This window comes from Atractosteus spatula, chromosome 16, assembly GCF_055471065.1.
Source record: "Atractosteus spatula isolate fAtrSpa1 chromosome 16, fAtrSpa1.hap1, whole genome shotgun sequence".
Taxonomy (NCBI): Eukaryota; Metazoa; Chordata; class Actinopteri; order Semionotiformes; family Lepisosteidae; genus Atractosteus; species Atractosteus spatula.
The window spans coordinates 10,547,312-10,608,259 of NC_142721.1; the positions used below are offsets into that span (position 1 = coordinate 10,547,312).

A 60,948-nucleotide genomic window follows, 5' to 3' on the forward strand; every position below is an offset into this window, starting at 1 on the left:
ATCCACAATGTTCCATTTGCCACCTAGATTGTTCTCTCTATTCTTATGCCCTGTTTTTTCTCTTTTAATTTTCTAACACAGTAGTAATCACGTATCTTTCTAACATTACAGTAAAATGATCAATATTAACAAACTACAATATACTGTACCTGCACAAGCACAGTACTAGCTTCGTTAGAATCTGTGAAAAGAAGAAGTAAATTACAAACAATTACACTCCGTTTCTTTCCAAGAAATGCACTATAAAAATAATTATTGTATTAATTTGTACTAGACCCTTCACTAACCACCTCGGTTTACACACTGGTGTACCTTCAGGGAGGAAAAAAGCTTTAAAATAAACATGACATTAAATGGCTTTGTCTGACATGAAAATGCTGTCCTAATAATATCAAGAAAATCTAATTATCAGTGATTCCATATTTAACCAAGTGAAATGTAAAATTTCAGAAGCTGAGAAAAATATCCATGTCACTTTATAGACCATGGCAATTTTTTTCTTTCTGCTTTTTGCTGCATGAAATAACTGCTAATTGTTCCTGGCAATCTAGTTCTTTATCCACAAGTGATGTGGGAGAATGCATGGTACATTACTGCTGTTTCAAAGTATTTGTCCAATAAGATCGATGCTTAAACACTGAAAACTGGTGATGTTGTTATTAAATAGGGTGCAATAACGTAAGTGTCATAACATTTTAAAAAATTGCAATGCAGTTATAAAATTTTGCAGAAACATAGTAAATCAAGATTGCAGTTTCACAATTTATTATTCCATTGTATGGTTTAGGTTTACAGTCTAAAACAACTCCAGAATTTCTTGTGTGCCACATGGCCAGCAAACAGTAAGAAATTTAAGAATTACACCCTAGCAGCTAGACCAGCTGTACAAATAATAAAATAAATAGGTTTTCAGATTGGTATTAAAATTATGCAGGTTTAGAAAATCCTTAGAATAATTACATTCTCTTTATGCTGAATTCTAAACATTTCAATTTTCTTTTAAGTAGCTTTCGGCTTTTTTGATGCTAGGTTTGTTGGGAGCCTAAAAGTAGAGGACTAATAAAATAAGAAAGAGGCTTCAGAGGTGTTTATACATTTCAATTATCTCTTGCTTTCTAGCCTAAGATTGAGTCTGGCCTGATTGGGTTGCCCTCAAGTAGCACTTGAAACTTGGACTGCATTTTTTGCAACACTGTCTCCTAAATCTTCAAGGCATTTTCTTTGTAGTGGAATCTGCTTAGTTTGATAAGTATACAGAGGTGCTAAGGGCTGGTCTGGACAAAGCAGCTCTGCCTTACAAAAGTGAGGAACCAAATAGAGAGCAAAATTGGAACTCTGGTGCCCAACTCCTGAGTAAACAGACAAAACTAATGGATCGGCCATTTCTCCTCCCATCCAATTACTGAGATCCAGTGGAGAGAATATGTCCACGTTGGTTCACACAAATTCTAATACTCCTAATCCCTTCCATACATATAAACCTCACATTCACTAACATTACTTCATTACACAGCCACCCAAGCAGTGTGAGTGCTGGAACGGACCCACCAGCTGCGAAAACCTGCCTCCTTCAGGTTTTAATAAGCTAATGAGGGATATGCAAATGCTACAGCTTATAGGATTAATACTTGTCCAACAGCAGTCCACCCCACAGTGATATAACACTAATACAGGTGTTAGTAAACTGGCATTAGGAGCTGGCTAATTTAGGGCCATTCATGCTGTGATTGTACTCTCAGCACTGCCATTTGTAGTACTGTTTGTGCCCCAGTGGGGAATCTGTTTTGTACTGTGGTAGGTCTGACATGATCCCTTACAGTTACTCCGGACCCAGGACTGCTTGGATACATTTTAATGAAGCTCTTTGGGGCTTCCACTGGGCTAGTGCCAGGTACCAGGCAGTCCGCCTTTCTGTGTGTTTCTTCTCTGTGTCTGAAGTTTCAGAAATGGACAATTTCTTTTGACATTTTAAACTATTATCCAAAGATCAGAAACATACAGACGTTTTCAAATGTAGCCTGAATATTCATATAAAGCCACAACACAACTGTTCTTATAAAACACATGCTGAATGTATCTGCACATGTCATGGTTTGGTCCACTAATATACATAAAACAATCAACTATATCAGTGGGTATAGTTTCTTCTCAACCCTTGAAACTCTGCTTTCAAGTTGAAAGGGATTTGGTGGCTGAGAGCACACACAGAATCATTGCAAGAACACATTCCTATTCGCCTCCGCTATGTTGTTTTCAAACACACATTTTCAGATTTGTTGGACCTGCAACACACTGTTACAATACGCTTAGTGGCTATTTGGCTATACTTATCAAACAATCATGTTCATGAAAATGAATTTTGGTGTTGACCTAAGAAGTCAATGATGAAAACGTATGTCGGTGATCCTGTGATCATATCCATGTGGATGGTCATTTGCTAACTTTTTTCTTAATTAAAAATATACTAAACAAACCCATGTCTGAAGTTGAGCAACCCTTAAGAACAGTAAATCCAATCTGGAATTTACATAGAGTTATGTTAATACTTTCCAGACTCTGAAAGTCCCTCTTGCAATCCTATAGTCGTCTGTGAGTGTTTATTCACATCTCAAGCTGCCCTAGTATTGATATGTCTGTGAGGTGATCCAAAATCCTAGCAGATGGCTACAGCTTTTTAGTACACCTATTGTGCCAGTTTCAAGTTTGAGACACTCAAAGACACCAGATGTTAAGAAACACAACTTGGGCTGTGACATTAAAATGACTTTAGTCTACAAAAGGAAATTTTGTGAATTGACTACCTACTTAAAGCATTATTTGATTAAGACAAAGTAGGATAATACATTTCAAAATCTATCTTTTATATATACACGTATCAGGCTTAATTGATTCTATGTTTCTATTGGCCACTCATTTAACATGTGAGAACTAATATTAGCAAGAAGAATTCTAAATGTCTTGTGTATTTTCTAAAGAAAAATATGACATAGTAATTGCATTAAAGAATGTTTACAAATATTAGAAACTGAAGCGTTAAATTGTTTCAGGAAATGATGAAGGAACAGAAGGTGCTGTGCAGGCTTTGCTTTCAGTTCTACAAGCATAGCGCAAGTAATGGTGAGGGTAAAGGTTAGCTTTTTACAAATTTGCAAGACAAGATGTACTTAAAATTGTTTTGTGGATGGCCCTGGTGGTGCAAAGAAGTCATTAGGCTGCTCCCAAAACACAACAATGGGAAGATTTGAAATGGCAAATAAATGCCAGCGAGAAAACCAAATACACATAATGTCTTAGTGGCTTTCATGTCTTAAGCAGTGCCTCACGAAAGCTGAGATTCACCAGCTTTCCTGTTTCTCAAGCATGAGAAAACTGCACATCATATCAATGGCGGCTCAGAATCCATACTGAAAAGCTCAGAATTTCACCAATAGATTATGGGATCAATCCTGTCATGTTATCACCGATACTGAATTGCTTTCTTCTGTGATAGTATTTTACAAAGTCTTAAGATTTTTAAAAATGTTTATTAAATGTTGCATTTGTGAACTATTTTATAATAATCTAATGTAACCTGATGTCGCAAACTAGCTAAAAGCTTAAACTGACTTTAAATTTGCAACTATCGTGCTATCACACATTTTAATATCACCAAAGACTTGACACTTGGATAATTAACACTACAGTCATTTTTAAAGAACAAAATACTTAACAACAAACTGTAATGTATGTAATGTATGAAATAATTCATATGTGGGAAGGAAGTTTTAAACTAGCTTTCGCTATCTGAATGGAAGATAATGAATCTCAGGAATTAACGCAAACTAAGGAAGTGTAAGTGAGATAGAAAAGAGCTAAACTGCTGAGATTTATTTTAATCCATTTAGTTATTTAGAATTATACAAGGCATTCTGATTCAGCTAAGCACAGATACAGTACATAGTCGATACACTGGATATAACAAAATCTGATAAAAATAACAAATTACATTTCAGAGGCATCTGGTCAGGTGGGAGCATTCGAAATAGAACAATGAAGACTTCTAATTCATTGATTTTTTGCATCCTTATCATCTTGCATTCAAAAGATTCTTAAGGAGCATGATCCACACAACTTTAGATTTTCTTGAAACCGGCAAAGGCAAACCAGCACTTACAGTGTGTCAGACACACAATAGGAGGATGTGTAGTGTAAATGAAAAGGAGGATTCCAGGAACAATACTGTGTAGGTAAGCATGGGATTGTTGAATGTTACAAATTTGTCACTAGTAAGCAAATCAGAGCCCCACAGGGATTTCCTTAGACAAGGTAGAAACAGGCTGTGCAGAGGTGCTTTGCTTTCTTACAGTATTACTAACACCTGCTGAGAGTTTTGAGGCACGTTTCCTACCATTTCCTCCTCTTAAAGCTGTAGTAATCTATTTGCTTATTTAATGACTTTATTGTTCTAGACTGTAAGCACGCATTCATCCCTCAGTGAAGGTTTAATTCTGCTTAACTGCTGGCTTTAGATAAAGACAGATTTCTTAAAGCTGATTTGAACTGTGTGCACTGACAGTCTGTGAATCGGGCTTTGGCCCTATATTCATCGACTTCACATCGACTGAACAAAGACATTTCAGAGACAAATGGAGGGAAAATGTGAAGCTGGGTAGAAAATGAGCTTGTGCTAGTGGTAGTTTTACATTTTGTCTACAGTATATAAAAAGTAGTGTCCAGAGTTTTAAAAGGCATACTCTCTGGACCTTCTCTATCAGATTGTAATAAAAAACTAAAAACTTTTAACATAAGCAATTGTTATAGAATGTCTGCTATGATATGCACTATTATAGCTGCTACAAAATATATCCCAATTATTTTTAGTACTGCTACCATATCAGCTTTAAAATCCAAGTTACTGGTGATTTCTGTGGTATTTTGTAAATCAACATTCTGTACCATACAGAATGTATTCGCTGACTTCAATTTACTTTTCCTAGATCGTTGTTAATTAGGTTCTAAATTAATCTGCTTCTGCTTCTTTCTAAATTGTTATCTCAGAACTGTCCTGTACTAGCTAACTTTTCAGTTTATTTTTCCCCTGTCGTTGATATACACATCTGTGCGTTTTGGAAGATTGGGGCTGAAATATGAAAAAATGTACTTATAAAAGGTCAACCTTCTGAAAAGAACAGGCTATCATATTGACATTTTCACAATAACCGAGCCAGAAAGCATGTCATCTAGGTAACAGGCAAGTCAAATTGCATGTTCTTTTATTCTTTTCTGAGGTGTCTGGGTGCCAGATGACCAGGATAAGGCTTGTATTAATTACGTATTATTCAACAATAAAACCCTTTTGACAGTTTCTTTTGATGACAAGGAGTCACTCTAATTAAGCTAATCCTAGCAATAGGATCAGCTGTGGGCTGGCACCTAACCAGTAGGACCAATTCTTCCCAATCTGTCCCTATTACCTAGAGCGAGAGTGAATGTGATCAGTAGCCTGCATTTAGGAAACAATAACAAGCAGATTGTGCTGTCAGGGTCCATTAATTGCCATCATTAGCATCACAGTTTTGAATCTGTAACAGTTTTCTAAGCCTCAACCACTTCTTTGTTTAATTTAAAAGGACACATGATTACAGGAGACTTGTTTGTTAATGAAATAAACAAAAAAAATAACAGCATTACAATAGTAAAATTAAAAGGTGTGTATCATTAACAGCTTTTAAAAAAGGATTATAATACTAATTTGCAGTTCTGTTTAAGTTTAACCTTGTACCTTGACATCAGTAATCCACTGCACAGTATTTTCTTGGAAAGCACAATAAATCTCATATTTTATTTTCCCTTTAAGCTATTTGTTTGCATATTATGCTTTTTCCATGGTCTTTATACATTTATACAAGATAAGTCTGTTTCTTAACAGGAGAAATGTAGCAGATTGAAACTTTAAGGGAGAAACATCCATTCACCAGTTAATTTTAAACTAACACGTTAATACTGAGAAGAGCACAGAGATCTAGATCATAACCCAGCAGGCACAAGGTGCAAGGCTACACCTTAGACAGGGCACCAGTCAGGGAGAAATACATGACTGTTTCACGTTCTAGGTTTTACATTTAGGTGATTTAGGTTTCACATTAGATGGCTGTTCTTTCCTCAGTTCAATGCAATAGCATAGATAATAGGTTTACCAATGTAAGAAAGATTCTTTAACATCTCTTGTACAATACTCTAATGAAGAGTACCTTAACAACCAAAGAGTTTTGGTAGTGTGTTTCAATTATTAACAAAAAGGACTGGGTCAAAAAAGGAAATTACAACTGAGATAATCTTACTTCAGATTACATTTCCAGAAATGACTAAGCAGTAGTTCTTCTTTAGTTTAATAAATCTTAAAAGGTTAATGGAGTTCTGCATGGCATACTTTTGGGTCCCTGCTATTAAGTAATCTGTGAAATGTTTCTAAGGTTCTACATTTATAAGGCCAGTGACTGCTTTGACTTTGATATATTAATACACTAGGGAACTCTGTCTGCTTTGTCTGCTTGATTATATACTGTATTTCAGCCTACATGCAAACTGTAATGAAAAAACATTTATTATTTATGGCTGTATATGTACAGTATATGTCTCTCATTCTGATCCTAAAATTATTTATGAATAACTATTGTGAAATTACAGAACTACAAATTGTATTGATGAGTTTAACATACATTAAAAGCAGGTACTTACCAGACTGGAAGTTATAAATAAATAAATGCTGAGCACAATGAAAGCTACAGCACTTTGTCACAAATTAACAGTAAATCAATAAATAGCTACCAGGACACTACCGGTATAAATAAGGAAATGCAAACTAAATAAGCATACAATATAGTATACAATCTCTTTAAGTGAGAAAAGCCAATATCTTCTGACATTTTCAAAGCTACCATATTTATGGAGATTCACAAAGATTGAATGTGTGCTGCTGCAAGTTTGAACAGAACAACTGTCCATCTCCTGACACAAATCGATGAATGACAATGAATCAACATGTGCGATTGACATAAGTTCGGCTGAAGTCTCTTCCCTGCAGCTGACTGCAATTAATACCTACTGACAAGAACAATGACTCAACATTTCCCTTTCATAAAAAAGCAATTAGTGCTGCCTCTTTTATGTGAATTGTAAAGATCATGGTTCTGAATTTTAAGTGGCTGTAGGTGAACTTTTGATGTTGTGGACGGCAGGGGACATTATTTTTTCGATCACATTTTTTTTTCTGCAGTGGCGGTTGTCCAGTAGTGGAATAGTGACCTTAATTTTTTTTATTTCATATGCTGTCACTTATTTCCTCTCTGGTTGACACTATGAGATATATATTTGCTTTTTAGAATAATCTCATGCTGCAATTACTAGTGTTTTAATGCCTTTGAACTTTATATCCATATATACAGAAATAATAAAATTGTTCAGTAATTAATTGTTATTAATTTTGCTCATTCTGTAGAAAAACAGAGAAAACAGTATTCAACCAATATTTTCATCAATATTCAATGAAAAAGGGTACAAAAGTTGTATTTGTGTCAAAGCGAATTTGAACTCTATAAACAACCAAATAATTTAAACAGCTCATGCCCTGCAAAAAGCATTTTAACTTATAGAAAGGCACTCCCTTTAAACAGAAAAAGATGAGGTGGAAAGAGTTTTGTGTTTCAAATACACAGAACCTTATGCAGAGGTAATGAGTAGAAAATTATTTTTCCTGACTTTGGTCACATTTCACACTTATTCTTCATTTGTGTGGATTGCTAAAAAAGGGAACAGTTCAGTTCAACCAAGAAAAAAACATAATGACCCCAATATTCATTATATAAAAGATTTAAAATGCTGAACCATGAAATGGATTCCAGAAGTTAGACTTGGAAAGCAACAACAGCTTAGCCTTATGTTAAAAAAGCAAATGGCACATGATCTAGGACTGAATAAAAAACAGCTGCTAGAAAGTACCGTGGACGTTAAATTAGGAACATGACCTGAAGGGAATAGAAGAACTCAAATACAAATGCCATTGGTGACTCCTTGGATTGTGACTATGTTACTGTGGCCATTTAGAACCATCCCTCCATTTTCTGGCCACTTCTTCCAATTCAGGGTCACAGGGGAGCTGGAGCCCATCTCGGCAAGCCAGCGGGCGCAAGTCAGCGTACACCCTGGGCGTGACACACAGGCACAAACACCAGGGCCAGTCTTCCCAGAAGCTAGTTAACCTGCCAGCATGTTTTTGGACTGTGGGAGGAAGCCTGAGCACCAGGAGAAAATGGGGAGAACATACAAACTCCACACGGATCGCACCCGAGGCTGCAACAGTTAACCACTGATCCACCAGGCTGCCCTTATTCGGGACCCTTTTATGCAAAACTGCTGCTTGGTCTTTTATTTCCAGAAACGTCCTTCACTGATTATGAGTGATGTTCTTTCACACCACCAACGTTTTCAAGGGCACAGAATATATAGATGATTTAACAACTTATCGGGTCTTATCAGGTAAAGTGCCAACGGTACCCTTAACAGACAGACTTTCACAGCTACAGAGTCTGGAAACACAACCACAAGTTCCCAGGTCTAAGCAACAGTTAATCATTAAGTCCAGAAACTTGAATAATTCCAGTTTTCTGCAAAGCAGAAACACGAGAACCAGAAATTGTCATGCATGAAAAATTGTTATTGGAAATAAGTGTCAATCGAAATATTTTTTTAATTTTAAATGTAATTTATTTAAATATTTAATTTTTAATTTGAAACAAAGTCTTTTAATTCTAAATACGGCATGTTATAGTTCCCATAATTTTCCCTTTCTCCCCTCAGATACCATTATAAACTTCAGGTATTCTATAGAAGCTAAATGATCACATCTGAACATAAAACGCATGTTTTCATCACTACGTATGAATAAATCTAGTAATTACCATGAATGCTTATTGAGTTATTCAGCCCAGTTTAAGACCTAGCAGGCAGTGGTTAGAGATAACACTACAGAAAAAAATATGATTTAAAATAGTTGCACATATATTTTCAGCATCAAAAGAGTTTGCTCGCATTTTCTGTCTTAGCACTTCGCAATGAATTACATCCAACAGAGCCCACAGGCGCAAAGCGCCATCTGCCGACTATATTCGAAAATGACATCTTCACAAAAGGCGCATGCTCGCTTATGTTTTCAGAGACAAACAGGAAGACATGAGAGATCGTGACTCAGGCGTGATTGCCACAAAATAATACATGTTGTAACAAAAATCTGTTATGAAACCACGAAAATCCAACTGTAGAATAATAGCTGGCTTCCTGACTGTTTTAATTGTTTTGCTTGCTGCTGTCTTACATCATTTGGAGACCTCTGAGCCGACCGCTCTTCCCAGGTACAGTACTGTAACTAACAACCATGAATTAGAAGGGAACAGGTAAAGGTCATGCTGAAAGGTAAGGCAACACAACATTTTGTTGTGGAGCCTTCTTCGGGACATCTGAAGAAGCGTTAAACCGTGTGTAATACCCAAATTACTATCGCCTAGTTTTGTTTATTGCTATCGTCCTGAACTGCTGTGTGAAATAGAATACAGTAAGAGAGGTGGCCCAATAAAAAGTGATGATATCAAGAAAGCCCACGACAACAGACACCACAGATTGCTCATCATGGGAGTCCGCCATGACGTGGATTTCGTCTTTTAGTGTCGATCGCCGAAGGGTGTGCAACGACCTATGCCTGTCTGATGAAGATTGCTCCCCATAAGGCTCGAAATGCTTATGGTTACAAAACTCTCAACTGCAACACAGTAACGCCGAACTTGTAAACATGTATCGACGTCTCGCTACCAGTGAAGTGATATTTCTAACATTATTCAGACGATTATTTGGGTCCAATACAAAAAGGAAGCGATACAGAAATGCTTCCTTTAGGTAGTACTTAACTATTTACTTTGCAGGGTGTTAATTAAATAAAGTGAAATAAAACTATTTGTCTCACACGAGCACTGTATGGTGTAAAAAATAAACGTAATGTTGTAATTGAACAACGATTGAAAAAATTGTTTTCTCACTAAAGCATTTAACTAAGATGCTAAATTAAATAGTATGCTATTCCCTATATACACCTATAGTTGCGTAAATGAGCTTTTCATATGTTGATGGGCTTCTTACTGTAAGTTTTAAGTAATTTGTTGGCATTAATTGGAACATAAGTACAATACATGTTTAGTTATTTTGTTTTCATTTCAGCAATTATAAATATTAAGTTGATGCAAATAAGAAAAAGGAGCTGGAAAACTAACAGACTAAATGCTGAGGTGGATCAGAATGTTATTTCATTTATACTACAAATTGTACATGTTTAGTTTAAATATGATATGAAACAGCACATCTTGCTACACAAAAAGGCTACTGATGAAGTCTTCCTTCTCTATTGCACGTAGAGGTTAATGTATTTAGTTCCATTTGAGTAGTGACCTTATATAAAAGCTCCTAGTATTCTGAAGCTGTTCTGCAATTCTATGTTGATGTTTGCTAATGAACACATTTACATTGATGTAAACTGACTGATGTTTATATGCAAGTGAGGCATCCAACAGTAGTGTTAACAATAAAACCACACATTACAGTAAATAGAGTGTTAATTAAGTGCCAGGATGCTGCAGTGTTAAGGAGTTTCAGTGCTGCTTGACAGGATGTAGTAACATAAGAGCACAGACAGTAAATAGGATCAGTTAGTCTCATCCTTTTGAGGTACATACTGAAGCAATGAGTTATAACTGCATTTGAATTTAACTTTATTATTGTAAGAAATATTTCCAATACAGAATGGCAGAGGACATGAAGACGCTAGAAGAGAACTTCAGACAGAAAAACAAAAGCTGTTTCATTCTTGGGGCATCGGGTGAGACTGGCAAAGTGCTGCTGAAAGAGATAGTGACCAAGCAGATCTTCTCAAAGATCACCCTGATCGGACGACGAAAACTGACTTTCGAAGACAAAGGTTACGAAAACTTAGTAAGTCAAAGAAATAATGCATGTTCAAAAAGCTGTAAATAGCATTCTCATTTGTTTCCTGCAGGGTTTTGACGAATGTCTTCATTTTGGAATATAAACGTGATGAACCGTTTTTACCTTGCTAAAAAGTCAAGTCTGAGAAAATAAATACGATTTTTGATTGGAGGTTATTTGAAAGTCAAGCAGATGTTTCGTGAGCTCAGTCCCATAACAAGTGGTCAAAAGCATATGAAGGAACCACAGATCAAACAGTATAAATAGTGTGGAGGGCTTTTTTTCCCTCAGGTTCAGGAGGTGGTAGATTTCGAGAAGCTAGATGACTATGCTGCGGCATTCCAAGGTCATGACGTTGGCTTCTGCTGCTTAGGAACAACAAAAGCCAAAGCAGGAACAGTAAGTTTTTTTTCCTTTTATGATCTTAGCAATTTAAATTACACCTCATACTGTTTTTGTTATTTTGTCTGCTCTCAAAAACTTTCCCATGGTATAGATATACCCATGAGATACTACGAAGGAGCTAAAGCTAGTGAAAACATCTATACTGTATTTGTGTTTCCTTTCGTTGGGTTATGGCCTCATTTCTCTTGTAACATCTTTGCATCTTAGAAAGATTCCCTAGAAGCTTTGTGACTTCTCTAACAGGGTGTCTGCCTGATTTTTGTTTGGTGATTATAGTTATTTGTATGGTTATTAATAAAGTAGCATTTTAGAATTTAGGCTGAATTGATTTTTTTCAACAAAAGCAGTAGGTCAATAATAAACCTATTCAGAATGTTAACAATCACTCATGCATAAAAAAACAGCTTTTAAGTCTTCGTATTCTTTTTCAAATTAAAAAAAGGAAGTAAAATAACGTGGCACAATGCAGTCAGCATCTCACGAAGTGTAGATTGATGTTTTGTTCCATAGGCATCGTTTGAATAAAAAAAACTGTGTGAAAAAAGTTTCCTTTTCAGTGCACTGCTGGCTGTTGTTAGTGCCTGGCTGTCATGGAATTAGTGTGTTATACATATTCCTGAGAAGAAGGATGTAGTGTCAGGAGCAGAATGCTTCAACTCTGAACTGGCATTGTGCAGTGGAGTCGTGAAGCGTATTAGAGCTAATGTATTTGAAGTTTAAAACTGCTGAAAATAGATTCACATACATACTCATTACCTCTTTAGAATTTTAGTGGAACACAAGACAGTCATTGTAGCTTTTTTTTCTTCTTTAACCTTTTAAAAGCTGTAGAAATGCCTGCACTCGAAAGATGTGAAATTTCTTTAGAGTGCGGAGTCTATTTGTTGCTCATAAAACAATATTTAGGTTGATGTGGGGCAGTGCGTGCGTCACCTTCCTGAATAGAGCCCATTGAGCCTGGCTGAGGGCTCTGCTGCGGGGCTATGGGGTGGTAGCGTGGGTGCTTGTGTATCGTGTAGGGGTTGTCAGTTGTTAGTAGGAGTGGTAGAAAAAGAAGCCGACGGCGTCCTCTGCTTGGGTTAGCATTGAGGTGATCTAACTGCATAATCGGATTGAAAGTGAGCCATGGTATTTATGTCAGTTCACATTTCATCAAATGGTCGCAGTGAATTAGAGTCGACAGTACAGAAGGCTAATCCAGAACTAAAGCCAAAATAATTAGGGGCTCGATTTAATCCACTCTTCATTATACAGGCCCTTGAATAACATTAAAATGAGGCAATGCTTTCACTGGCAGGGCAGCGTCGAAAATTTCGAATGCACCAATCAAGTTATGGGTACAATTCTGTCAACACTTCAGTTCTGCGGAGCTGTGGGGAATGTTTTAAAATACGTTGTGGTAACAACATGTTTGTAGTGGAAAAGTAGAAAATAATCTTGAGGTAGTAAAGAAAATAATCAGTCCAGGAGGTTCAAGCAATATTTTTGATGGAGACACTAAAGCTTTAAGAGCTTCGTCTATTCATTTGTACCTGTAACACATACTCATTCCATTTAAATCCACACTGGGCTTCAACATAATATATTGAAGGTATTTTGTCACATTTTAAGTTTAAAAATCTTCTCCATTTGCACAATTTACATCATTGTCTACTCCCATTAGTGTCTGAAGAGAAAAGATGTTGTGTAGTTGATCACAATTTCCTGTTTGTTTCTTTTAAACAGGAAGGTTTTGTACGTGTGGACCATGACTATGTTTTAAAGTCAGCAGAGCTTGCAAAGGCTGGAGGTTGCTCCCACTTTATTCTGGAGTCTTCAAAAGGAGCAGATAAAAACAGTGGTTTCCTCTACCTGAAAGTAAAGGTCTGCAACAGATATTTTTTATAAAACCTTTTGAAAAGCTGAGCATTTATTCTATTTATTTATATTTGTGGGATATGGAAAACTTTTTAAAGATCAAAGTCCTAAACCTTTCAAGATGGCTTTGGGAAATTTTGCTTTTCCTGTATAATCATTTTTCTGCTTAAGTCACAAGAGATTTTCCTAACATGCATCAATCTAGAATTACTTATCTGTAATCCTTTAGTCTAATTTTATTTTAATTATATTTTTCACTGGCCTTGAGTCCCCATCTTAACGTTTGTATTTGTATTTTTGTTTTTTAGGGCCAGGTTGAGGCTGATATTGAGGAACTTGGCTTTGATAGATATTCAGTCTTTAGACCCGCGTAAGATTTTTGACAAATTTCTATAATTTCCAAGTACAATAAAGATATTCTCCGTTAACAAATATCTTAGACTATGATAATTCTAAACAAATTAATTTAATTATACACTTCATGTATACAGTTTAGTACATTATAAGAAACTAGTCTGGTATCATATCATAAATAATGTAATTGAAAATGAGTGGCCTAATAAAATTACCTTTTGCTCAAAACTCTATCAGATTTCCATAAAATCAGCTTTAAAAAAAGCATTTTTCAGTGCATTTTAAAATTCTATAGCTTGTGCTTTACAAGACTGCACTGAACCTGAAGAGTTTCGTTACATAATATTTACTTTGTAAACTAAAGCTAGCAAGACATAATGTGAATATAAGAGGTGCATTGTTACTGTATTCATTTCTGTAATACTGAACACGGACATCCTAAGAGTGGACAATTCTTTTTTTTCTTCTTGCAGAGTTCTTCTGGTTGACCGACAGGAATCTCGACCAGCGGAGTGGTTAGCTAGGAAGTTTCTTGCTCCACTCTCCCTCGTGTTCCCCACGGCCTTGTCGATACCGGTTACAACAGTGGTCAGAGCTATGGTGGTGAACGCACTCATGGAAGGAGAGAAAAAAGTGGAAATATTGGAAAACAAAGACATCTTTAACCTGGGAAAACGGGCAGAAAAGACAGAGAAATAACACAAGGTGGAAAACCAATCCATTAGTGGTCTGTGCAACATCATGTCACACGACCTGTGATGGTAAGTGGTCAGGATGTATTTGGAATCTTTCCCACACGGCAGTGAATTCTTAGTTACTATTGCTTTTCCAGCCGGTCAGAATAAATGAAAAACGTCATTCAGAATATGAAAAGCATTTTTATTACCACCACGTTGCAGAATATTGGATTATTTTATTATGATAACGTGTTTTTATTTTTTAAGTGGGGAGTGTCAGCCATCATTAACATTTGATTAGTGTTTCAGAAGCAGCACTACCACCTTGTAGCCCGATTTCGGGGGTCTGTAGTAGGTTGGGGGGCCACTAAGGAAAACCAGGTTGCCACTGTAAGTGATTCTGGTGGAACAGTAGGGGACATGGGCACTGTGCTGTAGCAGGTGCTGTTCTCCCAGTGTCATTTCTTACTTGCCCACCAGTCTGCTGTGCAGCTATGTTGGTGCATTGATACCACAGTTGTGTGTTTAACATGGGAAACATGACAATATAAAGGTTTGGGGTTTTATATGTGCTCAGATTTATGTGTGGGGATCCAAAAATTGGTTTTGTATAACATCTGTTGGACTGTTTGAAAATGAATAAACGTGTTGTAAGACGTGTTGTATATGTGTTTTTTTTATTTGGAGGTAAATAATGTCAGCAAATTAGTCTAGTTAAAATAATGCATGTGTGTAATGCATTCTCTGGAGGTCTCTGTATCTTGGTAAAATTCCTTGTTTGTGTAATGTGTAATTTTCTGAAAATAAAGGGATTTTTTAAAACAAAATTTAGCACACATACTTGAGCAATATTAAGCCTTTTTGATCTTATGTCAGGGTTTTAAAAAAATGTTAGTCATATTACTTTATCAATGGACAATTATTGTAATTTCTTTTCACAATATTTCTTAAATGATTGTATATGATCTTATTTAATCTGAATTAGGAGTATGTATAAAAGGACATTTTGATGCGTAATACAGTGAAGAGGACCTTTTAAATTCATTTTGGTGTTCTAAATCACAACCCAAATATACATTTTGAAATAAAAAAATTACAATATGAATACAGTTAAGTGAAAGATTCATATTGGCTTTGATTCTCCATAATCATAATTATCCAGACATTTTTAGGTTTGGTGTAATTATTCTCAATTTTCAAGAGCAACTAGCACCAATATCAATAAACTATGCAATCTCACTAACATAATTAACTTACAGGTGTCCCTAAATAAATTGAAATAAAGACCAATTAAATTCTTTCATTTGCCATTCTGAGAACAATCAAATGAAACATTTCCTCCAAACATTTAAAATACACTCTCCAGACATTCACAAACTAGAGTAACTTACATGACTAAAAGGCCTCTCTACGTCTTAACCTTCTTTTTAGACTTAAAAATTATGACCATATATTTATTCACACTCCAAAACAGAATGCACATCTACTCACACCTTTCATGTTTTACAATTTGTGATTTGATATGCTCTGACTTTTTATTTGGATTGTTTTAATGCAAACCCTGCACTGTAATCTAGTGTTGTAGGCTTTGCTGGGCCAGTTGGTACAGTATACAGTATGTGACTTTTAACTCGCTTAATTACACTGTAATGCGAAATAGCACCATGACGTGTTGGTTGGCGGAACTGCAGTCAGTGAAATAAAGCTTGTGACCCGGAAGCAGCTGCTTTTGTTGGAACTTCGGAAGCATGATGGCGCATTCCATCGGTAAACACGTGAAATTGTTACACACTTCAAAATATACATTTTTCTTGCTAACAACTGTAGTAGTTTATGGCGAACATGTAACACGCAAACAGACTCATACTGTAACCTGGATAGAAATTACTTTTGAAAATGTATTTCTCTCGTTTAGGCACGCTTATACTTGCATGCTGCAAAAAAACAGGGAAGATTTATATAAAGAAAGATGGATCCAAACAAAAAAAGGGACTAAGTACTCGATGCTATTGTATACTTAAAGGAAGAGCGTTCTTTGTTTAATGGTCGTTATGGAAAGTAGAGGCACTGCTAAGAATGGAAATGCAGTAGGTTGGATCCTAAATGTGGCGAACTTAATATTGCTATCGTTTGTTCTGTTTTTGATATTGCGATGTTTTTAAGGTGAAAATGAAGAAGCTTTTGAGGAGATGCCAGAACTGTCGGATAGTGAAGACGAGGATGCGTGGGAAGATGAAGTTGCCGAAAACGAAATAAAAGTCAACTGTTTGTTTTGTGACAGGTGAAATGTACTTCTCTATCTATCTCTTCTATGCAGGTGAAACTTTTTTTTTAATTGTAAGTTCTAAAAATGCATATAAACAGCGGGGAAGTAATTGTTTTTAAACACAGCTTCATTTAGAAATGTCAGTACATACGTTTTGCTTTACTTACATGTTAAAAATGAACGACTCCAACTTTAGAGGAAGAATATGAAACCTCTTGTTTGAAAACAATAATGCGTTTCAAGACGATACACAGTAAGATTTGAATTCACTTTGCTTTTTTTTATTCAAGTATGAAGAACTAAACGGAAGAAGGTACAATTAGTAATATAGCTAAAAGGTCATTTTTAATATGTAGTTGATTAGCTTACACCTGTACATGGGTTCACTGCCTTTTTCTTTAACATTTTTGTCACTGTTTTCAAATGTAAATTTTTAAAACGTGTTTTCCTTGTTTTAATTAGGTTGTTAAATTCTGTCCAAGATGCTTTCTCCCACTGTAAACTGGAACACCATTTTGACATTGTCTCAGCAGTGCAGAAACACAGTAAGTGATCAATGATATAAATGTACTCCTGCAAATTTGTTTGTAACCATCAATGTTAGGTCACATTTATTGTATTTAAATATGTCTTTATAATGTGGTATGAATGAATTTGGTTTAAATTAACTTGAAGTATTTTGTCCTTTACAGAACTAGATGACTATGGCTATATTAAGTTTATAAACTACATTAGATCGATGGTAAGTGTATGGGACTGTTAAAATTTACTTCGTTTTTATATTGTATATATTTTGTATAGGTGTATGGTTATGACAATGCTTTTGCCATTTAGGGTTTTAACAGTACTGTAAGTGCATTTTTAAAGAGAACACAGTTTACTGCTATTAACATTCTTTAAGATCATTATAATGGACTTGGTTTGTGTTCTGTAGCTCTGTTTTGTGTTATTGTATTATCATGATGAAATTATGTAGGATCTGTTAAAAAGAGAAGTTGTATTCAGCATCATTTGTCAAGAGAAGGACTCCTGTAAATATGACTCGTGGTATTTATTTTATTTTGATTTGTAGAAATGCACCCCAGAGAGTATAATGTCAGTCTGTGATGCTGCTCCATGGAACAGCGATGAATTCATGAAACCAGCTTTGCAGGATGATCTACTCCTCCAGATTGGTATGCATTTATATGTTTGTTGATGCTTTTTCACTCACACATCTGTACTCCTTCTTGCTAGTTTTGATACAGTACTCGTAACATGCCCACAAAATAATTAAGATTTAGCGTTCTTGCTATGTTTCTTGAAATATTTCTTTTTAATTTGTGTATGATGCGAGAGAGAATGCTCATCAGAGACCCCTTAGCCATTCATTAACCACTTACAGGGGTAATCCTCTTAAGAAGTCTTGTTTTTTTCTTGACTAGTGTTTGAAAACACATTTTATGATAAATTATTTGTTTCTGGAATGCATGATCTGTTTTGAGAATGTTTAGACAAGTAGAAGAAATGGCAAAGGAAGTACTTTCATTATCCTCTAATAAGAAGTTCCATAATATAGTGAAAAGGTGAACATAATCTGTGTACAGTGTCTTCATGATGTCTGATTAACTTAACAGATGGATTGGTCGTAAACCATGTCAGTGTCGGAGTTTCTCTCTTTTGCTGCACACTATGGATGGGAGTGATTTGCACATGAAAAGTAGCCAAATGAAAGAATCCTCTCTGTTACCTTTTAAAGGGGTGGAGTTCTGCCTGTCCAACTGAGATCAGAATTGCTTCTTGTCTTTTCCTTCTGAACCAGATGTTGAAGAACTCTGGGATGGGCAGCGGATGGCAGCTGACCAGCCTGACCAGCTGGCAGAGGGGAGTCGGACACAGGCAGCTCTCCTGCAGCGGGCTCAGAGGGCTGAGGAGAACTCCTGGCGGGCTGAGGAAGCTCTGGCCAGAGCTTTGGAAGACCTGCACAAGTTAAAGTCAGTTTTATTCTTTCACCAGTCCCTTTTATTTCTCTGCACTCTTGTATTTTCACAATCACACAGTTTTACTAAGCCTGTTAATTGTTTTAATCAATTAGACCAGGGCCTTCAGTTTTGGTTAGTGTTCTGGTATTAGGTTTGAAGTTGAGGTGATATTATTTCCCTCAGCTCAGGATTTAGACCTTTTGACTGCATGAAACTCACTATCACATGTTCCAGATGTTTCTTAATCCCGTTGAGAGTTAACGGCTTCTGAGGTTTTCTATTGAGACGGAAGCCAAAGAAAAATGTTTAGTGATTCTAGAAAATGCAGTCCATTTGCAGACTGAGATAAAATCTGGTTCTTCAAAGAGTATATGTATAAGCTTTTACAATTTACAATTCAGTGTTAATTTTTCCAAACCTTATAATTGTGTATTTGATATAATTGGACAGTACAAAGCAACAGAAATGTAGAAAATGTTAAAATCATTTTAGGTCTTGAATAACTTATGTTGTGTTATGAACACACATCTATATGTGAGCAATTATATATATGTGGTGTGTTAAGCGGTATCCCCTTGGGATGTTAATACTGAGATCCCTAGGCTGTTTGCTTTTCCTTCTGCCACCAGCAGAGGGATCTCAAGCTCATTAATGAATGGGCAGAAAAGATGGAGGAAAAATTCCACTGCAGCAGAGTTGTTCCTTTTCATGGTCCAGTTCTTCTGCCTCAAGGATGTGTTTGAAATTGATTACAGACAATTTGCTCAGAATTTGGTGATGAACGCAGATGTCAGAACGGGTGTCTCGGCTGCCGGTGCCATAGCTGAGCTGCGAGAAGACGAGGATGAGGCGTACTTTACCTCCTACGGGCACTATGGGATCCATGAGGAGATGCTAAAGGTGGGGGACTTTGTGCACAAAGCACTGCAGTAAATAAAAATGCTGGGAGCAAGTGAGGGAGAACAGAGTTGTGGATCACTGTTTCGTGGTTCGATGTCCTCATTAATTTTTCCCGCGGCTACAAAGGCGCAGTTTGCCCGCTCTTTGTGGGCGTTTTGATGCGCCGCAGTGCCGGATCTCTGTTGGTTTAGAATTCATCCTGTCTTGTGTCCAGTGCTGCATAAAACCAACATACGCAAGGAGCTTCACACCCTAATGCGCATCATCCAAAAGTGAAACGTCAATGTTTTACGAGCTCCCATAAACCAGCGTCCCGTGACGCAGTGTATGTGGGAAATACTGCATTTTTAACCCTTCTGTCCCTAGTCTTTCGCTTTGTAGTGGCATAAAGCAGTTTCCTTTTAATTAAAATAGGGGGAAAACATTTTTCTCAGTTTTCGGTTATTTTTCTTTCAAATTATCACTGCTTCTTATATTTCTCAGGCCTTGCGTCTAACCTCAAAATAAAGTTTGCAGAGGTGCAGTTCCTTTACATTTCTCAGGAATTTCCACTTGAAAGCAGAGTTTTGCTTTGCTTTGATTTACAAAAGCTAAAAAATAAATTGCAATCCGATTATAAAGTAGATATCTTTATTTCATGAGGAACTTGAATCTGCAGTTTTTTTAACTGTGTGGGCTTTTCTGTGTTCAAGTGATGTGTGCAGTACTTTAATGCAACATTGTTTTTAATTAGTTGCATTAAACGTAGATGCTGTCCTGTGAAAAATGTCTGCTAATTTAATTGCCAGTTCTGCAGATGTAATTGCAGTTCTTTAAGGACTCGTGATATAGCAAGTAAAAATATTCATTAGAGCAATCAAGAAAGCTGGTGCAGTTATAAAGAAAGGGATTTACTTGCAGGAGAACAATTGATAATGGCTTGTATTTAAAAGCCTTTTGGTGCACAGCTGTGTTGGTCAGACATTGTGCTGGACTCTGTGTTTGCTGTAGGTGCACCTTTGGTGTAAAATTGCTTGGAGCAGTTTTGCAGCTGTTTTTCAGTTTTTCTAAAAGCAAGAGTTGGGGAAATATCTTTTACCATTAATACAAAGGTAAAAGGTATGAGTATTTGTGGTGTAGGTAATAGAACTACAAAAAATGTATGTGTCTAAGGATTGCTTATTTCATCAGTTACAGTGATGTCTTTCATAGCTTTCTGCTCATTCTATGTTGCTTCAGTTTTGCGTCATTATAAATATTAATGTTGCAGTAGTTCTATGAAAAATCTGCAAAATATTGAAGAGTATGTTGGCTTTGGTACATTAACTTGTAAGAAGTTTTAATCCATTTGCTGCATTTTGTGATGTAAATTGGAGGTTTTATACAGTACGTTACTGTGTACATTTTACTTTTATTGCGCTGCATTTATAGAAAAGCGCATAAGAGAAAAAACAGAAAAAATTAATATCAATGTTAAAAAAGGGGTCATTGAAGAACAGAAGAGTAAATTTGTAGATTTCTATAAATCCTCAGCACACACTCTTTCTGTTGTTTATGCTGAGTTGATAAAGCGGAATTGCAGTCCCAATTTCTCGAACCGGTTATTAAATCTCGGTAGCCAAATAAATTAATTGGCGGTATAGGAAAAAAAAAATCAAATTAAGCTCAAAATTGTGAACTATGTGAAAGTATCTTACGTCGACATGATGTCGCAAACACCTACTCTCGCCATGGGTGAGAGAGTTCCCACAAATTATGACACGATGTGGCCCTTCCTGCTCGCTAGTCACTGTAATGGCTGATGTGATGTGATGTGATGTACAAGCGAACAAATACAGGTTGTGTAGCAGTCATTTCACTGCAGAAATGTTTCAGCGTGATCTGTATGCAGAGTTAACAAGTAGTATCTGTTGGCAAAACTCTCTTGGAAGTTGAGAGTAATATTTCTATTCCATTAAAAGAGATGTTTTCACAAGCCTGCTTGTTTACAATGAAATAGTGCTGCTTAACGTCACCAGAATTTTTTTGCAGAATATGGCACTGCTCATACTGGGAAAATTAGTCTATTTTGTGATGTAAATTGGAGGTTTTATACAGTACGTTACTGTGTACATTTTACTTTTATTGTGGTTTGAAATGTACTCATCAATGCTGATTCTTTCTAACCCTGCAATATAAAAATAGTGTTGCAGTGCCCCTTTAATTCATATATTTAGCTCGTTGCTGATTAGTGATAAAAATGTTGAGCTACATGTAATAATGGTAGAAGCTTAGAAGCTTATTTTTTATTTCTAGCTCTATAATAAAGTGACATCCATGTCTTATTGTTGCAGGCTGGATTCTTTTTGAAAAATCAATGTTCTCTTGTTGTTTGTGAGATGTTATTTATTTTTATGCAGCCAAGTTTTATAAGCTAAAATATCTGAAAGGAATAAAAAATAATTTATTTGAAACACCAATATGATTCATGAATTTCTGTCTGTAGGCTTCTTTGGAAGGCTTTAGGTAGCACATTTATTGTAAAGCATAAAGGTGTTGACAAAAGTGTTCATGTGCTAATATTTTGTACAATGCATGGGTTTTTACATTTTTAACCTGTTTTTTTATTCTGCTAGATAATTTGCTACAAGACAAAATTTTAATAAGCAGTCCTGCTTTTTTTGTTTGTAATGATATATGCAGGACAAAGTACGGACAGAAAGCTACAGGGACTTCATGTGCCTCAATCCAGATGTCTTCAAGGACAAGGTAAGTGGGGCAGGCTGGTCTTATTAGGGGTTTTGCAGTATTATTATACAGTGAGAGCCCTCCTGGGTTAGCTATCTCTGGGAGAGAAGTACCACAGACAGGAGCTGATTTAATGTACCTTAGTGTTATTGCACATGAGAGTGTTATTTAGTTTGTGAAGACTGCAGAGCACTGATAACAGAAATACAGATCAGTGTTGTCATTACACTTGGTACTGTCTGACATCATGGCCATTAGTTATGTTGACACCGGCTACCTAACTGTTTTAGACTTAAGAGTCTGATTTTGAACATGTTGGACTGAAAAAGTGTGGATCACCCGACCATCTAAGTTCTGTGAGCATTCATATGAATTTGGTGAAACCTTACAATCTCTAATTGTAAATCACAATTGAGATGTTGTACTTGATTTGAGAACCAATAAGGGCCCGCAAGGGTTGCTGTTGCTGTTCACTAAAGTGTGATGGAACGTGGGCCAAAGATCTCTGAACTACAGTCTCGGCTTGTCCTTGTTCTAGATTTACACCTTTTAATGACCCATTTTCAGAAGCCTGCATGTTTCTTGTGGGGGCCTGTTTGTACCTTTTATGTGACAGTACAGTATGTTTTTTTGTGATTAATCACTTGAATTATATTTTACTGTACTTTGTGCATATGTTGGTGGCAGTGTTGCACAAGTGGAGGAAAAATCTGGTGATGTGCTTATTGGTAGAAACAATTATATTATGGATTTAATTAGAGAAGCATGATCTGCCAATGTATTATCTGTTGTTTCTCATTGGTGGTGTGTATGCATTTTAAATAAAAAATGACTTCTGTAAGCGCATTCAGTACTTCTAAAATGAATGCTCTCCAGATGTTCCCAGATTCTTATCGTCTTTTTTGCTGACCTGCAGGTAGTTTTGGATGTTGGCTGTGGCACCGGTATTCTTTCAATGTTTGCAGCGAGAGCAGGAGCCAAAAAGGTGATAGGAGTGGACCAGTCTGAGATCATCTATCAGGCTATGGACATTGTGAGGTGAGGAGCTTTGATGTTTATTAGACCTGTTACCTTCTCTTGCATTCTTTAAATTGATAGTAGAATGTAGTCGGAGTTTGTAGTATTCTGTGCCTCTTAGTTTGGCTTTTATTAGTACTTGGGTTTCATGTTCAAGGTGTTAGGAAAAGGTTGACCAGTTGTAATGCAGTGCATTCTCAAAAAACAAGTTAACAGCTGTGTTGGGTAGATACCCGTCAACACAAAAAGGTGAGCTGAGACATGAAGGTTATAAAAAATTGGATTTTCAAAACTAGATAAAGTGTTTAAAAATGATTTTTACTAGCTGATTGTCTGCTCCTCATTTGATCTTTAATATATCAATATAATATAATACCCCACACTACAAATGCAACCTTTTAGGGGTGAGGTGGCTCATGCAATAAAATAGATTAACTTCTCTGCCTCTGTGTCTCTTTCAGTGATGTGCTATTTCGTTCACATTACACACTTACTGCACCCAGACCACAAGAGCAGGGATCAGGCTCTTTTCTGCTGCCTGGGTCTGTTTGCTCGAGTGATGTTTAGCCTTGTCCCCCCACATGGGAGTTTTTTTTCTACCCATGCCAATGGACCTTTTAGCTTGACTGCTTGAGCCCCCCCTCCCCCCCCACCTTGTGTAGTGTCACAGATTTGCTCTGTGTTCTTCATCTTCATCACAGCTCCATAACCCAGCTGTAAGAAAACGTCTGAAGGTATATTATGCTATATAATACGCTGCAGTCTAGCTGACCTTTCAACCTTTATTTATTTCGGATGGTTGACCACCATGAAGTCTGTGTCAGTTTACATGGTCCTAGAATTTAAAGGCACGCTAGCTAAAGTTCATCTTTCCACCCTTGATGCTGCTAATACAAGTTGATACGCATGCTAGCACAGTCCCCGTCAGTGTGTACCGTAGTGCAGTCCCCTGCAGACAGCCTGCTGTAGGCAGATCGACTGCTGAAAACCTCAGGAAGGCCAGCAGTGCACCTTAGCTCATTTGCAGTCATACTGTTTGGCCCTATCGTAAAGCTTTGTGAAAACAGAGGTTATGATATTATTTTTATTGGAGTGAATAACACAGTGATTTTATTTACAACAGAGTTATAAAAATCAGATACTGGACAGTTCTGTTCATTCTAGACCGTTTTTGTGTATATCCAGTTCCTGTTTGATTGCTATACTAATTAATTCATTTCCATAATCAAGAAAGCTGGTTGTAACAGAGACTATACTTTTAAATGGAGTCCAGATATGAAAAGAGGTCATTTAGCCCATTCAGCTCATTTTGTTGCGAGAAGCTGATCGAGCCAAGGATGTTGTCCAGCTGTTTCTTGACGGAAGCCAGAATATCAGTGTGGTCAGGTAGTGGGAGTATGGAACAAACAACACTTTATGGAAAGATCCCTTTTACAGTACTATTTCACTGCTTTGGATTTAAAAAGTCAAGAGTCCCCTTTTATAGTACAAGTACATATTTAATGATTTTAATGTTGGGCTATGTGAAAACTGGTATGAAAAAATTAAACTTCTTACTTTAAATAAATGTGAAATTACGATAATCATGAATGCGTTTGTATTACATTTTATCAGTACAGTTTCTAGTTACAAAACAAATTATCGTCATCTGTAGTTCCACATCTTGAAGCTGAAAGCCTTGCAAATTGTTCTATTGATACTGGCACCAAAAGAGTGTATCTCTCTGGGTTTAAAGTGACCTTTTTATACAGATCATGCTGAACATATCTGAGCTTGAAAAGATCTCATTGATGGTTTCTGAAACATTTTTTTTAAGTTTGATGAATGCTGTTTATTCCTGGCATATTTGCGTGACCTCTGTAGTGTAGAGTACTTGACTTAAAATAAAGGAAGTTAACAAGTACACCAGTGCTTTTCACTCTGACACTTTCTTCTCCCACCCTTCATTGCAGTTGTCTCCAGCATTGTCCTCTAAATTACACTTTTAATGAGATTACAGTGTTTCCTTTAGAGCCAGGCAGAGAGTGATTGTGGGATTCTGGGAGAATGAGATAGCAGTAAGAGCTAAAGATAAGGATCGCTCTGTAGAAATAAATTTTACGGGTGTGAGTAATTATTCTGTCCCCGGTAACATTAGCTGTCATGATAATGGAATATTCAGAAAGATTGATACTGTGTGCTTGGGAGAATGGGATGATCATTAAAACTTAGGCACACTCATTGTTTGCTGATATTTGTTTTGGGTTCAGTGTTTGTATTCACAGCAGAGTATGTAAAGGGTAGCTCTGGAGGTACAATTATCTAGTGCTTTGCTATACAAATTTTGCTGGTTGAAGACCGCCACCTTCATGAGTGTTTCTTTCAATGTTTAGTGCTTTTGAAGTAGATTTCAGGCCCCAGGAAAGACTCGGAGACCCATGTTGTTTATATAACCATATATACATATATGGTACATATACAGTATATGTATAGTACAATATATGCAGAAAATCTGATTAGGCTTGCTGCCTTTTCCTGTGCATTCAATGATTTGTGTAATGTATTGTACGATTAACTAAGAATTTATGCAAACACGTACCTTACTAGTTACCATTTATAGTTACCATTCCACCCATCCATCCATTCAATACTGTTGTTCTGTAGTTTTTGGAAATCACCTTTAATAATGAATGGAGGGCTTTGATTTTGAGGACATTAAGTCTTGAGAAATTTTAAAGAATAAGCATAATCACAACAGTATCTATGAAAAGTTTTGAAAGTGTAAATTTATATTGTCTAGTTCTTCACATGTGGAATTCTGTTATTCTGTAGATTGAATAATTGTTTTCCTTGATTGTTATTCCATGTTTTTTTTAATATTGGCTTCATACTTCAATACTATATTCTGGTAAATACAGGGTGCCGGCCATATAGGGCAAAACGTCTTCAATGCAAGTGAAATACACATATCTCTTCAATTCAGAACCTTTTTATGTCTCTTCATTTTCATTTCCTTTAGTATATAACAACTTGAATGTGTGTACAGGTACTGTGCGTGGTCAGCCTTAGTGAAAGTATTCTGCTTTTGCTTTCAGAGCATGGAGATACTGAACTGCTCATTCTTGGGAGGTTTTATCTCTCTGGGCATGATCTTTATTCTCTTTGTTGTAGCTAGCTGAGATGCCATTCCTCAGACCTGTTCAAAATGTCAGAAATCTGTTGGGTGTTTATTTGTACTGGAAAACAAATGAATTGCTTATTCTGACCTAGCAGGGCTTATCAGTGTATCTGTCTCTCTAAGCTAAATGCAAGTTGAAACTTACTTGGCTAATGCAATCCCAGTTGAGTCCATCCTAAACCTTCAGTGGAGGTGCCAGTGATTGGCAGAATTATAATAGGTGTAATAAGAGTGCTATTGTTTTCATAAGTTGTGTTTTCTTTATCAATCAACTTCCAAAAATATTTGTAGCCACTGAATAATTGATATATCAGTCAAAAAACTTTTACGGTTATATTTATAAATGACTATGAGGGTGTTAGACCAAGAAAATGCATTTTTTTTATTTTAATCATTTCTTTTATTTAATACCTTGATATGTTTTTTTATGCTGCCGTTGCCCTGTAATATTAGTGCACTAAAACTGAGTTTGTCTACAATGGTTTTCAAACAGATCAAACAGTCTTGAAGACATCATTACTTTAATCAAAGGAAGAATAGAAGAAGTAGACCTACCAGTTGAAAAAGTGGACATTATTATTTCGGAGTGGATGGTAAGTTGAGTGAATATATGTTTTGTAGCGGGGGAAAAAATGTCCTGTCCCAGCTCATACGGCTGTTTTCACACAAGTAATTTATAAGAAACATTTTTTTCTTTGTGTTTTATGCAATCATTTAATTCTTCATTTCTTTATAAGGATTGCACAGAAGATGCTTAATTTATATGTTCCCAATCATCTGTACAGCTTAATTAAACCTTTTAATCTTTTCGTTTCTTTCAGCATGCAATACATCGTTTTAATTATTTTTTCCTAAAATATCCTCCCAAAGAAATGATATGCCATATAATTAAAAACAGACTTCTGTATTATATTTATTCTTAATTCTTGAAGATTTTGATCCATCTCTATTTTTCTAGCCATATGAATCCCATTCCATTTTGCAAAGCTGCTCTGTGACAACAGCTAGTTTGTTAACAAGGGAAATTGAAAGTCTTTGGTCACCGTGCTCTGGAGAGTGAAGGATAGGCAGCATAATCTTTAATGACTTTAAGTCCATGAACATTAATAAATCTTAAATTCTTGTCACTTCTGATTGTAGTAGATGTAAAATATTTTCATCTGTGTGAGGGTAAATGTGCTGTCTTATTCTGAAAATAATAAGATGCAACTGATTGAAATGAATCAATCACTGGCAGAAGCAAGTGATTGAAAATATCCATATTAAATAGAATTAATGATCATTTCATCAGATATCTTTATGCATTTCTGAGATGTTTGCTCGCTGAGGCAAGGGATTATTATGGAAAAGCTGGAGAAAGTGGTGTTTCTCCTGTAATTAGAAAAAGCATGAGGCATCCTTACTCGAGAAGCACTGTCGTAGTAATGGGATGTGTTGGGTAAATAAAAGCATAACGCAGTGATTGCTACTGCGCTGCTGGGCACCTCCTCAGTGCTTTTGTAAGTGTGGAAAACCACCGATGCTGATAATCAGTTATGAGTTAATTGGTACCATCATCTTTGTAATTATGCCAAACATCTTATAATATAATAATAATAATTCTCAATTATGTAGTATTCACTGGTAGGTTTCTTCTGTATTCAATGTGTTTCATTTTGGACTAAATTAGCATGTCTTGATTGGAATTTTCCTTAAGCCAACCGGTCAATTATTTTAATTGCAGTTATGTGTTGTGTTTTTGTATTTCACAGAAAACATTCCCAAAAGCTTGTATACTGCAAGTCAGGTTTCCTTGGCATCATGTTTGAGGATAGTAGCATAGGTGACGGAGCTCTCTGTGGTTTTGGAATAATTTGTAATGTGTTTTAGATGGTGTACTAGAAAAAGAAAAGCCAGGAAACATATTTAATGTCGAATCTTGTGTATTATTACAACCGTCAAAGATTTCTGTGTCAAGGAGCAATGCAGTAGCACAAAATGCATAATGAAATGAGTGATAAAATCCATGTAATTAATTATTTTAGCCTCATCAACATGAACTTGTTTTTTTCTCATAAATGACTTTCATATCCTGTGCGTTTGGTACAGTTTAGGTAAGTAGTGCTTCATATCAAGTCTTTGACACATTATCTTGTTCCTTTCCAGGATTCACTGAAACATTATAACAGGAACATTGCATATACCTGTAATTACCTGTAAATCAAATGTCAGCTGTTGTTGATGAATAGTGTTAAGATTAATGTATAATGTAAAAATGTATGAAATTAGTGTGCATCAGCAGTGGTTCTGCGTGTCTAATGCAGACCCACATAACTCATTATAGATATCTGATACCCCAAGAGCCATAACGGCAGGATGTAATTTGGCGTATTCTTCTCTTTTGATTCAGTAGTCACATAAGCCATACTTGCAACTGACTCCCCCATGAATGAAGACAACCCCAGAAAGAGACAGTTTAGAATAGCCGATTAGTCTTAATCTGAGTGTATTTGTGAGACTGGAGACACCTGGAGCACCTGGCAAAAAACAGTGTGAATACGCAAACTCTACAGACAGGTGCCACGGGCTGCAACAGAGCATGGGTCCCTGGAGTAGTGTCACCAGGCTGCTTAATTAGCTTGTAGTAAAATCTTCTACCTTTCAGTAATTAACAGGACTGTGAGCTATCTGTTTTTTAAAACCTTTCCTAAATTCATGAGCATTTTGTCAACTTGGTACTCAGTCCTAGATGGTAGTTAGAATGTTTAAATCACTTGTCATCCCCTAAAAAAGCATGATTCCAACAACTGTTGAAACGACAGATAGGTGAATTCCAGCTCACTAAGCCTGGGTTTCAGCAATAATGGCCTGTCTGCTTTTATTTTAGAGGAGTTGATGTAAGGGCACTGAAAATGACCAGTATACTCACTGCTGACTGATGTGACAAACCAGTTCTCAATCACTGATCTGCGGTTTTAACCTCTAAATATTGATTCATGGGCTCAATATTTTGTTCCATTTCAACAGTACAATGGCAAAAACTGAACAAAAATGTAATTTGTCTGTTGTGGTAGCTGATGGAATCTGTCACTAACAATAAAAAATGACCTAGGTCGCCTGGTCGCCAAGCAAAGGCAGGTTTTAAAGAAATAAAAATGGAAAAAAAATCTTTAAACATTGCTTTTTAATAATCTTAGCTGCTAACCTGACATCAGTTTGAATTCACTGTTATTGTGAGAAACTAACGCCTTAATTTGCATTTTACTTGTAACAAGCTTATAGATATTTGTAAAAAGCCTTCATATAATGATGATTCCTCATGTAACGTACATGTACAGTCTAGGGAATGTAAAAGTTTCTTAAATGGCGTTTACTTTCCTCATTGGAAATAGCCTGGACAAAGTCTATCTTGTGATAAATCAATGCGTCAATTTAAAAAAGTGTAGACTGCTGTCAGGCCATTTATTGAGGAATAGCTTCCCTTAGCTGAAAAAGCAACTTCATAATTTAAAAAAACTGATTTTCATTTTAAAAAACAAACAAGAAATGACACCTTATCCTCCTCATATGTCTGTTAAATCCTATCCCTTGGAACATTGTAATGCTACTAATTACACGTATGTTACCTATGGAGGATGTTTGTTGTTGCCATTACTTTACAATTCCTTGTTCCAGCTGACTTTGAAACTTCTTTGGAACTGCATGTATTGGAATAGTTTTCTTACGCCTGATTTAGGAAAGAATACAAAGGTTAAACAATCCAGAATGACATTGTGTCTGGAAAGCTCATTGTCCTGTAGATGAGATGGCTTGGTTTGCTTGTGTCCAGATAGTCTGCAGCTTGTTTAGGGGTTTGCTCTGCAAAGTTTGTGACATCAAAAGTTATTGCTCGGTCTGGAGTGCTAAGTAGGTGATGCTACCAGTAACAGTTTACAGTGCATATGTCCAATTTTACTACCTTTTTTATTATTATTGTTATATTATTTTAATCATTAATACCCTTTGATCCTGCCCAGTTTACATCTTAAACTAAGTGAGGTTCCACTAACCATATAACACTGTTTACATACTATTCATTCAGTGACCAAGTAGGAATTTTGCTTTTGTTAATAAACTGGTAATTATAAAATTATATTTCGTTATTATCGAACATCCTTCTCCCCCACCTGATTTCCCCTTTGAACAGTGTTTGAGATGGTACATTCGGTTTAAATTAATGACACAATAGTCTCATGTTTTGTTATCTTCTGTCACAAGCATTGCTTGTCCTGAAAAAAGATACTATAATTACTCGTTCTGTCCCTGTCTATCTATGCGTAAACACTGGAAACACCTTCAGTCATGGTGTTTTGATTCATCTTGATCAAAGTCTGTCTTGTCAAGTTGAATTCTACAGTGTTACCTGTTTTCACTGAAATGTGAAAATCAGCTTTGCCTACATTGCATTAAAATTCTTTTTCCATGAAAGGCTTGATAAAATAATAGCCCTTCCTTTTAAAGACCTTTCTAGGGACCAGGAAATTTCAGGGTTTTTTTCTACATTGTTGTGTGTATCATACCTGCTGCTTATATGTTTAATGATAAGGTGTGCTTGTTAGACTTTGCTTATCCTGAATGGTCTAATGCTTTCACTTAATTTGCTATCCTCCTATCTGCCACACCCACCCTCTAGATTGTCAGAAATTCTGTCTGGATGTAAATGTTTTCAAACCTCATTTGTACAATTAAGAATTAAACATGTAAAAAAATTGACCTCCTGCTCAGCTGTTCCCCATTCACAAAAAAAGTGACCACTCTCTACTTGGTCTCTCTAAGCATGTTTACACTTACGTTATGACACCTGCTGCAGTTAAAGTTGCTTATGTCACTGCTGTAAAACTAGACAGACTCTATTGTGATGAATATACATGACTAAAATGCCTTAAATATATTAGATTGTTCTGTCCTTTAAGAGATTTAGTTTCAAAATTTTTTTGAACCAAATAAGTTCATGTATCTGATGACCACCATGCCATTCCCTCAATCTCGGTTCTCTATATTGGAAAAGGTGTGTTTTTATTACACAGAATTAGTACCAACCTACCAGTTGGTCAACCTACAATCAAATCAATCTATTGAATAAAAAAAGTAATATTTACTTTTGTCACATTTATTATTTTTAGAATTAAGGATGTTTCAATATGGTAATATACCAGTGTGGAAGGCTTCACTCCTTTTTGTTTTTCCTTGTGTAGTTATGTCTCTGATTCCAGTATAGGACGGTTCTGCCTGTCTGCGATGGCAGCTTGCCTTTGTCGAGGGCCTTTGAGACATTGCTGAAGGATGTGTCCTGTGAGAACAAATATGTTTTATTGTGTTCTTTACTGTGTTAGAGTTCAAGACCTACAAATGGTGTTGCATTATCTTAAGGTTCAGGTTACGTTTTAGTTGTATTGTCCTTTTTCTACTGTGTTGCCTGAAGAACCAAGATCATACTTTTGCAGCTCCAGTAGCTAGAGCTGCATTTCAGATGTGAGCGTGGCTTGTAAAATGGGCTTGCTCACAAGCAGAACCGGTACAAGCCATTTGTCCCCTTTGGGGAGGTGATGGGGATGTTTTCCCATAATTAGAAAGAGTACTGTGAAGCAGGGCTGGTGTCAGTACCGCCGATGTAATCTTATTAAATGGTCATGTAAACAAATGCAGTGATAATTTTAGTAAAGTTTATTATAACAGTGCTAATTATATTCCCTTTTCTATTAATTTCATGAGCTAAAGCGTCTGCTTTTTGTTCCAATGAAAGGTGTCATGGATTTGTGTTTTTGTGGAACTTTTTATGTATGAAGACTCAATTGTATTAAAATTCAAGTGGCAAAGTAAATGTGGGATAAAAAATAATTTTTGTGTAAGCCAATGTTGTTCATACTACAGTGCTACAGCTATAACATTAAGGTTATATTTAACAGCAAGACATGTCAAAATTAAATTACAATTCACAAACACTTATAGTGGCATCAAAGCAGACCCTTATCTTATCCTATATTTACAACAGCTCAGTTCTCAATAAGCTTGAACTCCTTAATAACTTTTTCTCTTCAGTGTATAATTTTCCCTTTCAAATAACTACTTAATTAACCCCAGTTATCCTAGTTTTTGAAATAAATGCATTTCAGATAGTGACACTGAAGCTGTGCAAGAAGTTACATCCTCATGTTTCAGTCTTCACTGCATCTTGCCCTCCTCTGGACTTTGGATATCTTTAGCTTAGTGTGTATTGTACTTCTAAACGAAAGATTGCAGATGATGATATTTTCCCATCTGTTTCTAAACAGTGTGAGGTATTGATATTGTCATTGAGTTTAAAAATGTTTTTGATTTAAAGGAGAGATAACTTGGAGGTGTCTGTGCTGCTTCCTGTTGAATTTCTAGTATTACCTATCTCAGAATGAAAGATTTGTTGTAACATTAAACGTTTTCATTACCTTGGAAGAAAATGAGTTCTTTATTTGCCTGTATTAATAGTGATGTTTCATATTAGGTTTATCATATAACAAACTCTGTCAATATTTTTTGTGATCTGTTTTATGTATTTTTCTTCATAAGTCTTAAGTTTTAAAAAAGCTCATTGAGGCTTTTTATATCTCATAAAATTTTGTTGAATTACAGGTTTAGACTTCCTATTCATACACCAAATTAATCTCAGCAGTGTCAGGGCTAGTTTACCATTGAATCCCAAAAAATCATTTTGCCATTGAAAGGGTGACCAGTGTTTAATTATAATACTATGGAAAATATATACAGTATATATATATACCCCACAGAGGCTTTTGAAAGGTAGCTGTGTTTTTGATTGTGCAATTTGTTGCGTAATTGTCTGCATTGGTACTTCTCATGATTAGGCCATCTGTCAGAAGTGTAGGTTTTCAGTGTCTGTTGAAGAGATAGATTTGTGGATCCCAACTAGGACATTACTGGTAATTATCTGTCTCACAGTTGATTGGTTTATGGTATAGTTAATGTATGGAAAATATACAAATTCATTTGTTGATATTTTAAGTGTTTTTTTTATTTAAGTACCCAAATAAATTGAACCTTTAATGTAGAATCACTAATAAATATTTTTAATTGCTGCTATGCTAGTGTAAGTTAACACATGTAAGTAATTCATTATTGCAAAATTGGCAATCTTATCAGTGAAATATGTTAACTGATTAAAATTTTGATGGATTGTTGTAGTTTTTAATTAATCCTGCATTCAAACCAAATGGAACTGGAAAAGAATGAAACTGAAAGAGTTATTTAAATGAAGATTTCTTAATCAACCTTTAGACCTAATAATTCTAATTTGTTAAATGGGACATGCAGATTAATGTGGCCAAAGCGACAAAGTGTATATGTCAATTGTCCTTAACACTTTTTAAAATTTCACTTTGTTTTACAAGTACGTACTTCTGGATATATTATTTATAAATACATAGCTTTAATTTTAAAGCTGAATAGCAGCAGCAACAGTATGCAATAACTTTCAGTAAGCTAGTAGAGATTTTAACATTAATATTCTGCTCACAGATTTGTGCAGTATAGCTCCCATTCGGTAATTAATTGTGAAGGTGCGAATGCAGGAAAACGTGAGCCTCAGTCAGTGCAGAGGCAGGGTCCACCAGAGCATCATGGGAGACGATGTCAGGTATAATTCTCCTTCCAGATGGCACCCCTACAGGTGAGGCAGCAGCCTGTGAAATTACATTCTAAATTACACTGCAGATGAGCACCGCACACAAGCAGCACAGAGACGATTGTTCTGATATTGGTTATAAATGGTATGGTTCAGGACCAAGGACAGCACTAAAGAACTACAGTGCAGGGAAGATGGAGGAGATGAGGTTACAACTGGGTGAGGGGGACTCGTTTTAGAGTGAAAGGTCAGGCAAAGGACACAGATAATTGGAAAGCGTGAATGGGACCATAAATTTATTTTTTTTGCTTTTGTAAGTGGGCACCTGGATTGGTCTTTATATCTTAAAACAGCTGTTTGCAGCAGTGGTTTATCCAGTGACCTGACGCTTATCGCAATTAGCTCAAAGTTTCATTTCAGTGTGAATGATGATGCTTTGGAAATAATGTAGTAAAACCTACCACAGTCTTTTAGTAAACCCTTTATTTTTTAATTAGTTTACTTAGTGTTATCTTTCTGGAATATTTATTCGTATGTGTTTCAGCTTGTGGTTGTCCTTCTGAAGTGCACGTTCAATATGATGAAAGTCTTTTGCTTGTCATGTGTACCTGATGATGTTCCTCCTTAAACCAAACTACAGAATCTCTTCAGTAAACTCTAAAATTGACTTTACTGTAATTATGCTTAAGTTAAGAATAGCTCAGCACTCTTCTAACATGTATTTTCACAATTATTTTCAATCAGTATGGTTTATACAGTAAATTGATGTATTGTTGTATTCTGTGTGGGATTACAGCACTTTTAAAAGTACTTTTGGAATCTTTTACATTTTAATTAAGGAAGAATCTGGTGCTATGAGATGACAAGGTCTTGAAAAAGACCTGTTAAGGTTATTAAATTTTTCCCCTGTCTATAGCTGTGATTTTAAGCCTGCATTAAAGGGACAGAATGCACCATTAATGGAATTGTACCCTATGTCTGTGTAAAGAATATACAGAGACTCCTGGATTAAACCAACAGGCTGTGGACAAAAACTCAATCTTTGTGTTGGGAAGAATTAATACTGGGGGTCATGTTGTCTGCTTGTGCAGAACAGGAGGTCACCTGGGGGTCAAAGCAGACGTAGTAGATCTTGAGCCCAGGCACTAGTGGACGCAGATCATTTGAGATGGAGTCAGCATAAATACTGCTCTTGTGATCCTAGGGAAATATGAGGAGAGTCACTTCCACATCTCTCTCATGCTTATTGCTGTAATTAAAAAAAAATCCAGTGTGCTGCAGCTAGGGTTGGGTGATATGATAAAGTATTGCATCACAATATTTTTCATGATTAATTATTGTGGGGTGGAGAACTGATATCTTAGTGACAGAAGTTGACACCTCTCTTAAAATAGGATTCTGTTTATATTATGTTCTTAAATCTCTTATAACTATGGGTTTTCTTTTACTTTAGACATTCCAAACCTTGCTAGTAAATTTTTATACTGAAGCTTTGTGTAATTTCTCCAAATTCTTAAATAATGTGCTTTGACTGATTTGTTGGCTCAAAAACAGAATTATTATTGTTATTGATAGTTACCATCTTTATCTATCATTCTGTCGTAGTAGTGTTGTGTCTAGATTGTGAAGACGGTCAAATTGTATTCCTCTGGAAGCTAGAATACTAAAACTGATTAAAACAAATTCCGTCATATTTCTATCCTCACACAGTCATTCTTATCTATAGAATGCTTTTTCTGCATTTTAACACCACTCTAGAATCCAGACCTAGTGGAATACTGAAAGAGAATTATAACTTATGTTGTATTCACCTACATTCCTAATGAATCTGAATATCTGAGGCTGTTGTCTGTCCTTAAGAAAAGCACACAAAAGTGCCACATTGTGCATTCTGTCCAGCCTCTGCAGTAAGTACCCAGTTAGAATAATGTTACAGTTATGAATATAACAAACCTTGATCAAGATATAGTATTGCAGTGTATCTTGTCTGCGACAGCTTAAATATTGTGATGCTTTTTAAGTGTTGTGCTAACCATACAGTATATGCATTTTATTATAGCTTACAATTTGTGACAGCAGTGCTGTAGGCTTGTATGTGCTAATGTGCTTGTTGTAATATATGTACTTTCTCACTAAAGGATTATGCCACAATGTTCTTATATTATGTTTCCAAATGACACTTTATTTCACTGGTCTGTTAATAAGAGTTGTTTAGGTTATTTAGTTTTGTAAAGAGAAAGTCAAAGCCTTTCTATTGCCAACTAGGGATTTTCTGTGTACACAGATACGTGCTTTCATGGGTATGCTCCAGAAAAAAAAGAAATCCCTCTATTGCTTTCTTGTAAGAAGCCATGTGGCTCACAGCAATTTTTTCATATCCAGTTTTATATCCTGTAAGTTATGAATCTATTTGCATACTTTACATGCGGCAAATATGATTTATTAATTCAACAGAGAGATTCATTTAGCTGGCGTAATATAATTTTCATATGAATGCAGTACGTTCTTTTACATGTTGTAGGCTATTACCATATACAGATGGTGTATGCTAATTGGTGCACATCTTAAATGCTGTTTCCTTTATTCTCCTTTTCATTTCATATATTTGTGTAATAGTACTTAAACTATAAAACACTTACTTTTCCCCAAAACAGTATCACAGTTCTTCTGCCTGGAGAAGAGACTGAATGGGATTCCCTTCCCTCCTTTTCTACAGGGGGGCGGTTTAGTATTCTCTGGAGGATCGTCTTTTATAGGCTAATTCAACATCCATGATTGTTTAATACAGGCCTCCTGGGACCAGAGCCTGTCAGTTAGCACTTTGCAGTGGCATGTTTCAGAGCAGGAGCTCCAGGATAAATTCACATGATCTCTCGGATATTAAAATACACCCAAACTTAACCTCAAGAAGATTCCACCTACCCTCCAATTTTTCTGTTCTTGAATTGTGTGCACATAAAACTGAATTTTATAGAATACTGAAAAATCGACTGTAGCTGATCACCAATATGTTTCAAAAATGAAAAAGAGCTGTCCATAAGTACATGAGATGATGCAAAGAATGTAAAATTGATTTGGAGTGTTTTGCTCTTAGTATGTTTTATTATATTACAAAGTTCAAAAACCTCTTTGTTTTTTCCTCTTAGGGTTATTTTCTTCTTTTCGAATCCATGCTGGACTCTGTTCTGTATGCAAGAGACAAATACCTGGCTGACGAGGGATCAGGTTTGTAATAATGTTGAAATATGTTGCGTTTGCACAATCCTGTTGTTGTACGAAGAGCTTATGAATTTTCAGCAGCACTGATGAGCTATGCTTGACTGAGGTAGTTCCCGACACAGATGAAAAATAGTGCCATTATGCGATCCTTCCAGGCATTTGTTTATTGTATTAGAATTCAGTAATATTGGTGCCCTCACTATCATTTGGACCCCTAACGCTATTGAAATATACTCTGTTATTATAATATTGCTGACAAATATTATATTGTGAGTGAACCGAATTATTTGTAAAACCCTTGATACCACCCAGTGCTGCAAAGTGCCCAATGTGTGAGCTTATGGGGGGAGCAAAACTGAACTTTCATTAGACGGAGACTTCATAGCTCAGTACATTTGGTGTCCTTCTCCACTGCTGCACAGCAGCTGTTTGTAAAGCAGGGCATCACTCAGCTCGTTGGGCTGACCAACACAAGCAGGGCCATTACATTATTCCGATGCATAAATGTTCGCCTGCCGTTGTCTATGCAGAGGTCCAGTGACCAGTGAGTAAACTGCCCAGCAGAGGTTTTCTGCTAAGCTTGTCTTGCATTTCAAGAACTGGACCTGTAGCACAGAAATTATAAAACACTGAAAATTGTTGGTGATCTAAATACTTTTACAAGAAATAGGAAAAATACTTTCTAAAGTTTCTTTCATTTTTAATACTTCAGGGGATTATTCTTCATGATTTTACATCTCTTTAAGTTTTATTTTAATTTCCGGTATGTACATACTGCACAATGTTCAGGGGTTATTCTGATGTAGTTTTCAGTTGAGAAAGGGGCAGTGAACTTTGTTTTTAGGTGTGACAAAATTAATCCCATTGTACCCAGCAAAGTATAAAAGGGATGCCAGTGAAAAAAGGCTGTAACTGATCAAGAATGACTTTGATATTAACACTCAGCCCTGTGTGTTTCTATTGCCTTATTTCATAAAAGGTATCTTACACAAATCTGGGAGAAACATCTGCATCTCCCAAAGACAACAAAAATAAGTAACAATCTTTGTTGGAATATTGTGCTTTGTAACTAAGACTAAGATATTTTTTTGGGCTGCAATCTTTTTCTTGAAAAACCTTTCTTCTTCATATGGAATTTGATCAAATATAATAACATTAAAAACGATACAATGATGTATTTAATTTATATTGTTCAGGTTACTTTTTAAATATTATACTTATGAATGAAAGTTTGACTGAGGGTCTACTCTGTATATATGATTTAATAAGAATCCACATCTATTCTATAGATTTATATATTTTTAAATAGCTTTCTGTTTGGTAATATTACATAAATGCTATTGCCTCTTTTCGTGGTGTGTGTGTGGGAATGCATTCTTGTGTGTTCGGCTCTTGTTCCCTTTAGATACAGAACTCAGTATCTGTCACTGACCTGGTTTAATGGTTTGTAACACATGGTGCCCTGACACCAAAACTGTTCCGATACAGTGGTTTTTACTAGGCTCTTAGGGACGATGACAACAGGAAAGTCACCTTTCTGGACACCAGCCATAAGAAGGAAGGAAGAAGCTTTTATATGAACTTTACCAAAGTTCAAGATGCACAAACACAGCATATTAGAAGTCTGTTAATGTATAAGGATAGTTTATTTAGCAGGTTTTCATTTTCAAACAAATTACAGAATTAAAAAAAAAGTTATTATAAAGCAGAGGTAAACATTTCAGGCAACTTTGGTTTGGAAATACTTTTGTGAATTTCTTTGTCGTAAATATAAAAAAAGTTGATTATTTTTGGGTTTAATTTTCATTGTTTTTTACCTCTAAAAGAATGATATCCATTTGCACTTTTAGTGTACAAAAATCAGCATCCTGTGAAAGATTATTGTCCTTTTGCCTCATGTTGCTTTTCTCATTTTTTTTCATCATAATGCTTGGAAGTCCTGGAGTTTGTTGGTTTCCCTGATATGATTGTACGGTTCTCCTGGTTTACATTTCCAAGGGTTCCTGCTTTTCCCCACCACATTAACCTCCCTTTATCCTTAAATGTCTCAGAATTTGTGAGGCATTACTGAGGGATGAAGGATTTTCCTTCTCCATGGCCGACCACGTGATCCCCCTGGAATGACAAATGGGCTGTGGGCAGCGACTCGAGAAGGACACAGATGTCAAAACCATGAATCTCTGTATAGCGCACAGAGCACAGCCTTCCACTTTTGCCCAATCAGCACTTTCTTCATTTCACCTGTGCTAGGGAATAATCACTCGTTTGCTGGACTAAAAAGGGGAAAATGAAGTGACAAATATGTCATGTAAGGAGGCTGAAAGGTTTTCTGCTGTTGGAGCCGGTGCTTGTCAGCCAGTTCAGATATCGCGGGGGGAGACCGAAACCTCTGACCAATCGAGTAGCCTGGCGGTTGAGCCTGTTGTTGAAGCCATTTCTTCATTTTCAAATTTGTAATTGGTAATTAAATTTAATTTGTCCTTGATACCGCTAAGCAGCGCATTCCTTTGAACAGCATGCACTTTTCATGTTTTTGTACATGATGTTTATGTACTTTGAGGTCCCATATCCAGCACGGTTTTTAAAAAGAGATACCTTGAATAAGTAATGTGCAAACTCTTTCGTTATCTGTAGAAATTATTTTTATGAAATAACAAAAGGTAATTTTTTTTTTTAAATAGGAAAGAGATTTTAGATTTCTTCCTCAATAAAACAGCTCAAATTCATATCTGCAAACATGTACTCACACATTCGTAATGATTTGCTAGCACAAAAGTTAGATTTCTAACCAAAAAGCCTTTATAGTTTTAATTCAGGAATAAAACTGTGTACCCTCAACTTCTTATTAAATTAAATGTAATTTGATTAATGTCTTCCTTCCATTTCTTCATTAAGGAACTCTCACTATTTCTAATTTATGTAGAGGAATAAATATTAATATGATTTAATTCCTCTTCCCAAAGTATTAAGTTTTTTTTTCTGAATTTCATATTTCTTTTAATGCGTGCTCTGCTTTGCTTGCTTGATTCCACTTCTCATGCATTGCCACTAGTCAGGGCAAAGCGTGATTGTATTCTGGCTGTGTCTTTTTGTGGGAGTTGGTGAGTTACTGTGTATTAATGGCTTTTACTGTTACACTCTGAGATTCAAGATGAGTGGGGTTACCTGCAGTGCAGAAACTCCTTTGGTACGTGGACAGCATTTTCTACCAAAAATGAAGACAAATGCAGGGGCGTTGCACTGTGGGATCCTCTGTGGACTTGCTTTTTTTCCTGTCTCATCTAACACAACAGTGAATAATTTCCGTATTTGTGTCATTTATGGAAACAGCACACATTTTCTTATTCATATTCAGATGTTTATATCGTTATTGCTACAATGTCCCTTTTCAGTGTTTTATGTGGAATTATGTGTACTTCGTGTTATGCAGATGCATCATCACACTGTTTGTTTTTGCTGCGTTTTCTGCGGGCTAGCAGATAGTCTGATAATCTGCATTTTCATTTTTGATGGAGTGTTGCAGTATTAAAGAGCAGTTCCACCCCCCTCCCCACACACTGATTCTTAATGGACATAACAGCTGAAATAACACTAAAGGGACATCAACGGGGGGTGGCAGTGGCTAGAGGCTGTTTTGGTCTGACTGTGTAAAAATGGATTGATGGGTTTGAATATTATATTTTAATTTTATAAAAGGGAAATGCATGATAATGTCTTCCAGACGTACCACAGTTGCTACAGCTGCTCTCAGCATTATGTCCTGCATGTTATTGTTGTAAATAGGAAAAGAGTAAAGTCAAAATTATGACATTATTCATTAACTTTCAATCTTGATAACAGTGATCAAACTAAATTGGACTAGGTGGGCTGAATGTTTTCTCTTGTTTGTAACCTTTTTCTAATCTTTTTAAGTTCTGGATTTTTTATTTAAATTGTTTTGAAATGAGCGACTTGGCAAAGTGCTGCTTGGCACTTGCCTTGTAGATTTGAGGGCCCTGGGTTCAGTTTTGTGGAAAGTTTGCTGGTTCACCCCATGCTTGTGATCGTTTGTACCAAGTGCTCCAGTTTTTTCCCCTCCTCCCAAAAAATGTGCTGGTTCAGCTTGATCGGCTAGTCAGATTTGTGCCTAACCCCACAATGGATGGCATCCTGTCTGGGGAAAGAGCAGTGATGTTGTCTCAGTCCTGCCTTGCTCCATTTAATAATTTTTATTTGGCTTCTAGGATAGACTTCAGCTTGTCACAGCCCTCAACAAGATAAGCAGCTTATAGATGATGGATGGGTATGTTGTGAGAAATCGTATTGTATTTTATAATGGCAGGACCACTTTATAGAGGGGTAGAGCTCATGGCAGCTCAAATGATAAACTAAAAGCTAGAGAGAACTGGCTATCAACACTTGTTTGTTTTTTGATCTTTAGTCTTTACAAAACTATGTTGGTTCTGGTGTACATTCTGTTTTGTTTGCCTAGTTATGTGTAGATTTGCAGAAATGAAATATAATAGAAATAAAAGCCATTCATAGCTTTACAGTCATTGGTCATTTCACCATAAAGTATGGATTAAACACAAAAGTACAGACTCCATCTTGTTGTTAATTTATTTGAGCTGTTGGTGATATTTTGTCAAGTCTGAATTTTTATGAGGGATGTGCTGCCAAGTGTGATTTGACATTTTCTCCACTAAAGTTGCTGGGACTGGCTTGGGACGATAACAATCTTCTCCAAAGTACAGAGAGTGCTGTTCTAAATTTGTTTGGAATGATTTAGCTGTTTACTTTTCTTTATGGGTCTTAAGGTTGCACAGTGGATGACTTGACTTCTCTCATTTTTTAAGAAGTTCAACTGCTGGAACAAGCCTTAAAGCAATGTCTGCAGGGTGAACCATGGAAAGTGAAACACTTTGCACCTCTTACGCGTTAAGTTATTTTTCTCTGCAGTGCTGAATTTGTCAGTAGTGTAAATCATTGTACAGCGGATCTTTGACTGAAACCTGAAATGGTCCCCGACAAAAAGGAACTGATTAATATTAGGTACAGTACAGTATTAATTAAGACATTGTTTTTCTTTTGTTCTCAGCATCTGGTGCAAATTGTAATGGATACTAATGAAAATTATGGCATTGTCAGAAGCAAATTTTTGGTATCATCTGTATCACTAAAAACAAGTTATAAGAAGAAAATATATTCAGTCCAACTTGAATGACTTGTCATGAAGACTAACATGCTAGATTTTTGTTTTATATTCTTAAATTGATATTTCAGTGCAACAGGAAAGAGTTCATTTTGTAGAAGATACAGAAAAATATTGTATTATGGAAGGATCTATTGACAGATGGCTTTACAGCTTTTTTTCTGAATCCACATAGTGCGGTACATTAATTTCTTAAAGATTTTATTTGATTTACTCCTCATGTTAACAGAAAGGTGCTTGCTAGACCCTCCAAGCAGCAGAAAAGCAAACTTCAGCAAAATCCACAAATGTCAGGGGACGGTCATAGAGCATACCTTAAATGCACAACAGCAGCAAATTTATTTTAGTGAGAAATTAGAAAGGTGTCATGAGGGAATAACATTGTGTAACGAACATCAGAATACTTTATGAAGTCAGCAGGTATTAAATGGAGGATGAATTAACCCTTTCATTGCGCAAGTTTCTCAGAAGACTAAACAAATGCATGAAAACTATTTAGTCCAAAAAGTGAAGATTTAGATAGGAAATGCTGTGTGTTGCAGCAGAAATTTGCCTTTCAGTCTCAGTTGAAGAATTTCTTATCATGGAAAGAGCTGAATTGACTGTCCCTCCTGCAGTTTTTTTTTAACTGGATATGCCATTAAATGGAGTGTATATATATATACTTGAGCTGAATTGTACCTTCGCTATTTCAGTGTATCCTGATTTGTGCACCATAAGCCTGGCAGCAGTAGGAGACATGCAGAAGTACAGTGACCGTGTTGCATTCTGGGATGATGTGTATGGGTTCAAGATGACGTGCATGAAGAAGGCTGTCGTTCCTGAGGCTGTTGTGGAGGTCCTGAAACCAGAAACAATCATATCAGAGCCCACAGTAATTCGGGTATGTACGGGAAACCCAAAAGACAGTGTTTGTATGTGCTTAAATACTGTTAATGTGTATGTGTATATGCTAAGCTTAAGTCATTTTAGATGACCTGCAAATGTTCAGAAAACTACTTTATTCTAAAAATGTCTGTGCTGATCCTGTAATACTGTTGAATATCTCGAATCTTGAAATATGCAAACAGGTTTTCTAGAATCTGTGGTGTGTTATGTGTTTATGAAACTGCTTGGGTAATGGACTTTGGAGTCTGAAATGAAAAGACTATAGTTTGAAGTTGCAAACCTTAAAAAAAGTTCATTTTGTTTTCAGACAGAATAATGAACAGTTTTATCCGTTTCTGGAGATAACATGGTATATTAGCTCTTGTGTCATCGTGAATCATAAGAAATAGGACAGCTCGACATTCTGTAATTATAAACTGTAATCACTGTGTCCTATTTAAGGTTAGAAATGAACGCTGACACCATCAATCTTAGAAATATCTATACAGAAAATGTAATTTTGAATGTTTTGTTGCTTTGTTTTCTTGATAAGTGAATCCTAAGAGTCAGAACAAAGACAGTTTAGTGATCATTTTATTTTGGAGCTATCTGTCCCATTCTTAACATTGACGTATAACAATATTCTGAAAGTAGTGTTTGCATGGTAAAAAAATGAGGAAGAATTCACTTATAAATTAACAAATTGTAAATTATTATTATTTTTGAAAGGATACACAGGAGGGACCATCTGCCACCTAGTTAGGAGTTCTTTCCTTAGGAAGATGACATTTAATCAGCAATGAGTAAGAAGTAAACATTGAATATCATAAAATAGCCTGCAACCATTCTGCCTGAACAGCACCTGTTTTTAAGAAATAGCCATAATCCTGACCTTTCTGGAAGTAAAAAATTGTCATTTTCTCTTCTGTAACTTAGAGGATTAAGTTCCTTATGGCAAGAAAAGATAGCTTCCTGTCACAGAGTTAATGATTGATTGATTTTCTTCTTGCTTAATTTCTTCTTTAGTAAACTTAATTAATATTCCATTGCAGTATAGTCAGTAGCATTCAAACTCTGGTAAGGTATTTTAACATGCATACATTTATAGTGCTTTAAGGCTTAAGGTTCATTTTATTTTTAATCACATTGCATTAACTGTAGGCAAACACAAGTTTAATGACTGCGAGGAGTCCATGTACTGCAAACTAATCTATTTTTTTATCAAAGCACCAATAATATTTAAGACAAACAACCCTCAGTGAAATTGCTGTTTGTATTTTTTCACTTTTCAATATATAGTTCTTAATTGCACTTTCATTTTAATAGAACTTTCCATCTTTCCTCTCAGCAGTGATAGATGACTTACACACTGGGAAAAACTGATTAGAATTTTAAGTCAATAATTTTTTTCTATGAAAAATGGACAGCTCCTTAGTTAAATTATACAGCTATTTACACATTACCATAATAGATACAATACAGTCATATTCCATTTTTAAAACAAGAAGTGCAGAAAATTGAAAACTGTAACACAACACTCAAAATCCTGCCAGGGAGTGTAGTCGTGTATTTTTTGTGTCGATACTATTGGGTATTAGCTATGTGATTTTTAACAGTGAAATAAGCCAACTGTTTTGATTATATACAGTATATTATTATGGGTCATGCTTCTGTTGCAGATGTCAAAGTCCTCTCACTATTTGGAGGCTGGGAAAAAAATCATTCTGTAGTGTGCAGGCAGGGTGATAACCTCATTGATCTATGTTTTGAATAGCAGAACATTAATTGCTGACAGTACTTATTCTTGCATTTTGTTAATAAAATAATTATACACCATTAGACCATAAACCTAACTTACATTTATCCTTGTTTCTTCTCTAGAATATCAACTGCAACACTGCAACAATTTCTGAGCTGGAGTTTTCTACAGATTTCTCTTTAAAGATAAGAGAAGATACCCAGTGCACAGTAAGTAGGTTCTGTTTACTGAGGTATCAGAAGGGCTAATCATGATTGTCACACTGGAAGATTAATTACCAGCGTGCAGATAAATGGAGAAGTAGATTGGCTTAGATGGTCCATTTCAAAGTTTTAGATGAATTGAACACCTGTCTGCTTAATAGATTCTGAGTAGTGAAAGTAACTATTAAGCTTGAAATACCTTCATTAAAAAAAGTTTGATTTGGGCAGCAACTGAATGCAGTGAAGTTTTTAATTTAAAAACTTAAAAGCAGTTTCAGTTCAATTTCAGTGTAGTTCCATTAATTTCAATGCTTTCACTAAGGCAGTTCTCACATTTCTCTTAACAGATAGTAGAACACCTAAAGATCATTTGACATTTACAATTTGCTAGCGAAAAATGATTCCGATTTCTGATACATTGGAATTAAATGCAAAAACGTTAGACAGGTGTAATATTTCTTTTATAGTCAGTTTTGAAGACATTCTATTTGACTTTTTCAGCCTTGTGTTGTTTTTATTGATTAATCAATATTAGGTTATCATCTAGCTCGCCTTTTGATTGTTCAGTGTTGCCTTAGTGTAATAGAATGTGATGCAGCCTCTCATTTCCTTTTTCTACATCCTGATAATAGCAGACATCCCCTTTCCAATATTTTTTTGTTCCTGCATAAACCCTAATTTCCAGCTTGCTATATGTGAACCAAAAAGGCACCATGGCGTACAAAATATCTATTAAAAAATGTGTTTGTTTGTGCCTGAAAGATTTTCTTGATTAATACAGGTAAAAAATAAATAGAATTTATCACAGGGGATTATCGACATCCAATGAGTAAAATCTCTGCCACCTCCATGATTGAATGCATGCTTTTAAGTTTGTGTCTGACACTCCATTCATCATATCAGCCTGCCTAACCTTGCATTAAATGAACAATACAACTCTTCATTTTTATTCCCTAGATATAAACAAACTCTTAATAGTAAACCTCAAATCCCCAGCCCAAATGGAATTTTTGTTGATGGTCATGTAGATCAATCCTTCGTGTCAATGTGGGTTGCCTTGAAGAAGGCATTGTATGTGTGTGAAGAATATTTTTTTCCAAATGTGGATCCCAGTTGCATTCCAGTTAGCTTCAGTCAGAAATATATAAACTGTTATGTTTTTGCTTTCCATCTGCTTATCTTGTGTATTTTGTAGTCATCTGTAACAGAACAGCTCCCTGTTCACCATCCTTGGTTATATGCAAATAGATGATACAGAGTGACAATTTAAATTAATGGCACACTTTTCAATTACCATTATTACTATTTTTTTGCTTGTCTTACCATTCTTTCATGTGCATCTTTAACGTGCCTTTTCTCCACATTTCAATTAAAAATCCAATTCTTGGAGATTTTCCTGGTCAGATTCCTGGAGTAGGTGTCTGTAGGGCCACAACCACTTACGAGCGATGGGGGAAATGTCCACTTGACCACAAACAGCGACTGTAATTTAGATCTAGGGGGTTGCAGTGGTGAGCAACAAACAAAAGTATGTCCCCTGAGGGCTGCAGTTTGACATCCTAGTTTTGCCGGCAAACCAGGGAGTGTAATTTCACCTCAAGCCTTCATTTAACACTGGGATCTTGAAGCAAGGGATCCCAAGTGGTATTGGGGAGAACAGAGTATTTGAGTTCTCACAGTGGTGTTCATGGAGTGAAGATCTTTACTTTCACAGCAGTCAGTGTTTAAGATGCATAAAGCTAATCTCACCTTTTCCCAATAAACCAGATGCAGACTTTTGCCATGTTGAAAAAGAATTAAACAATAAGCTGCTTATATGGTTTATGAATACCCTCCTGTTCCCTGTAATATATATCTTTGAATGAGGGCATTGTTTTGTTCATACCACCCAGTTGTCTTATGGACAGTATAAAACGGGGGAATGATACTAGTTGTGTTTTTTTTCTGTCTGTTAATTCTGAATCCCTCCCATTGAACACCCTTTAATGCTTTCATTTATGAACACAGGTTTTGGATTATAAAATTTTTTGTATGTTAAGATGTCAGTTATTATGTCAGATGTCTGGAAAATTGTGACGCTCTTGGAATGACAATCGTGCTGTGTCTTAAAGTTTAAAGCTGAAAACAATTTAGAATAGAAGACAAAATCTCAACAAACTGTAGGTGAATGAGTGGTTTTCAATAATTCTTCAAAACTGAATGGTGAAAGTCCCCTCTTGGTAGGTATCTGCTTTAAACATTCTATTCATATTTATTAATTTTGACTTTTCAAGTTTCCTGAATAATATTAAAACACATTAATATAAGATTAATTAATAGAATTTGAATGATAAAAAATAAATGGCTAAGGTTTGCTTTGCATTTTGACAGAAAAGCCTCTAACCCTCCTGCAAGGCTGGAGAGGGTTGAGGCTCCACGCTTGGGTGAACTCCATCAAAAGCACATTATCCTCCTACTTCCACGGCCAGATGCATAATTGTATCTGGCTCAGCCACACGCTGCTCAAACATGATACCAGTAAAGGAAAAATGATAAATTACTCCCTGTTGATGTAAGTGATGATGATAATTATTAATTTTTTTCTTCCCTGGGAACTGTAGTATTATGCTGCCTTTTTTGTCTTCCTGTCTCTTTTGTGGTTCTGTGGGATTTCTCTTTCATTATTTATCCTCGACAGAATGCAGGTTGAAGGCTAAATGCTGATGAAAACAAAGAAGGCCCATCTGATTTGTCCCCTTTTCAGTTTTTTCCTTTGGAGGCACAAGACAAGAAGTTTAGTCTGCATGACTTTTAATTTAGGGCAAGAAGGATCTTAGACTTTTCTCTTGCCAAGTTCTTAGTTGGCCGTTGTATCCTAAAATGCTAAAGGAAACTGAACACATCTTTAATTGTGCTAAAGTAAAACTCTCATTTTGTATTACCTAGAAATTTTCTTGAATTGCTTTTGCAAGTAAGAATCTTTCATCTTCATTTCTTTTATTCAGAGGTCCTTGACAAATTCTGTAAAAAACAATTTGCTCCACAAATCACAATACAGTAATCCTTTGGCAACGGGGGCAGATTTTTGGTTGATAAAACTTAAGACCTTATGGGGGAAAAATAGGGTTGGGGAACTGAAGTCAGGATTCAACCTATTAAAATCCCTTGGGAAAAAAAAAATCACCTGCAATAAGGTAAAACAATAACATCAGAGTAATGAAAAACACAATATATTTTGGAAATAATATGGATAGTTTTTAAAAGAGTTTGTGACATAATTCTTACCTTTATTGCTGTGGTGATGCCAGTGTTCAGTAGATTGGGTCACGTAGCATATATGAGACCTTAAGCAATGTTGCTGTTCCACATCACACTCTGATAGCTTCCTCGCTTTTCTTTATTGTACAAATTGTAGATTAATTTACACCACACAATTGACCAACAGCACTATTACATTGACCTTCATGCACCTTATCAAGCACTTTAATTTTTTCTTCTAAGTGCATCACTGATCTAGATTGCTTTGCAATACTAGATTTGTTCTTTCTCATGTGCTCATGAGCCATTTTGATTTATTTATTATTATTTAATTAATGTCTATCCCTTTTAATTAGGTAATCACCAACACTCCCTTGCACAATCAGATATTAATAACCATCGGAGCCCAATGCAATTCTGCACACTAATATGTGCAGGACACTTTTAAGAATGTGAGAGAAATTGCAGAAAGCATCACATCGCAGCTCACTGATGCTTCTCAAACTCACGTGTACACAAAATTGGGGGTTTCGCAAGGTACAATGGTATACAGTAAAGTCTGCGTGGATATGTAAAACCATGTAAGGTAAAAATGCGTACAGGAAGAGATTACTGTACAGATTATTGTTGGTCACAAATATTATTGAATTAGTCTCAATATGCGTTTTCCTGAAAGAACTTAGGTACCTCATCCACTATTATGTGTTCCACAGAATTTCATTAAAAATATTTTCTAACAAAATAATCACCCACACTACATTACACCCAATTTAAGCATATGTAAGCATATGTTAAGAGTTTTAAAGATTAAGGCTCCTTCTTTTGTCAGTCTTCATGAGGCGTCAATAAAGATAAAACTGGAAAACAACAGTATCCTGAATTTTTCATCTATTTACTGTAAGTGTTTCATCTGTATTCTGTTCTAACCTGACCCTTTGTTCGTGTCCTGCCATGTTATTTTTTTTAAGAAGGAAGCAATATTTTGCTGCTTCTGGTGCTGCAGAGACTCCAAGCCAATCTATTGTCCTTTGGAAAACAGGAGTTTGGATTCGGTTATTTATCACTGTAGTCAGCTAGTCATCATTTTCAATTTTCTTGCCTGTGTTTCATGGACTGAGGTTTAAATGACTCCTTCAGTAGGACGCCGAAGTCCATTACTATCAACTCTCCGGAGAGCAGTTAACGGAAGAACTGCTAATGCTTGCATGCAGTTTTCAATGAACAGTGTGAATTGAAGCAGTGTGTCTTTGGCCTCTGGCTGTAAACTCACTTTAAATGTTGAGGAAGACTTGCCTCATGAACTTCTGGGAATTTGTGTTCTTGAAGTGGTTATTTTCTTTCCTTTCGCTTTTGGCATCTTGGGTCCTGTCCGAAAAGGGTAGAGCCCCTTTTTGAATGAAAAGGAAATGATGTTTATTTTTAATGATGGCAAAATAAAAAGACAGGTTCTTGGTGAAGCTTGCATGTTTGCTGGTGTTATTGTGGCTTTTCTATGTGTCCTCCAGTTTCCTGACATGTTTCAAAGGCATCCTGGCTAGGTTCATTGAGGTTTTTAAATCCTCCCTGTGTGCGTGTGTGATAGACTGGCATACCCATCCCATCCAGGGTGTAGTCCCATCTCAATATCCTAAGCTTTTAGGATAGGCCCTGGGTTTTTAAGTGCAGGATCAAATAGTAATGATTTGTCATTGGCGATGATTAAAGGTGATCTGTCTGTCAGACCTGGATCTGTAAATGTGTTGATAAATAATTTTAATTAATTTGCAATTATAGGTCTAATATGTTCTGCAACAAAGAGTGCCGATAATTAAAATTCATAATTGCATTTGGTTGACATGTTTTTCAATTGTGCTCTTCATGGCTTTTCCACTCTCGGCTGTCTATATCAATAAAAACTGATAAGCACTTCTATTTCTGTTGCAAGAGGAACATGCTGCACTGACACCGTAATTATAAAGTACACCCCGGTGGACCTGCTGAGTAGGCATTTATATTTTAACAATTATATTGATCAAGCATTAAAATTACAAAGCAGTGGTTTGCTTTTGTTCATTTCATCACAGCCATGACCTAATGTAAAAATGTCCTCGTTCATACCATGTGGAGTCCGTTCACAGGCAAGTATTCAGACACGCTCTTGAGTCATGTTGCATATTGGGAAATTTTCACTGAATGCTTTAGATTGCAAATTCAGTTGTTCAGTAGGTGGAAAGTAAAATGCTTACACCAGCAAATGTTGGGGAAAACATTTAAATGCTAAAATAGAATGAATGAGCCACCAGATACAGAAAAAAAACCTGAAGTCACGACATTAAGAATGGAGAAACTGTCTTAAAAATACTGCATATTCTCAAATTAACATGAAAAATAATGGCGCAGTTTGTGTTACTCTCAACTGCTGCAAAATGCCAAGCTTTTTTGTACTTCACAGAGCAGAATATGTAATATATGATTTCCCCCCCCCCCCCCCCCCTGCCCTCTCTATTAGCAAATAGAGAGGGCAGGGAAGGTAAACAGGAGGATTTTGATGTGAACATCTGCTTTGTATGCTTATGTTAATGTGATATAAGTTGTATTTGAATCTGTTTAATTAGGTCAGACGTTTAATATATTATAGTATAGAAAACTAATGTGGATTGCCATTTTAGCAGCAATTAAACACATTGCACAACTTAAGCTTTTGTTATTTTAAGAATCTTTTCGCTTGGTAGACATCACACTGGCCTTCCTTTCCTCCGCATCTCATCATTGATTATTGCTCTCTTTGTCTGGGAGTCTCTCTCTGTGTTGTCAGCTGTGTCAGGATTAAAAGCTATTAGATTCACATCACTGCACTTACAAGCATGCTTCTGAGATTGATAGAGTTGCTCTCCTTCAGAAGGCAAAATATGTTTAAATGTTTTTACTCAGTCAGAAATTTGGACATTTGCGCTCTTGTTTTACTAGTATCTTGAATTGGGCTTTACTTTTTGGGAATATTTACTTATTTATTGTAAATAAAATGTACATTATTATGTATTAGTACAGTATTTTAATATAAGTCTTTTATTTTAAAATAAACAAGTAAATAGTTGCTCTTATTGCCATTGACACAAGAGGCATGGTCCTGTTTCAAGTACATCAATGTATTTAAATGCCCTAGATAAATTTAGAGAGCTATCCCAATAACTTAATTTTATTTAAAATAGAAAATCATATTTTGTGAAAAATGATTGTATGTAACCTGGAGTATTGTCTCATTGTTCTATGCGATCCATTGTTCCATTATCAAAAGCGTCTTATTTCTGGGTTGCCAGATCATCACAGAGAGCACATGGACAACTTAGAGAGACCAGTTAACCTTCCCAGCATGTCATTGAAAGGTGGGGGGAAATGCACATGAAGCTGGGGTGAACATGCAAACTCCATACAGAGCTGCAGTCTGCTGCCCTAGTCTGAACTCAAACCCTGGAGCTAAGAGCTGTGAAGCAGTGAAGCAGCAGTGCAGAGAGTGAAGAGCATGAAACCATTTTATCCTCACTATTATACTCACTATTAAAAACTTGTGAAAGAAAAGGACACTACTGAATGCCACAGATACAGTATATGTTCAGTATAGTTTGGAGGTGACTGTTGAGTAGTGGGTACACGCAAAGGAAAAGGGCTTGAATTAAATTTAATGAACAACACAAAGATAAGAGGTGTAAATGTAGGTGGACTAACTGGAAGGCAGCTAGTAAAATGCCATCGGTCCACTAATGTCAGGCTGAGTCAGTTCACTTTGCTGTTTCAGCAGAAACTGCTTGTTTTCTATATCAGGATACGAGGTGCCAAAATGCATTTTTTAATGAAAGGTCATTACACTAAAATGATGCATACAGTACAAGCTGTTGACTTGTGTAATTTGGATAATTTCATTTTATCCATCTGGGCAAAGGCAGTGTAGTTTGAAACACATTATTCCTCAAATGAAAGACACACCAGTTCTGAAGCTACATTTATTAAAGGGGTAAAAACATATAGTCTCTAGCCTGCAGTTCAATAAGAGAAATCATAGATTTATGATTTTTTTAGTTCTCTATGATAGGTATAAAGATGATGTATAGTATTATGAAGTTGAAACATGATGCCTAGGGTCAACTCATCAGTGGTTAAAAAGGCAAGTGAAAGGGTTTGTGTATATCATTATAGAAATTATACATTGGAAATTGTTTTTGTATAGCTTATATTGCTGTGTTGTATGCAAAAGGCGTGCGGACAAACACCCTGCATAAAATAGCAATATTATCCCTTACCCATGTCAATCAGGCAACATTGAACAATCAATTGTGTTGGTTCTTGGAAATGTTCCAGTATTGCAAGATTTTAACATTATCTTTCCTGACGTAACTCTCATTTCATTCTAGGCTATTGTTGGATACTTTGATGTATTCTTTGACAAGAACTGCACCAGTAAGGTAAGTGTTTACATGTTATTTAATGGCAAGTCAATTATGTTTCACAGGTTACAGATTTTGCCCTAAAGGCGCTGCCAGGAAATTAACCTACTTCTTGCGTTGTTGCTGATAAGGCTTTTTTCAGATTTTTGGACTTTGAGTTATTATTGGAAGTGGAATGTGCCATGCGAAGTCTTATTTCAAAGGTGTATTTCACAAATGTGTTTTGTTTCCATTTTAGGTCATGTTCTCCACAGGTCCCCAAAGCACAAAAACGCACTGGAAGCAGACTGTTTTTCTGTTGGAGAACCCCCTTCCAGTACAGTCAGGTCTGTACAAACAATGGAATCGCAGTTCTGTTCTAAATTACACTGACCATCTCAGTGGGCTCTCCTGATAGTTCCACAATGTCATGCTGAGATATGTGGTATTTTTTGCCGTACGATTAAATTACAAAAAAGGGGAAATAATATCATCCTACACACTATAATGTTTATATATACACACAAGGGTGTTTTAGTAATTATTGACAGAAAGGCATATAATGTTGTAATGTGTTGTCTGAATGTGACACCTGATGGACAAATCAGTACATACCCTCTGGTCTGTTTCAGTTATATTCTTAGTGAATAGTTGCGAAGCCCATCTGGTGGTGTTCCTTCTTTGAACTGTTTAATAGAGCTCTGTTTGAACCTTTGAGCCACTGCCCTCTTTGTTTGAGCTCTGCTTCCTCAGGTTTTAATCAGGTGTTATCATATGTGTGACATCTGCTTGGTCCTTTTCCACATTTGTATTTTTGCTGCACAAAAAATAATAGTCCTTTTATGGGGGGGGTGTTTCATACTTCGGGTTTGTCCCAATACAATCACTTGTGCTTGTGGGACTGTAGAGAAAAAGAGCTGTATGGCCTTTTTCTTGTTCTAAAAAGAGGCTTCGCACCCTCTGTGATTAAATTAATTAAATGATTCAAGGCAGCTTAATTTTAGTATTAATAGAGAAGGCAACAGTGACAATTGTCACTTTAAATTGAGAAGCTGTATAACAGATGGAGTTCACTTTATCACAGTGATTACCTAAAATTTTGTGGTTCAGGTTGAAAGGTATTTGATGTGGATGTGATCAATAAAGCACATTGCTTTGGTGTGAAATTTATCTCTGTTCCTGTTTGACCAGTAAATTTGGTGTTTCAGTGTCACAAATGAGAAAGGAATCATTAATGATCAATCTCATTTCTTCTTGCAGTAAAAGGAAGGGGTGAGTGCAGTGCCTTATAATGCATCATTTTATATCAGAAAATGGAGAACTTCAGGAGGATTGATTCTTGTATTTTTTGGTCTTGGATAGCTGTAGACGGATATTGCAAAACATTACGGACTAGTATATCCTTGTTGCTACAAGACAGTGCAGGATGTGTTTTCCTTTTTGAACTGTTAGTATATTAGTATGTTAGTATATTTCTAAAGTTTTTGAGCCAAAGGATAGTCCTAATTGATTCTTGATGGACTTGTACTGCAATGCCAAATCCTCAGTTCCAGACACATTCACAAAGAGCTATTCCAGACACCTTTTATTTGTTTTATTTTTTATTTTTTAATAACCTTTAAATTCTCAACAGTAGCACAGACCAGCTACAGTAACATCTGGTGACAAAGTCTGTTTCTCTTCATTGCAGTAACCAATCCACATGACATCTGCATTCATGCCATTTTGCAGAATACAGTCCTGCATACATTCTAGTATGGCTAACCCAGAGAATTCAGCAAGAGATATTGTTCTAGTTTTGTTTTATATTCAAGCTTCTAAGATGACATCTTAAAACAATATGCTCTTTGGTGTTTCCTTGCATCTGAAAGATTTTCAGGCAAATAAGTTTTGCATGTCCTCAAATGAATGATGATTTTAGCCAATGATTATAGAAGGCCTTGTATTGAAAGTGAAAAGGACTGACAAATCTTCACTTTATAGATGTTATTCTTATGGCAGGTTTAACTGCATTAGATTCCAGACAAAATAATGGAATACTGTGCCTGAGGAACAGAGAGTCTGAATTATCTTGATGTCATTTTTCAATAGTGCTGAACTTGCACTGCATTTCAAGCTGCTCCTTCTGTTTAAAGATAGAAAAATGTAGCATACGCAAAATGTGGTCATTGTCTAAAAATTCACTTAACCTAATGTAATTTGCTATCAAAGGCTAAATATAATACACATTATAGGTCTCTTATAAAGAACATACTATAATGTTTCTGCCTAAGTTCTTGCAATAAAAATGATACTTTGAAGGTGATATTAGATAAATAGTCAGAAAACTGGAGCTGTGAACAGAAGAATAGGATTTATAAGGGAAAATTCCAAGGAAAATATGTAATCTTAAGCAGGTGGTTTATCAGTATAACATTTTACAGGGGCAAGTTTAACTGTCATTTTCATGTCCTCTGCCACTCACATCTACTGACATGGTTTATAACAAGGGTTGTTTTTTTTAAATACATTTTTTCAATGGGTTAGGGAAGGTTCCTAATGAACGTAGTTTGGTCCTGTTCCATATTCTACAGAAAAATTAGCTTGACTTAAATTCTAAATGTACATGCAGTGGGTGGGAAGCCAGCATTAAGAGCCTGTCCTTTTAGCTTGAGTTAAGAGGCAGACCACTGTCTGCATGTCAAGCAGTGAAGAAGAGAGGAAGTGATTATTACTTATAATCAGTTAATTTTCTACTCGGAAACACCGCTCTGATCTAGTGCTCTCTCCGGAGGCGTTAAAATGAAATTAATATTTTCCACCCTTCATTGGCTTGCTGCCTCAGATCTGTGTCTTCTAAATCACAGATTACCGTTTTACATGTATACTGTAGGTCCTGAGACTGGGGCTGTGAATATTTATATTGGACTAAGATGCTTTCAGTGCTTTCCATATGAGTCGGTTAATCATTAAAACAACTTTTAAGTCCTTAAAGTCCATCCTTGCTCAAAGCACACAATTATTTTTTTCTATTTATTGTAGAAATGATTTTAAATATAATTTGATTATTTAGGTCATTTAAAAGGAACTCTTTAAGTAAAATGATGTAGGAAATATTTTATTGGTAGTACCTAGAATGTTTCTTAAAGTTTTTAGAGAAGTACTTTTAGAAAATGCTGTTTTAAATGATAATTCTCAAGTGTATAATATGAAATGAATAGAATATGTTAGCTGTCTAGCTGTGGATAGGGTTTGACTCCTGCATAACCTCTTATATTGTACAATGCCTTACATTTTAAAGGGGAGCTGCAAATTAAATCTTAGTAATGTAAATTCGTTGAAGGTATAGAAAAATTTTCCAAATTTAGAATTAAGAACAAAATCTTTGTGAAAGTCCTGCATAGTTGCCATGTTGTCGCAAACGCCTGGTCTCCCCACGGGTGAGAGCGAGAATTCCCACAAATTCTGACGTGATGCTGCCCTTTTCAGTCACTAGTCACTGTGATGACTGATGTATTGTGATGTACGGGCAATGTTGTGCTAGAGACATTTCACTGCAGAAACGTTCCAACGTGATATGTGTGCAGAGTTAACAAGTAAGCTGCATTTATCGGCAAAACCAGCTTGAAGTGGAAGGCAATATTTCTGTTAGATTAAAGAGATGTATTCATCAGCCTTCTTGTTTACAATATAACAGGGCCTTTTCACATCATTGGAAGTTGTGTTGCCTTATTCTAAATCACAGAATACAGTGCTGTGCATACCTGGAAATTTAATCTACTTTGTGGTGTAAATTGGAGGTTTTACAAGTTTTGTATACATTTTACTTCTATTTTGGTTTGAAAGGCACTCATCAATTCTGATTCTTTCTAAACCCAAAATATGAAAACAGCATTGCAGTTTCCCTTTGAGTTACTGTATGTATTGTTCATGGGGATATTCCATGTCCCCATAGGTTTTGTATGCAAAATATAGGCAATCTGAATAGTACACCTTATAAATGTAAGCAAAGCAAACCATTAATAAACTCTAAATTATACATTAATAACACATTTACATTTTAATCTGACTTTGTTAATAAGTATACAATTAATTAAAGGTCAGTTATTAATCCTCTGTTGACGCTCTGTTAATATATTACCACTTAAAGACAATTTGCAGCCTTTGTCTCAGGTGTTACCAGTCATAAACTAATGACTCAGATGACAGTCATTAAGTGTAAATTGAATGTGTTTGCAAATTTATAAATTATGAAGGATCATTTTTCATTTTGGCTTACTTTTAATTGTCCCAGTCATAAATAAGGATTTTTTAGGACTGTTTGCTGTTTAAAACTGTATAGCTTCTTGAAAATGGAACAAAGAGATGTTGTGTCAGCTGCCATGATTATAATTAGTTTTTTTGATTTGTGTATTTTCTATGTGGAGATTGATTAATGCTTTGGAAGCAGGAGGTCACCATTTACCTTTGAAAAGTACTTAAGGGAACTGCTATATTCTGAATTGTCCTATTGCAATTATAGCTTAGCCATTTCAACAGCAGGGGAGCATGTGCTTTTATTCATCATGTTTTGTAGCTTGTATACTGTAGTTTAGTCATTTTAGCCTCATTTGCCATTTTTTCAGTTCATCTGTCCTGGGCAATGGTTCCTCGTGATATTAAGTTATTATTTTATGAAAAGGTTTGAGATTAATGATTCTAAGTCAAAAGTGTTTTATAAACAAAAATCAATGATTTTCCAAAACTGAGGTGGGATGCCAATGGAAGCAGAATAACCGTTTAAGATTTCATAATCACCCTCTACCAGCAAGGTTGTATAAGACAAAAAATAATAAAGCAGAGACATAGATTGTAGACTTACAAAGAACACAATGGCAGAGTTTCTGTCAAGTGATCATTGAAGTGAGCAGTTATTAAGGCACCGGCATACTTTGAATTGTTCTTTCAGGGCCTGTAAAAATAATGATTCCTTTTATTAGGACAGAGGGCAGAGCAATGTAATTTTGCATATACAATGAATTCCGCAACAGAAGTATTGTATTAAAATGCTGAGCTTTACACCACTGCGGTGAATATCAGGCAGTGTGGCAGTGTCTTTAGAGGTCTAGCTTAATGCTCTTTACAGTTTATGAAAGGATAGGAGATAAGTCCTAAATTTTCCATGTGAATTATATATGTAAAAAATATCATTCAGTGGGGTTTTAATTAATTCAATCTGGTTTCTAATAAGATAGAAGCAGTAGATTTACAGTTGAAGGATGTAATAATGCATTAAAGCAGCTTGATTCAACAGAGAGGGTTCTCAGGCTTTTAAGAGCACTGGAGCCTTTAAAACATCAGTCATTTTACACTGCTGTGACATTGATGAATTACTCCGATCAGCCTTTGAGCTATATGGGCCTTTGTTCAGTCCAGCAAGCAGGATGCAGTTGTAATATAAAGTGAATTAAGGGGACAGTGGTTAATTTTATAACCTTATAATTACATAATGATTGCTTTGGTAGGTCATATACAGTATGGATGTGAAAGAATAAGAATCTAATTAGAAAAGTCATTTTTGTGACGATATAAATTGCATTTGTTTAACTTAAGTTTCAGAACAGGCTAATTCTGACTGATTGTTATTATTATTTTTTACTAATTTAAGTTACAAGAAAATTTGTTACAAGCTTACAGTTACAATTTTTAAAACCCCACAATGTATCTGAAGTGTGAGCATTCCCATCAGTGAGTACTTGTAAATATCAGAATAATTCATTACATGTATACATATGGTGCTATTCATCCCAAAGTGCTTTACACTTGTGTGTAGCACCCACAGGGAGTTGTGTGGCAGCCATTACGCACAAGCAGCCTCACTATACGACATAATGGGCAGAGAAGTGTGAAATTGCTTCATCAATTGAATTAATGGGCAGCTTAAGTCAGAGAGTAAAACCCATAGGTGGAGTTTAGCCAGGAAGCCGGGGTATCACCCCCTAGTCTTTAAGAAAATGCAGGGTGATCTTTAACGACCATTATGTCAAGATTTTGGTTTAATGTCTTATCCAAAGGATCGCATCTCCTACAGTGCAGCATCTTTGACACCATACTGGGACATCAGTTTGGAAATTCTGGTCCAGTGTGTAGAGACCAGTACTCATCTGGTCTCTCATCTCAATACTGACCATGCCAATGCACAGCCTTGCTCAGCTTTTGAGATCTGATCAGGTCAGGCTGCTGCCAGCCTGGAAGCACCTTGGAAGTGCCCACAGACTTTGACAATCTTCAATCTTTTTGAAAAATTTCATCCTTTAAGATAAATATATTTCATTTATAATAGGACAAGAAGGAAGCAGAGGATAAAGTATTAGCAAGAAACCAGACTCACGTTTGATTAACAGTTCAGTTTAGGGCTGCTTTATGCTAACATTTTAATACAAACTGGATGTTTAAAGTCTATTTAACTTATTTTGCGCTGATCTCAGTTTTTAAGTATAGTGACTGTAAGCATAACCCTGTTTTTGAATTTACAATAAGGTTCTATTTTGACTGGCTTTATATTTATACCTGTCTTAAATCAAAACTTCAACCCACCCAATATGCAAAATTTCTAAACTTACGTATTTACTTACATTACATGTATATTCTGTAGGCAAAAGGACGGTAAATATTGTTCACACTGGATAATGATGTTCCAGTGCCAATGAGAACATTCCTTCTGGACAGTGAATTGAAATGATGTACTCGGTAGTTTCTTTTGAATTATTTGTAACCAAAAGCAGTTGGAATGCAAAGCTTGTTGGTTAAAGAGTAAACAGTAATTTATCATGCCTGTGAAATGTGCAGTAAATCAAACTAATTATCTGATGAATTATCTTCCAGCCAATGTGTCGTCTTTACTGTAATCATATCAATTTTGATTGCCATCTGGTTATAATCTGTAATAGTGCATTTCATTTCTGCACTTCAGTGTGTATTACAGTATGAATCTTAAACTTGTAAACTGGAGGAAGATTTTCAGTTATTTTATTTTTCTTGTATGTAAGTGATTAGAGCAACCTGTTCACATCTACAGTTCTTTTAGAACAGTTTAGCCTAGATTTTATTTCAGGAAAGGTATATTTCTTTTAGAAATTGTAGCTCTTTTCTGCTATTGATGTTCATATTAAAAAAAAGTCTTGTCCATTTGCAAATTAACAGTATGGATATTTCATAAACTAAACTATACTTGAAAAAATGTGTCATGTAACAAAGTTAGGACTAAGATAACAGATAACAAGATAACAAGAGTTTGTTTCAAAACAGATTTGTTGGAGAAGAGGACAATAATAGTCCTTTTCACTTGGGTCTTAACTGTTCAATGGTTTGAAATATCATTACAAAACAAAATTAGAACAAACAATTTCAGCTTATGTGCATGCTCTTCATTTTCAACTGTATATACAAAGGAAAGGATTTCTTTTGCATTTTCATCCATGTAAATTACGTATAAAGCGCTCTGCTTGTTGTAGAATTAAAATTTGTATTCTTCAGTGTAAAAAATTGGAAAGATTTGGACTTATTTTAGCATTTACTATACCTTTCTTGTTGTTTTTCAGGAAATACCTTGCAGGGGAAAATAACAGTCCACAAGAATAGGAAGGACCCAAGATCTCTCATCATCACTATTTCTGTGAATGATGTGAAGCAGACTTACAGTCTTCAATAGTGTCATTGACCTTTAAAAGTTGTATTAACCCATGGAAATAAACACAACACTTTGATATTCCATTGCCTTAAACCACTCAATTGTTTGATATTCATTCACTGATAACCGTTGCACAAAGATCATTTTTGATGTTGTTTTGGCGTTGTCAGTCTCATGCTATCACAACTAAAGGATGAATGAAAATGCTTTTTATTTACACAAACCGTTTCATTTGCAGTTCATGAAAAGTGTTTAGATTATACAACGCTGTCTGTATCGTAGTGTATTAATCCAAGGCTGTTTGTGTTCATTTTTCAGCAACTGCTTGAGAAGCAAGGTTTAGTACAGTATGTTTCAGATTTGTTTCCTGAAGTGATCTTCTTGAAGAGATTTAAGATTTTTTAGTTAATAACTGACTTTCTGAAGCTGTGTGGCTGGAGTCTAGTATTATGACAGGTTTTTGTCAAGATTTCCACTTTATATTTGATGA

The 60,948-nt window shown here is 35.8% G+C and overlaps 2 protein-coding genes across 4 annotated transcripts; both read left to right on the plus strand.

The window, feature by feature from the left end:
• The first annotated feature begins 9,165 nt into the window (after positions 1–9,165).
• On the plus strand, positions 9,166–14,962 carry htatip2 (HIV-1 Tat interactive protein 2). Of its 2 annotated transcripts, none has more exons than XM_088934517.1 (6): positions 9,166–9,386; positions 10,821–11,010; positions 11,296–11,403; positions 13,135–13,272; positions 13,575–13,636; positions 14,094–14,962. In XM_088934517.1, the coding sequence occupies exons 1-6, from the start codon at positions 9,271–9,273 to the stop codon at positions 14,317–14,319; spliced, it is 840 nt and encodes a 279-aa protein (XP_088790643.1). In that variant the 5' UTR covers positions 9,166–9,270; the 3' UTR covers positions 14,320–14,962. The 2 variants fall into 2 exon arrangements, with proteins under 2 accessions (XP_088790643.1, XP_088790644.1); XM_088934518.1 differs by having other exon boundaries at positions 9,182–9,386; positions 10,804–11,010.
• A 1,066-nt stretch (positions 14,963–16,028) lies between these two features.
• Positions 16,029–60,555, plus strand: prmt3 (protein arginine methyltransferase 3). Of its 2 annotated transcripts, XM_088934519.1 has the most exons (16): positions 16,029–16,064; positions 16,461–16,578; positions 17,026–17,108; positions 17,256–17,305; positions 17,636–17,738; positions 18,365–18,536; positions 19,280–19,424; positions 22,086–22,151; positions 23,047–23,168; positions 26,798–26,897; positions 37,084–37,162; positions 43,043–43,230; positions 45,096–45,182; positions 52,799–52,849; positions 53,070–53,157; positions 60,370–60,555. In XM_088934519.1, exons 1-16 carry the CDS (start codon positions 16,046–16,048, stop codon positions 60,477–60,479), a joined length of 1,581 nt encoding a protein of 526 aa, XP_088790645.1. In that variant the 5' UTR covers positions 16,029–16,045; the 3' UTR covers positions 60,480–60,555. The 2 variants fall into 2 exon arrangements, with proteins under 2 accessions (XP_088790645.1, XP_088790646.1); XM_088934520.1 differs by lacking the exons at positions 52,799–52,849; positions 53,070–53,157; positions 60,370–60,555 and adding an exon at positions 47,547–47,679.
• Positions 60,556–60,948: the final 393 nt, after the last annotated feature.

Coding starts and splice junctions, on each gene's coding strand:
- htatip2 (XM_088934517.1), top strand. CDS start 9,271: ATGAAACCACGAAAATCCAACTGTAGAATAATAGCTGGCTTCCTGACT. Junction 11,404..13,134: donor CAAAAGCCAAAGCAGGAACA/GTAAGTTTTTTT, acceptor TCTTTTAAACAG/GAAGGTTTTGTACGTGTGGA. Junction 13,273..13,574: donor TCCTCTACCTGAAAGTAAAG/GTCTGCAACAGA, acceptor TTTGTTTTTTAG/GGCCAGGTTGAGGCTGATAT.
- prmt3 (XM_088934519.1), top strand. Junction 45,183..52,798: donor GAGAAGATACCCAGTGCACA/GTAAGTAGGTTC, acceptor ATTTCATTCTAG/GCTATTGTTGGATACTTTGA. Junction 52,850..53,069: donor ACAAGAACTGCACCAGTAAG/GTAAGTGTTTAC, acceptor TTTCCATTTTAG/GTCATGTTCTCCACAGGTCC.